The sequence below is a fragment of the Dasypus novemcinctus genome, chromosome 24 (genome assembly GCF_030445035.2).
Source record: "Dasypus novemcinctus isolate mDasNov1 chromosome 24, mDasNov1.1.hap2, whole genome shotgun sequence".
In the NCBI taxonomy this organism is placed as follows: domain Eukaryota; kingdom Metazoa; phylum Chordata; class Mammalia; order Cingulata; family Dasypodidae; genus Dasypus; species Dasypus novemcinctus.
The window spans coordinates 57,902,093-57,974,181 of NC_080696.1; positions in this window are offsets into that span (position 1 = coordinate 57,902,093).

Below are 72,089 nucleotides of genomic sequence, written 5' to 3' on the forward strand. Positions count from 1 at the left end.
CATCCTCCAGTGGTTCTGTCCACCTTGCCATAGATGGTTTGCAATTCTTCTGCTTAAATATGCAATTAAGACTTTAAAAAAATAAAAAAATAAAATAAATTTTGTAATTAGAATGAGGCTGCAACACTGGTAACATCTGAATGTCAAAACCTCCAATCAGATTCAGAAATGGGATTTTACTCTCTAAGTTTGAGTCTGGAAAATCCTCCCCTACCCATTGTCAACCTGAATGAGATGAGGCCAGAACTCAGTGCACTGATAGCAATTCCTTTTGGGTTTGTAATAAATTTGCCCAGGGTAATTTTTGGAATGATCAGTAGGCTGCCAGTGTGCCAATGACGCAGTGCAAATGGTATCATTTTGGCTTGTTTATCAACGTGTCATAGCATCTCTCCCTGCTTGGTGCATTGCATTGTAAATCTGACGTTCTCAGGCGAAGTCTCTGTGATCCACTATCTTGCTTTGAGTTGTGGCAACGTTATTATGAAAAATACATTCATTTGTCTATATGGAAAGGATTTAAAGGTTGCTGCATTCATTTTTAACCACAGTCTGAGTACTTAATCATATGGACATTGTTCAGCAAGAAAATGATCTCTTCCTCTCTGCCCCATTAGCAACACTCTCTCAGTCTTAAGAAATATAAATATTGGAGTATATTAATGAAAGTGACATCCAATGCTGATATATTAGAGCTCAAAAAGTGTGATAAAGTATGCTGTTAATTAACTCTTTTTGCCAGAATAATTGTAAAAGCATTCTTATATTTTAGAGCTATTTGAACTGCCGGGAAAAGGTTAGTAGACTGGTCTTAGTCAGAAGTCAGACATCATTAGTTTAATTAAATTCCATTAACATAACACAAACAAAGTTAGTGCCTTAAATTTTAAAAAGGCTCCTAATAGGGAGAATCATCATAGTTACAGTAGCAGCTAGGAGATATTATCAAAGTTGCTTTTTTTTTTAACCCACAATTTCTATCACCTCCCCAGTGTATTATTGTCATCACTATAATTGCTCATGCAACAAATATTTACTAACACCTACTAAGTGTTAGGCACTGTGCTAGGTGATGGGGATAGAACAATGATTAAAACATGCATGGGCCCTGCTTCCAGGGCACCTACTCCATGTGGTGGTAGGGTAGACTCTATACAACAGCGCAGCAAGGCAGTGATGGGTGGTGGTGGACGTCATGAAGGAAAATAACAAGATGATATGATAAAGGGCATGGCAGGGATGTGGATGAACCTTAGATTGGGTGATTAAATAACTGCTCTGTGATGTCTGAGATGGAGGAAAAGCTTGGCAGGGGGAAGGAACAGGATTGGTGTATGAGGAAGAGAAAGGTCAAGTGAAAGACTGGAGCCTGTTGAACAGGGGCAGGTGATGAAAGATGACAGCAGCCAAATAGCGGGAACTGGGTCACGGAGACCGTGGATTGGAGAGGGGATTGGATTTTGTTTTCAGGGCAATGGGAAGCCATTACTCAGGGGAGGGCTATGGTCTGATTTGTATTATTTGGGTAGACTTTGGTGCTACTGTTTGGGGAATGGACTGTAGAGAATCAAGAGGCAGAGTGGGAGGGCCGTTTAGGAAGCTAATGCAGCATCAATTTAATAAAATGATGCAGCCATCAAAAATGGACATGGCTGCCCCTGAGAATGATTTCTTACTGGATACGGCCTTAGGCCCCTGCACAATCTCCATTCCCGCCCCCCCCCCCCCTTTATTTTTCTCTACTTACCACCACAGCTGATGCTGTTCTCTCCAGACTCCCTGGTCTACTCTACACCGTTCCTTCCCTTCACTTTTGCTTAGGCTATTGGCCTGCCTGAAACATTGCACCTGCCATTCTCTAGATACTTGTACCCTTCAAGATGGAGATCGGCACCGCCACCTCCAGGAAGCCAGGCGGAACCAGGCCAGTCTCTAACCGCAGAACTGAATCTGAATCAGTCAAATTGTAAACCCCCTTCAGCAGAAGCCCTGAGGTGCTTGTTAATCTTGCCAGTTCCCACAGCGCACTTAATATCTGCCAAATAAGGTATTTTAGAGGGAACTAGGAATCCTCAAGCAAGCATCCCAGGTGACTCAGGTCTGGAAGAACTGACTAAGGGTCTAAAACAACTGACGTCAGGATTCCTGCCTGTTCTGCAGTGTGTTCCCCTGATTAATGTGTGTGTTTGGGAGAAGTGTATTCTTGGGGGTTAGAATGTTCTGGATTTGGATCTCTGCCCCCCACTTACCATCAGGAAAGTCAGTGTCTCTGAGTAGGGATAATAATATGTGTCCTCTCCCTTCCCCCAGTGTTGTTAAGATTAAATGATGCTGGGGTTTAATGTATACCCAGGGGACCTGAATCTCTGGACTGACCATGTGGTAGCCAGGCCCTGAGCCTCAACAGACTTGCAACTCCTACACTCTGGTTTACTGGACTTACCCCACTCGCTAACATGGAGGTGAAGAAGGTCAACCACCACACCAGGGAGCCAAGAGTGCCTACAACTGAAAGCAGGAGAATTGCATCCAGTATCCATGTGGAATCTAAGCTCCCTCTTGATATAGATGTGGAGTGGATGCAACCATTCTAAGGTCCACAGGCTGGAGGAATGGAGTATGGATTAGAGTGGACTTACTGATATTCTATCCATGAACTATTTTTTTTAAAGATTTATTTCTTTATTTATTTGTTTCTCTCCCCTCCCCACCCCCCACCTTGGTTGTCTGTTCTCTGTGTCTATTTGCTGCGTCTTCTTTGTCCCCTTCTGTTGTTGTCAGTGGCACGGGAATCTGTGTTTCTTTTTGTTGCGTCATCTTGTTGTGTCAGCTCTCCGTGTGGGCGGCGCCATTCCTGGGCAGGCTGCACTTTCTTTTGCGCTGGGCAGCTTTCCTTAAGGGGCGCACTCCCTGCATGTGGGGCTCCCCTGTGCAGGGGACACCCCTGCGTGGCAGGGCACTCCTTGCGCTTATCAGCACTGCGTGTGGGCCAGCTGCACACGGGTCAAGGAGGCCTGGGGTTTGAACTGCGGACCTCCCATGTGGTAGACAGACACCCTAACCCTGGGCCAAGTCCGCCACCTATTCATGAACTATTGTGATTAGTAATCGAAGAAAATGTGGCATTGGTGTGGAGAAAGTGGCCATGGTGGCTGCTGGGGATAAGGAGTGGGAAGAAGAGATGTGATGTGGGGGCATTTTTGGGGGTTGGAATTGTCCTGGGTGGTGCTACAGGAACAGTTACTGGACATTATATGTCCTCCCATGGCCCACTGGGTGGACTGTGGGAGAGTGTGGGCTATGGTGTGGACCATTGACCATGTGGTGCAGTGGCGCTCAGAGATGTATTCACCAAATGCAATGAATGTCTCATGATGATTGAGGAGGTTGTTGTTATGGGGGGAGGAGTACATTTTTTTAACGTAACTTTAAGAAAATAAAGACAAAAAAAAAAAGATTAAATGAGATGCTATACGGGAAGTAACCAGCATTATACCTGGCATTGAGTCTTTGTTGTAGTAATAACAATGTATTATCAGCATGTATTTACATAAGAGCTGACAACATTCTAGTTAACATTTTAATAGCTTTAAAAGGGGGAACTCATTTAATTCTCATGACACTCTGAGATCAGCTCTATTACTATCTCCGTTTCACAAATGAAGACACCGAGGCACAGAGACATCAAGTAACCAGTCCAAGGGCACAAAGCCAGTAAATAACTGAGCAAGGGTTTGAAGCCAGGCAGCTCTGGCTTCACAGCATGTGTTTTCGGCTTGCCATGTTGCCCTGCCTTCCCCTAGAGCAGCTGAGCAAACAGGGTAGGGATTTATGTATGGCAGCTTTTGTTCACTTGCTACAGCTTTGCTCCAAGATGGGAGAGACAACACAATACGTGCTCAGTATTTGGTGGCTATGGTTATACCTATGAAGAATTCTCCTCCTTTATCTTATCCTTAAGATTCTACCCCTCAAAGGATTTGTCTTCCAAAGCAACTTACACATCACCTTATACATGAAAGGGGGTCAACAAATGTGTTTTAAAAAAAAAGGATATGAAGTTCCCTAAGATGTAGTATAGTGCCTGAAGTGAGGAAGACTTTCAATAAATATTTCCTGAGTGAATGAATGAAATAAATCTTCTCTAGCTCTGTTTACTCGACCTTCCTTGGGTTTGCTTCATCTAGGACTCTGGTGCCTTCATTTGCATAATCAGTGGGCTGGACTTTCCACTGAATTTACCATCTCTCCCCTCCACCCCACAACATACCACACACATATCCAACGGAGAAGTAATATTATCTGGCCCGCAGATAATGTTTTCCATTTGCTAAACTCAAATACCAGCATGTATTTTGGAGAATTATAGGCTTGTGTGGCAGTTGGTTTTTTTTGAAGTCATCAGGATATGAAGGCATTAAGGCATTTAATTCTCTCTCAAAGTGAATATTATCTACCAAGAAGAATTAATTCACATTGTTATGAAGTTATGAAGTCCTGCCTGAAATACATTGCCTCTAGCAGATAGTCACTGCTGTTTCTCTATAAAGAGAAATTGAATGCCCCTGATTTACAGATGTATTTAATGGGAAATAATAGGACTGAGATTTCCAACAGTTGGGTGTTTCCTTTGGTTGTAAGTGACAGAAAGCAATTACAAAGAAGCTTGAGCAAAATGGGGGATTTAGTATAAGGATTCTGAGGTATCCCACACAATCTCAAGACAGGGATGTGGCTATGCTTCATGGACAGCTAGAATCAGAGACTCATATATCAGGAAGATTTTTGTCTCATTCTCTTGTCTTGCTTCTCTCCGTAAATCTGGTTGATTTCTTGGTTTCCACTTTTCTCATTTCCCTGGACTTAGCCACATGGTCTGCAAGAGCTTTCTAAAGCTTTACAGCTTCTAGTCTGGAGAGTTGTCTGGCTTTTCTTTCTCACTTTTAGTCCAGTTTGGGTCAGGAGTCGACACCTGGACCAATGAACCAGAGGTAGAGTTATTGTAACATTGTTATTAGGAATAATTACAATTATACAGATGGTTTGAAGAAGAAATCTTCTCAGAAAGAGGCAAGGGGCAGCTTGCAAAAGGAAGCCAGGCCTGAGGGACAACACTGGGCAGATGAAACAGTAAGTGTTTACTTAGGTCTCCCAAGAAGATCTAATTTGTATTGCCCTAAGGGTCTGAAGTTTACCTAAAGTGATTGCCTCTGGCAGTTGAGGGCTGTTGCTTCTCTACAAGGAGAAATGAAATGCTACTGTGCTACAAATGAATTTAGTGGGAAATTCTAGGACTAAGAGATTTCACACAGAGGAATTCTAAAAATCATTCTTAGCCTTCAGAGAGTCCTTGCTTCATGAATTAAAGAGCCACCTTGAAAATAAATTTCCAGGACATAGTAAAAGTAATCACGGTGCTGATCATTTGTTAATTAGATCTTAGATCTATACCAGAACTTTCCAGCTGATGTCCTAGGGAATAGGGCAACTCTTGCAGTAGCTAGGAATGGGTTTGCTGTCCCGTGGGGGGGTCGACTTCACACATATCAGATATCCAGAACTCCAACTCCCATCCATTTTTCCCAGTGGGCCACACAAAGATCATTATCTTTGATGTGAGCCATGATGTGAAGACGTTTGGGTTGCCCTGCTCTCTGGTAAGCATATTATATATATTTATATATACACACACACATTTTCAAAGAACTTTCATTTTAAAAAAATGAGAATTTTCACATCTAGTATTCAAATACTTAAGTGTAGCTCTGGCTTTTGCCAGCCCAGTTGAAGGTATACAGAGCCACATTTACACACCTGTGTAATCACAATTATAGCCACCTTTTCTAAGGCTTTACTATATACCAACCACGGGGCTAAATGCTGCAACCACATTCACTTTTTCACATGCCCTAACCCACTGCAGGCTAAACTTTGTCCCTTTTCCACTCCTGAAAATACCTTTATAGGAGCAAGTGTCATGTAGCGGAAAGCACCTAGACTTTGGCGTCAGACCCACATAGGGTTAAACACTGGCTCCTCTGAAATTTCTAAGGAAAGGAAATAGATCCTGGGCAACCACAGAACAATAACATTTCTATAGAAAAGACAGTGATGTGAACAGCAAATAGGGAGATTAAAGGCATTAAAAAGAAATTAGGCTTTGGGGGATAATGGTTAGGTCAGAAAGATAAGCTTTCAAGTAACAATTGCACTGAACATGAGGAAACACACCCCCAAAATGAGGATCAGAAGTTCCATAAAATGGTAGAACTCACAACTGATGAAAGAGAAATAATGGCATGATTAAAAACAGGCTTATTCCCCTCTTGATATAGATGTGGACCATTCCAAGGTCCACAGGATGGAGGAATAGAATATGGATTAGAGTGGACTTACTGATATTCTATTCATGAACTATTGTGATTAGTAATTGAAGAAAATGTGGCATTGGTGTGGAGAAAGTGGCCATGGTGGCTGCTGGGGGTAGTGAGTGGGAGGAAGAGATGAGATGTGGGGGCATTTCAGGGCTTGGAGTTGTCCTGGATGGTGTTGCAGGGACAGTTTCCAGACATTGTATGTCCTCCCATGGCCTGCTGGGTGGAATGTGGGAGTGTGGCCTATGATGTGGACCATTCACCGTAAGGTGCAATGGTTGCTCAGAGATGTATTCACCAAATGCAATGAATGTCTCATGATGATGGAGGAGATTGTTGTTATGGGGGGAGGAGTAGGATAAGGGAGGTGGGGGGTATATGGGGACCTCATATTTTTTGAATGTAATATTAAAAAAATAAAGAAAAAAACAGAACAAAACAGGCTTATTAAAATAAATTGTTCAGAGAATTGTGGGAAGATGATGACAGATTAACAGGCAGAGCTAAATGTCTCACAGAAACAATGGAGAAAGAGCCAAAAGCTGTCCAAGGGACCTGCTTTGGGAGAAATCAGACCAGGACAGTGCTACACAACTCCAAGAAAGGTGAAGGACAGAGAGACGAAGAAGCCAAAACCATGAATGTGAGTTACCAAGCCCCCCATGGCAGCTAGGAAGGGCTCCCCTCCCCCACCCCAAGATATTAAGCTGGGGTAAAACACTTGGCTCACTTCAGTCAACTGAAACGGGAGCAGACATCTTCCTCCCTGTCAGTTGTTTCAAGGGAAAAGGGAGGGGAGGTCAGTGTACTTTTCTTCAGTGAATTTAGCCAGCAGAGCCCACTTTGAACCTCCAATCTGGAGATTCAACACAGGAACACAGAAAAGTCTAGAATGAAACACCTCCACCAAAAGGTGTGCTAACACCATCTGCTGGCTGGTCTGGAAATTGCATAGACAAAAACTGTTGGTGCTCTCTGTATCCAACCCATGGGAGAATATCTGCATCCCACCAGTGAGTCCTTGCCCTGATTTTGAAAACTTAAGCTGGGCAGTTTTAAAGTCTAAAATAAGTTGAACCAAATATCAAAGAAAAGCTGTGGGGAAAAAAATAGGCAAGAGAGAGAAATTAGCCATCCGAGTAAATTCACCAACATATTGAGATGCCTAGACATCAGCAAAAACTTACAAACCATATTAGGAAACAGGAAGAGATGGTTCAGCCAAAAGACCAAACAAAATATCCTGAAGAGATACAGGATTCAATACAATTAATCAGTGATAATCACATAACTCTTCTAAATCACTTCAAAGAATTGAAAGGAAATATGACTAAAGAAATAAAGGATATTAAAAAGACACTGGGAGAGCATAAAGAATGATTTGAAAGCCTGCAAAGAAAAGTAACAGAACTTATGGGAATGAAAGACATGATGGATGAGATTAAAAATACATTAGAGGCACATAAGAGCAGATTTGAATTGCTTCAAGACAGAATTAGTGATTTCAAAGGACAGAACATCTGAACTGGGAAAAAACAGGAGAATAGAAAGGGAAGTGTAGCATTTTGATATGGTTATGAATTCCAAAAATAGATATTGGCTTATGTTTGTAATCTGATCCATACCTGGGCCTGATTGAGTTATGATTAGGGCTTTAATTGGGCCACATCATTAGGGCATTGAGTCCCTGCCCCTTGGTGGGTGAGGACTCACAGATAAAAGTCATGGCAAAAGACAGAGTTGAGGGTTTTTGATGTTGGAGTTTTGATGTTGGAGTTTGATGCTGAAGCCTTAAGCTGGAGCCCCAGGAAGTAAGCTCACAGAGGAAAGAGAAGCAAGACCCTGGAAGGGAGGAACCCAGGAAGCCTGAAACCTCACAGATGTCGGCAGCCATCTTGTTCCAACATGAAAATAGACTTTGGTGAGGGAAGTAACTTATGCTTTATGGCCTGGTATCTGTAAGCTCCTATCGCAAATAAATACCCTTTATAAAAACCAAGCAATTTCTGGTATTTTGCATCAGCACCCCTTTGGCTGACTAATACAGGAAGAAAATGGAAAAAATGGAATAGAGTTTCAGGGAATTGAATGACAATGTGAAATGCACAAAAATTTGCATTATTGGTATCCCAGAAGAAGAGAATAGAAAAGAGGCAGAAAGAATATTTGAGGAAATAGTGACTGAAAACTTCCCAACCCTTATGAAAACATAAATATCAATGTCCAAGGACAACACACTCCAAACAGAATAAATCTGAATAGACCTACCCCAAGATACCTACTATTCAGAATGACAAATATCAGAGATAAAGAGAGGATTCTGAAAGCAGCAAGAGAAAAGCAAAGCATCACATATAAGGGAAACTCAATAAGATTAAGTTCCAACAACCTCTCACTAGAAACTATGGAAGAAAGAAGAAAGTGGTATGGTGTATTTAAGGTACTAAAAGAGAAAAACTGCCCTAAGAATTCTGTATCTGGCAAGGATGTCCTTCAAAAATGAGGATGAGTTCAAAGTCTTCACAGACAGACAAAAACTGATAGAATGTGTTATCAAAAGACCAGATTTGCAAGAGATACTAAAGGGGGTGCTGAAGCCTGAAAGGAAGAAACAAGGGTGAGAGATTTGGAGAAGAATTTAGAAATGAAGATTATTAGGAAGGGTAAACTAAAGGAAAAGAAGACAAACAATAGAATGATATGACAATAGAGAGCCAAAGGACAAAATGCCTTTACAGTAATAACACTGAATGTTTATGAATTGAACTTCCCACTTAAAATACACAGACTGATAAAATGGATAAAAAGATATGAGCCGTCTATGTGTTGTCTACAAGAGACCCACCTCAGACATAAGGACATAACCAGGTTAAAAGTGAAATGTTGGAAAAATATATTCCATGCAAACAGTAACCAAAGAGCTGGAGTAGACCAGATAAATGTAAAACAAAATATTATAGTATATGAACAATAATTACTCAGTGCATCTGGCAAATTGTTCCTGCGATCAGTATTCTGTAATTTTTTCATACAAAATAAACACTTGCTTTTAATTGAGGAGGGCATGAAGAGAGATATATTTTTGGATGATTCATTTTTCTTTAACCCTTTCTTATATTCAGACTATTTATATTAAAATAATCATCTGGATTAATAATCATTTAGCATGGCTACTGTTGAACAAGATTTTAAGTTTTTCTGCCTCATAAAATTATGAGATGGCAAATTGTTACCTGCTGTAATTCATTCCAATAAGATGTAGAGAATTCCAACATGATAATTTGATTATCTAGAAAGAATTATGACCTAAATGGAAATTAAATAACTAAACCAATTAATTTCATTCTTAGAGATTATTATGTTCAATTGTTAGAGCTGTAATGTAAAAATTAAAATTATGTTATAACTCATTTTATTATATTTGAATTATTATTTACATTTATAAATGTTTGTTGCTATGCTACTTTTTATAATTGATTATATTAAGTCTAACCTGGCTGTATTAGCCAGCCTAAGGGGTGCTGATGCAAAGTGCCAGAACTCTGTTGACTTTTATAAAGGGTATTTATTTGGGGTAGAAGCTTACAGTTACCAGGCCATAAAGAGTCCAACTCAAGGTACGATAAGAGGTACTTTCTCACCCAAAGTCTGTTGTCATGTGTTGACGCAAGATGGAGAGTGATGTCTGCAAGGGTTCAGCCTTCCTCCTTCCTCTTAAGGCTCTGTGGTCCAAGCTTCTTCCTATCTCAGCTGTGGCTGTCTCCGCAGGTGGTGCTTCACTCCCGGTGCAGCTGCTCTGGTCTCTCCACGAGGTAGACTCTCAGGCTCTTCTCTCTTCCCAGGGCCATGTCCATGGAGCACTCTCTCTTCCTGTGTATCTGCTTCTGTGTGTCTACTTCCATGAAAGAGTCTGTTTTATCAGCCCAAGGGGCCTGGGACTTAACGTTGAGTAATACTCTAATGATGTGTTTGGATCAAAGTCCTAATCTTAGCATAATTTAATCAGATGTCTCAGGCGAATCTAATACAGGCCAAAGGTTTATCACATCAGAAGAACCAACCAGTTTACAAACATAAGCTTTATTTCTTTTTGGAATTCAAAAATAATATCAAACTGATACATTGCCTTGCACTCTCATTTAAAATTGTAATTTCTTTTAATCTATTTTTCTATTTATTTTACAATTTTACAATAAAGGAGTTTTTAACAGCTAGAAAAAAAGCCATTGATTACAAACTCTGGATAGATCATGTGGTATGTGACTGTATCTCAAGAAAACTGCTTAATAAACAAATAAATAATTGTGCAATAATAGCCAGAAATAGCAGCTGTGTACAGCAGGGGAACTGAGAGTTTGAGAGGTGAGGAATTTTCGTGTGCTTTTTTGTCTGGTTTTTGTTTATTATTATTATTGAAATAATGAAAATGCTTTAATAATGATTGAAGTGATGACCACACAACTTTGTGATTATACCAAATACCATTGGCTGTACACTTTGAATAAATTGTATGCTTTATTAATATGTATCAATAAAATTGCTTTGGTTTTTTAAAATTGCCAAAAAATTATTTAGAATCGTCAAAAAATAGATAAGGTAATCACATTCTTGAAATGAGACCAGCGGAACAACAGATATTGTTGATTGTCCAACCACCCCCTTTTTTTTTTCCATTGCTAATGCACCTACAGGTTTTTCTGTGTCTAGCATTGGGGGAGTGAATCAAGTCCTGAAATCCTGTTTCCTTTTGTCTGTGGTTGGTTGAGGTGTCACATATCGCAAGGCTGGGCAGGAAAAGTAAGGAGAATCTAGAAAATATTTTTCTTCCTGAAACAAGGAAAAGGTAATGTGTGGAGCATTCATTCAGTGTCCACTCCTAGACTCTACTTTGAACCTGGTAAAAAAATTCATTAAAATTAAACACTTAATTAAAAATTTAAAATTTTAAAATTAAAAAAATTTTCATTAAAATTTTTTATTGAAGTATATCATTTATACATGAACACATATAAATATATATATATGTATAGTAAAAGTGGTAAACTTACAAAACAAACATACAGGGGTCCCATACATCACTCCATTATCAATACCTTGCACTGGGGAAACGGACTTGGCCCAGTGGTTAGGGCGTCCGTCTACCCCATGGGAGGTCCGCGGTTCAAACCCCGGGCCTCCTTGACCCGTGTGGAGCTGGCCCATGCGCAGCGCTGATGCGCGCAAGGAGTGCCCTGCCACGCAGGGGTGTCCCGCGCTTAGGGGAGCCCCACGCGCAAGGAGTGCGCCCGTGAGGAGAGCCGCCCAGCGCGAAAGAAAGTGCAGCCTGCCCAGGAATGGCACCGCCCACACTTCCCATGCCTCTGATGACAACAGAAGCGGACAAAAGAAACAAGACGCAGCAAATAGACAAAGAGAACAAACAACCGGGGGAAGGGGGGAATTAAATAAATAAATAAATCTTTATTAAAAAAAAATACCTTGCACTGTTGTGAAACATTTTTTACAATGAGAGCATCATCAAAATATGACTACTAACTATAACTCGTATCTTATATTTGGTATGTATTCCCCCCGAACCACCTGATTATTAACGCCCTATTAGTAGTATATATTTGCTTTAGTTCACGAGAGAATGTTCTCATATTCGTTCTGCTAACCACAGTCCGTTCATATTAGTTTTTGAAGCCTGGAGTTGTGGCAGCCAGTTTGTACAAATAAGTAACAAACCCAGCAGTAAAAATCCAAAATGCTGAGGATAGCAGAGCAAGGCAAGACAGAAGGGTAAGATCCTGGATGAATGAAGATATTTTTGTCTACTCTAACCCCAGACAGACCCTAGAGCCTCCCATCTACAAATTTCTTGTTAAAAATGGAGAGGAGGAGTGGAAATTCGGTTGCATGTCTTTTCTTGTTTAATTAGGAAACTGTTGGTTTGGTATTTCTATTTGGTGAAAGCATTATAACTGAAACTACTGCATCATCTAACAGAAAAGGCAGATATTTGAGAATGGAAACTATTGATTAATAAAATATTCACTGAAACAAAAGTAGCATTGTGATACAAAATTCAAATATTGCAAATATTAATAATGCAGCATGTCTCACTTCCTTATAGATAACTTCCAAAGAAAATCCTCATCATTGATTTGGTACATGTGACTTTTTAAAAAAATTGTTCTTTTCTTTCTCTATATTTACATCTGTATTATTATAAACATTTTAATTTCCTACATACTATTCATAATGTTTTACAGTTTTCTTTTTTATTTAGTAGTGTGTCTGTACTAATAGTAGGTCTTGCTCTTCTTTTTAATGGCTATGTGATATTATATAGTATGGAATGTAAGTTAATTCATCATTTGAGGACAGCAATTGGCATTAGCAATTAAAACTAAAAAATAGTTCACAATTTCCATCTCTGGGAATTATCTTACAAAATATCCCCAAAGAATGAAAAATCTAGAATATTTATTGTAACAACTATGGCAATGAAAATGACAACAAATGAAGGAACCCAAATCTGACTCTATTTTAGTTCTTGATTGCATCTTTTAATTGTGTGTTAATATTTTCCAGAATGCAATAGAGTACAAATCCTTAATTACTAATTCCTAATTGTTTTACCAAAAGGTAGACTAAAGGTCTACTTTTTTACTCTCTTTTTGACAAGCATTCCACTGTGGCAATTGCTGAATATTTTGTCACTTGGATAAAATAACACTTTCACCAGTGAAGTGGTATGGAATACTTAGTTATCTATATGCTACTATTTTTGCATTCTGTGATTATTAATGGGCTGATGGACTATAGGGTTTTAATGCATAGAATATAAATGCAGATACAGAAAAAGAAATTAGCTTTTCTTCCCGGAGTGATGTGTCTTAATTATACTTTACTCTTCAGCTTATTAGCTCCATAACTACCTGTAGAGGAATTTATAATCCCTCTCTCAGCAAACTAATAATTAGCTTTTACAGGCTGAATATCATTTTATCATTCACTTCAAAGACAAAAACAAGTGACCATTTGCTGTAAAAATGATGATAATGTCATAAAATTTATTCAAATATTTGATCACCTTTCACATTTATTCAATCAATACTTATTATCTATTATGTGCCAGCCACGTTCTAGGTGCTGGGGTTACAGCAGTGAACAGAAGAGACAAAATCCCTGTCTTTAAGGAAGCTACATTTTAGTGATACAGGAATTAAGTGAAAATTCTGTGTGTATTGTTCTATGTGAAAATTATGGGAATCAAATTTTTTTTAACAGTGCTTTTCTTTTTTTCCTTCCTTCCTTTTTTTTTTTTTAATGTTACATTAAAAAAATATGAGTTCCCCATATACCCCCCACCCCCCTCACCTGAATCCTTCCACATCAGCAACCTCTTTCATCATCGTGGCACATTCATTGCATTTGCTGAATATGTTTAGGAGCACTGCTGCACCACATGGATAGTGGTTTACATTGTAGTTTACACTTTCTCCCAGTCCACCCAGTGAGCCATGGCAGGACATACAATGTCCACCATCTGTCCCTGCAGTACCACCCAGAACAACTGCATGTCCTGAAAATGCCCCCACATCATATCTCTTCTTCCTTCTCCTTACCTTCAGCAGCTACCATGGCACTTTCTTCACATCAATGCTACAATTTCTTCTATTACTAATCACAATAGTTCCATAGTAGAATATCAGTAAGTCCACTCTAATCCATACTCTATTCCTCCAGCCTGTGGACCCTGGGATGGTGATGTCCACTCCCCCTCTATATCAAGAGGGGCTTTGATTTCACATGGATGATGGATGCAATTCTCCTGCTTGCAGTTGTAGACACTCTTGGCTCCCTGGTGTGGTGGTTGACCTTCTTCACCTCCCTGTTAGCTGGTCAGGGTAAGTCCAATAAATGAGAGGGCAGGAGTTGCAAGTCTGCTGAGGCTCAGGGCCTGGCTGTCACATGGACAGTCTAGAGATTCAGGTCTCCTGAGTATACACCAACCCATGCGCCAACCACAGGTCCGGTAAAAGTAACAGAAGAGGCATGTGTAGAAAGGTCATACCTGAGTTCAACTCCATCACACTCAGGACCACAAACTCCAAAGTAGGGCCATCTGACATGGCACTGAACTCCAGAGCCATCTGCCATGACTGTAGAAGCTGTCGGTCTCTGTAGTCCTCAGGAGAACCAGTACCTGGGCTTCTATCTACTTCGGGTGTCTCTGGGACCCTGATGAGGCGTGCATAAGCATTAACCCTCTGATGCCCTCCCAATTCTTTTTTGGAGACTCATAACCATATAAACTCATTTGTCCTTTCATTTCCCCCTTTTATCCAAATTCATAAAGCAGTTTTTAACACCTGATATTACATGTAGGCTGAGATATTCTGCTGGTCTGAGTTGACCCTTTTATATTATTTTTTTTCTTTTTTTTTTTATTGACTTTGTAATAATATTACATTAAAAATATATATGTGAGGTCCCATTCAACCCCACCCCCCCCCTCTCCCCCCCCCCAACAACACTCGTTCCCATCATCATGACACATCCATTGGATTTGGTAAGTACATCTTTGGGCACCTCTGCACCTCATAGACAATGGTTCACATCATGGCCCATACTCTCCTCCATTCCATCCAGTGGGCCCTGTGAGGATTTACAATGTCCGGTGATTACCTCTGAAGCACCATCCAGGGCAGCTCCATGTCCCAAAGACGCCTCCACCTCTCATCTCTTCCTGCCTTTCCCCATACCCATCGTCCACCATGTCCACTTTTCCCAATCCAATGCCACCTCTTCTATGTGGACATTGGATTGGTTGTGTCCATTGCACCTCTATGTCAAGAGGAGGCTCAGATTCCACATGGATGCTGGATGCAATCCTCCCATTTTCAGTTGTAATCACTCTAGGCTCCATGGTGTGGTGGTTGTCCTTCTTCAACTCCATCTTAGCTGAGTGTGGTAAGTCCAATAGATCAGATTGTAGGTGCTGGAGTCTGTTGAGGCTCAGGACCTGGCTATCACATTGTCAGTCCAGAGATTCAAATCCCCTAAATATATCTTAAACCCCAACATTAACTGCACCTCCAGCACATTAGCATGAAAGTCTTATGAAGGGAGATCCCATCTGAGTCCAGATTCATCACACATAAACACCATTTCCAAAGAGGGGCCATCTGCCCTGGTAGTTAACCCCATCGGCCATGACCATAACTCCCATGGGTCTCTTTAGCCCTCAAAGGAACCAATATCTGGGGGTTGTATCTGCTTTATCTGTCTCTCTGACTCTGCTCAGTTGTGCATGAGGGCAATCCTTCTGCCAGCCTCCAGACTCTTTTTTAGAAACTCGTAGCCATATAAACTCATTTCTCCTTTTCATTTCCCCCTTACTTTAGGTCAAACAGCATTTTAAAGTCATGGTATTTTATGTAGACATGGATATTCTGCTGATCCGCATTGAACCTTCCGTATAAGGTCCTTTTCCAGTTGCATCATCAGTTGGTAGTTGATAGTGGTCCCTCGTTGCCAGGGAGGCTCATCCCCGGGTGTCATGTCCCACGCTGGGGGGAAGGCATTGCATTTACATGCTGAGTTTGGCTTCGAGACTGGCCACATTTGAGTAACATGAAGGCTGACAGGAGGAAATTCCCAGGCACAATGTTGCTCTAGGCCTTGTTCTTATTTTAGGTTTATCAGCTCACAAGCATAGTCATTAGCATCAGGGGCTCACTGTTGAACCCTCACTCCCTCCCGGTCCCCGCCACTGTACCTGGGAGACTGTCGCTGCTCCCCTAGGGACCACGACAGAGCACCACTGGCCAGGAACCCAGTACCCCCCCTGCTGTGGTTTTTAATTGTTGCCACTATGAGTATATCCAAACATTACCATGCACCCTGGACATATGTTTTGTACAGCTCCCTGTCAGCCATATATCACCTGTCATTGGTATCCCATACCAGTATCCCTCCATTGCCATTGTTGAAACACTCTGTGATCCAGAACTCCCCGAAATTTGAAGCCCAATATAATGTCATGGTCCCTTACTAGGGAATGGCATATAGCGATGGGTTTAAAGGATAGATAAAGAACTTGGATAAAGTTAGATAAAGAGCTTAGATAAAGAATGTTGACTTGAAAAAATTCCACATCCTATCTTTTTCTTTTTTTTTTTTTTTCCCCCCTAATTATTCAGCTTTTCTTCACAGGAGTCCTAGACCACAGCAAATGTATATATATAATATACAGCACTCCCACACATCCACCAGAAAACCTTTTCCCTTCCACAGTGATACTCTTACGCCCTATTCATATCATATTTACTTAAAGTGATGTACAGAGTCTGAGACATTAGCTTTCTAACAAGGTGACATCTGTGCTTACATTATGGTGCATATTTTAGGATACACAGTTCTTTACATTTTTAGTTATCCTATGTTTTACATTATGGTTTACATTATCAGTCTGTCATCTCCTATATGTTATGGTGTAATATTGCATGTTTTATATCCATCCTTGTGTACTCTCAAGAAACTCCTCTCTTACCCCCCATTTACTTTGGTTCCACACATTTAACGTCCATTTTCCCTTCCACCTTGGTGCCCACAGTGACAGCCAACCTCCATTTCCTGAGGAGCCACTTCCAGAGATAGATGGAATAGTGTTCAGGGCCTAACTTGCTCAACTGCCCCAATGCCCTGGGAGCCACCCTTTCTCTCGAGGGATACAGTTCCCTCTATTTGATGGCATTAGTCCTCCCCAGGATGTGGGTCCACCCCCACTCTCACTACTTGGGTTTCTACCCCATGGTGTCACCCACTCTGGCAGAATGAGCATTTAGACATTCCCCAGGAGCCCGTCCTGCATCAGACCCTCCCCTCCGAGCATTCTAAACAGGTAACCCTCTTTATTATATTTTGATATGATTTTCTCGGCATTTTACTCTCCACCAACACCTGACCCTCTCCTGTGTTCGTATGCTACCCCTCCCTCCCCCCACTTTTGGGCAACGTTACCCATCCGTCCCTCCCCAGCCACCCTCAAACCCGCAAAGCCCCAACCAAAGGCACCCCCTTGCCCCCCTTTTATCTCTTCTTTGTGTTCATACTTACCACCATCTCATCTTAAATTCCACCCCTGCAGACATCGGCTCATATCCTTCCTCCACCCTCCGATTTCCTGTAAGCCTATCGTTCAGTCTCTTGCTATCTAGGGCAGCTTGTTTATTTCATATCATTGAGGTCATGTAGTATTTGTCCTTCAATGTCTGGGTTGCTTCACTCAACATAAGGTTCTCAAGATTCATCCATGTTATCACATGTGTTTGTAGTGTGTTTGTTCTTACAGCCGAGTAGTATTCCATTGTGTGTATATACCACATTTTATTGATCCACTCATCTGTTGATGGGCATTTGGGTTGATTCCAACTTTTGGCAATAGTGAACAATGCTGCTATGAACATTGGTGTATATATATCGGTTTGTGTCCTTGTTTTCAGTTCTGCTGGGTATATACCCAGCAGTGGTATTGCTGGGTCATATGGCAAATCTATGGCTAGTTTTTTGAGAAACCGCCATACTGTCCTCCAGAATGGTTGGATCCTTCTGCATTCCCACCAGCAGTGGATGAGTGTTCCCCTTCCTTCACATCCTCTCCAGCACTTGTATTCTTCTGTTTTTTCATAGCTGCCAATCTTATGGGTGTAAGATGGTATCTCATTGTAGTTTTGATTTGCATTTCCCTGATAGCTAGAGATTTGGAACATTTTTTCATGTGCTTTCTTGCCATTTGTATTTCTTCTTCGGAGAAGTGTCTGTTTAAGTCTTTTTCCCATTTTTTAAATGGGTTGTTTATCTTTTTATTTTCAAGATATAGGAGTTCTTTATATATGCAAGTTATAAGTTTCTTATCAGATATATGATTGCCAAATATTTTCTCCCACTGTGTGGGCTCCCTTTTTACTTTCTTGACAAACTCCTTTGAGGTGCAGAAGGCTTTAATTTTGAGGAAGTCCCATTTATCTATTAGTTCTTTTGCTGCTCGTGCTTTTGGTGAGATATTCATAAATCCATTTCCTATTACAAGGTCCTGTAGATGTTTCCCTACACTGCTTTCTAAGGTTTTTATGGTCTTGGCTCTTATATTTAGGTCTTTGATCCATCTTGAGTTGATCTTTGTATAAGGTGTGAGATGGTAATCCTCTTTCATTCTTCTACATATGGCTATCCAGTTCTCCAGACACCATTTGTTGAATAGACCACTCTCTCCCAGTTGAGAGGGTTTGGTGGCTTTATCGAATATTATGTGGTTGTATATGTGAGGTTCTATATCAGAGCTTTCAATTCGATTCCATTGGTCTATGTGTCTCTCCTTATGCCAATACCATGCTGTTTTCACCACCGTAGCTTTATAGTATGTTTTGAAGTCAGGTAGTGTGATTCCTCCAATTTCGTTTTTCTTTTTCAGTATGTCTTTGGCTATTCGGGGTCTCTTTCCTTTCCAAATAAATTTCATAGTTAGTTTTTCTAGTTCCTTAAAGAAGGCTGCGTTGATTTTTATTGGGATTGCATTGAATGTGTAGATCAGTTTTGGTAGGATAGACATCTTAATAATGTTCTGTCTTCCTATCCATGAACAAGGAATAGTCTTCCATTTATTTAGGTCTTCTTTGATTTCCTTGAACAATCTTGTATAGTTCTCGGTGTATAAGTTCTTTACCTCTTTAGTTAAATTTATTCCTAAGTATTTGATTTTTTTATTTACTATTGTGAATGGTATTTGTTTCTTGATTTCCTCCTGATCTTGCTCATTATTGGTGTACAGAAATGCTACTGATTTTTGCGCATTGATCTTATAACCTGCGACTTTACTAAACTCATTTATGAGTTCTAGAATCTTCGTTGTAGATCTCTCAGGGTTTTCTATGTATAGGATCATGTCATCTGCAAATAATGAAATTTTGACTTCTTCCTTTCCAATTTGAATGCCTTTTATTTCTGGTTCTTGCCTCAGTGCTCGAGCAAGTACTTCTAAGACAATGTTAAATAGGAGCGGAGACAGTGGGCATCCTTGTCTTGTTCCTGAGTTTAGAGGGAAGGAGTCTAGGATTTCTCCATTGTAAACAATATTGGCTTTAGGTTTTTCATATATACTCTTTATCATGTTCAAAAAATTCCCTTGTATTCCAATCTTTTGGAGTGTTTTTATCAAGAAAGGGTGCTGTATTTTGTCAAATGCTTTTTCTGCATCAATAGATATAATCATGTGATTTTTTTCCTTCAATCTGTTTATATGGTGTATTACGTTGATTGATTTTCTTATGTTGAACCATCCTTGCATACCTGGGATGAATCCCACTTGGTCGTGGTGTATAATACGTTTAATGTGTTGTTGAATACGATTAGCAAGTATTTTGTTAAGTATTTTTGCGTCTAGGTTCATTAGAGAAATTGGTCTGTAATTTTCCTTTCTTGTGATGTCTTTGTTTGGCTTTGGTACTAGGGTAATGTTGGCATCATAGAAGGAGTTGGGTAATGTTCTTTCTGTTTCGATGTTTTGGAATAGTTTCAGCAGGATTGGTGTCAGTTCTTTCCGGAATGTTTTGTAGAATTCACCTGTGAAGCCATCTGGCCCTGGGCTCTTCTTAGTTGGGAGATTTTTAATAACTGATTCTATCTCTCTGCTTGTGATTGGTTTGTTAAGATCATCAATTTCTTCTTTTGTCAATATGGGCTGCTTATGTGTTTCTAGGAATTTGTCCATTTCCTCTAGATTGTCATTTTTGTTGGAATATAGTTTTTCAAAATATCCTCTTATGATAGTCTTTATTTCTGTGGGGTCAGTGGTGATATCGCCTTTCTCATTTCTTATTTTGTGTATTTGCATCTTCTCTCTTTTTTTCTTTGTTAGTGTTGCTAAAGGTTTGTCAATTTTGTTAATCTTCTCAAAAAACCAGCTCTTGGTCTTGTTTATCTGTTCAAGTGCTTTCTTATTTTCTATTTCATTTAGTTCTGCTCTTATCTTTGTTATTTCCTTCCTTCTTCTTCCTGTTGGGTTACTTTGTTGTTGTTTTTCTAATTCCTTCAAATGTGCAGTTAGTTCTTCAATTTTTGCTCTTTCTTCTTTTTTGATATATGAATTTATGGCTATAAACTTCCCTCTCAGTACTGCTTTTGCTGCATCCCATAAATTTTGGTATGTTGTGTTATCATTATCATTTGTTTCAAGATAGTCATTGATTTCTTTTGAGATTTCCTCTTTGACCCACTGTTTTTCTAAGAGTGTGCTGTTTAATTTCCAAATCGTGGTGTGAAATCTGGGCTTCTGTCCCTTGCAAATTTCCAGCTTGACTCCACTGTGGTCAGAGATAATGTTTTGTATGATTTCAATCTTTCTGAATTCGTTCAGCCTTTCTTTGTGGCCTAGCATATGATCTATGTTGGAGAATGATCCATGTGCGCTTGAGAAAAATGTATATCCTGCTGTGTTTGGGTGTAGCGATCTATATATGTCTATTAGATCGAGCTCCTCTAATATACTATTCAGATGTTTTGTTTCTTTGGTGATTCTCTTTTGCGATGTTCTGTCCAGAGTTGATAGTGGTGTATTAAAATCCTCCACTATAATTGTAGATGTATCTATTCTTTCACTTAGTTTTTCCAGCGTTTGCCTGACGTATTTAGAGGCACCCTTGTTAGGGGCATAGATATTTATGATTGTTCGATCTTCTTGACAGATTTTCCCTTTGACTAAAATGTAGTATCCTTCTTTGTCTCTCACAATTGTTTCACATTTAAAGTCTATTTTGTCTGATATTAATATAGCTACTCCTGCCTTTTTTTGGTTATTGTTAGCTTGTATGATTGTTTTCCAGCCATTCACTTTCAATCTCCATGCGTCTCTGGGTCTAAGATGTGTCTCTTGTAGACAGCATATGGATGGGTCATATTTCCTTATCCAATGTCCCAGTCTGAATCTTTTGATAGGTGAGTTTAATCCGTTGACATTCAGTGTTATTACTATCAAGGAATTATTTGTGTTAGCCATATTTTGATTGGATTTGTGTTTGTCATATTTTGTTTGTATATATATTTTTTGTCTTTTTTGTTGTTGTTGTTGGTCTTATACTCTCCTCCAACTTTGCCTTTCCTGTTTTTTCTTTTCTTCCTGCAGAACTCCCTTTAGAATTTCTTGAAGGGGAGGTTTCTTGTTGGTATACTCTTTCAGTTTCTGTTTGTCTGTGAATATTTTGAACTCTCCATCATGTTTGAATGCTAGTTTAGCTGGATAGAGTATTCTTGGTTGGAAATTTTTTTCCTTTAGTACCTTGACTATATCATAGCACTGTCTTCTTGCCTCCATGGTTTCAGAAGAGAAATCAGCACTTAATCTAATTGAGCTTCCCTTGTATGTGATGGTTTTCTTTTCTCTTGCTGCTTTTAGGATTTTCTCTTTGTCTTGAGCCTTGGATAATTTGACAAGTATATGTCTTGGGGTGGGCCTGTTGGGGTTTATGACTTGTGGAGTGCGCTGTGCTTCTTGGATATGTACATCTGTCTCTTTCAGTAGATTTGGGAAGTTTTCAGCCATTATTTCCTGCAACACTCCTTCTGACCCCTTTCCCTTCTCTTCACCTTCTGGAATGCCTATAATACGTATTTTTGAGCGTTTTGCATTGTCATTCAGGTCCCTAAATCCTAATTGGATTTTTTCTATCTTCTTATTAACCCCTTCTACTATCTGTTTGATTTCTGATGTACTGTCTTCCACATCACTAATTCTCTGCTCTGTCTCTTCTAGTCTGCTGATATTTGCTGCAAGTGTATTTTTGATTTCTTGAACTGTGGTGTTCATTCCCATCATATCTGTTATGTTTTTGCGCATGTCTGCAATTTCCCCTCCAAGTGATGTCTTCATGTTGTTAACCTCTTTCATTACTGCATCAAATTTGTTGGTGATAAATGTTCTGAGATCTTTCATTGCTTGTGCCAAGTTTTGCTCCCCTTCGTGATTATTGGTTTGTTGATTGGATTCAGCCATGTTTTCCTGATTATTGGTTTGGTTTGTAGATTTTTGTTGCTTTCTGGTCATCTCTTTATTTTGACGAATTTAATCAGTTCCTTAGCTTCTTTGTCTGCTCTTGGAGGTTAATTAGTTGTTATTTTTGCATAGGTGTTATATCTTCTCTTTGTCACTTTTTTCTTCTTATTCTAGTTACTTGTTGTTGGTTAAGCTCACTTTAGAGGAAAGTATTAGTGTTGGGGAAAGGCAATTGTGTAAGCAAGGGAAAAATGTAAAGTAGTATTGGTGATGTATGTTAACAAAGCAAGAATATGAGATCTGGGAGGATGGAGGTTAGATTCGTGTAGATTGTATAGAGTTATAGCTGTAGGTAGAGTACCTTTTATGAAGTAGATGACTGAATATGGGAGGAATATGGTATGAACTACAAAGCTATTGTTTTCATGAGAGAGGGAAAAAGAAAAGAAAGGTAATAGTTTCAAGAGTGGATAACAGACAGAAAACAGAACAAAGGTATTAGAAATTAAGAGTTAGACACTTTGTGGATCAAAGAACGGGAGGTGGGGGGTGGAATATAGGAGAGACAGTAGATGATAGTGGATATCAAGATGCAGGGGAAGGGGGATAGTGTAGGTAGCCTAAATCAGTTCACACAGAAATGAGACAGTGGAGGATGGGAAAACCCCAGCAAATGTGAGGTGTTCCCTGTAGCACCTATTGTATACTTGAATTAAAATAAAATAAGTGGACGATGAGGGACAAGAGGGAAAGAGAAAACCGAAAAACAAAAAACTAATTATAATAAAGAAAAAAAGAAAGACAAGAAGAAAGGAAGAAAGAAAAAGAGGATGGGCAAATGGTGGGGAACGGATAGGGGGAAGAGAGATACAGGTATACACGTGTCACAATTGCAACACTATCTAAAACAACAACTTCCCCCCGCTTTGCCCTAAAACCCCCCGTCTGTCTGCCCAAATGGGTCTGCAAGCACCTCCCTTCCCACAAATCCCCAATAGGCCGCCCAGGGCCCACGAACTCCCCAGTACTGCAGATGCTCCAAAAAAAAAACCAAAAAAAAACAAAGAACAGAAACCCCTCCACAGGCCCGGCTCCACCCACCGCTGCCCGCCGCGGAGGCCTGGACCGGCTCTGCCCGGCTCCTTACGCCGCCGCGGCCTGGCCTGGCTCCGCCCGGCTCCGCTCGCTACAGCGGCCCAGCCGGCTCCCGCGTCCACCTCCCGCCGCCGCGGCCTGCACCGGCCCCGCCCGGCTCCGTACGCCGCCGCGGCCTGGCCCGGCTCCGCCCGGCTCCGCTCGCTACAGCGGCCCGGCCCGGCTCCGGCGTCCGCCTCTCGCCGCCGCGGCCTGCACCGGCCCCGCCCGGCTCCGTACGCCGCCGCGGCCAGGCCCGGCTACGCCCGGCTCCGCTCGCTACAGCGGCCCAGGCCCGGCTCCGGCGTCCGCCTCTCGCCGCCGCGGCCTGCACCGGCCCCGCCCGGCTCCGTACGCCGCCGCGGCCCAGCCCGGCTACGCCCGGCTCCGCTCACTGCAGTGGCCCAGGCCCGGCTCCGGCGTCCGCCGCCCGCCGCCGTGGCCTGAACCGGCCCCGCCCGGCTCCGCACGCCGCTGCGGCCCGGCTCGGCCCGGCTCGGCCCCGCCTGGCCCCGCTCGCCGCCGGCGCAGCCCGGCCCGGCTCCAGCGTCCGCCGCTGCGGCCCGGCCTGGCTCAGCCCCACCGAGCGGGGCTAGATGCCTCGTCTCCGCCTACCCAAGGAGGGAATCCTCTACAGGTAGCTGGGATCTCCGTGTATATTTCACAGACGGATCCTCTCTGTTACCTTCCCTCCAAATCGATGTCCAGACACCTCTGGACCAGCAAAAATCCCAAAACAATCCGGTCCCAAAGAGTCTCCAACGCCGCCCAGCCGATTCCCTGCAGAAGACCCTAACAGAGATGTTCACTCAGCTGCCATCTTGCCCCCTTTCCCCGACCCTTTTATATTATAAGGTCTTTTTCTAGATACATCATCAGCTGGTAATGGTAGTAATCCCTTGGCGCCAGGGAGACATCCCCAGGAGTCGTGTCCCATGCTGGGGGAAAGGTAATGCATTTACATGCTGAGTTTGACTTAGAGAGTGGCCATGTTTGAGTAACATGGAGGCTCTTAGGAGGTAACTCTTAGGCACCCTGCAGCTCTAGGCCTAGTCATATTTCAGGTGCACAGGCTCATAATCGTAGCCATCAGTATCAAGGGCTCATTGTTGGACCATCCACCTTCATTGGTCTTTGCCATTGCACTTGGGGGATTGTTGCTGTTCCCCTGGGGAATGTGATAGCGCTCCCCTGGCTAGGAACTCAGCACTCCCTCAGTTGTCATTTTTAACTGAAACCACTATGAAAATAACCAGAAAATTTTGTGTACCCTGCATACATGCCATGGAGAACTCCCTCTCATCCATGTGCCCCCTATCAATAACACCCCACACCTGTGTTCCTCCCCTGCCATAGTTGAACCACTCTGTGGTCCGAAACTTCTTTAAAAATGAAGCCTAATATATTGCCAGGTTCCATCAATAGTAAAATGGAATATAGTGATGGGTTTTAAGGTTAGATATAGAATACATACTAATTTAAATAAAGTAAAAATAAATTGGGGTTACAAAAAATGAAAAAATGAAAAAGATTTATTTTGATGTTTTGCCTTTCATCACTGCTATAGGCATTGCCCTGTATGTACAGTGGCTAGGCAATTTCTTCCATTTATTCCTCAGTGTCTACATCCTTTCTTATTTTCTACTTATTAAGTTTGTCTTCACAAAAGTTTTAAATCACAGTAAATCACATATACAATATATGGTACTCCCACATATCCAACATCAAACCCTTTGTCCCTTCCCCAGCAATGATCTTTTTACATGTTCATATTATATTTGCTGCAGCTGATATGCAGATAACAATAGCTTTCAAACTGGTTCCATTTGGGTTTACACTATGGTTTATATTTTAGACTATACAATATACTAAATTTTTAGCTATCTTATGTTTTACATTATGGTTTACATTTTAGCCTATAGACTTTGATACATTTTGGTGTAATTTAACATGTCTTGTATCCATCATTGCATGATCTTGTGGAACACTTTCATTGCCCCACAGTTACAATGATTCCATCTATTCAATACCTCTTTCCCCCTTCCCTCAGGGCCCACAATGACAATAAATCTTCATTACTTGAAGGACCATATTCAGAGATACTTGCAACAATGTTGAGGGCTTGACATATTCAACTGTCCTACCATACTGGAAGCCACAATTCTCTCGAGAGATACAATTCCCTCTGTTTGAGAACATCAATCCTCCCCAGGATGTGGGTTTACCTTCATTCTCATTGTATGGGTCTCCACCCAATGATATAACCCACTATGACAAAATGAACACTCACACGCTCCCTACAAGCTTGCCCATGTCAGATGCCCTCCCCCCTTAAGCATCTTGAACAGGTGACCTTCTTTATATATTTTCTAAAGAGTTTTCTCTACATTATAATTTCAACCACATACCTGATAGTCTCCTATGTTCAAATGTTCCCCCCATCCTACCCCCAATTTCTTGGGCCATCTGACCTTTCCTCCCATCCCTAGCCCCCCTCAAGCCCACAAAGTCCAACCCAAAGGTATCCCTTGCCCCCATTTTATCCCTTCCCTGTACAAATACTTTCTTCCAGCTTATAACAGATTTCACCCATGTAGGTGTCAGCTCACAACTTTCCTCTACCCTCCAACTTCCTTTAAGCCTATCATCCAGTCTCTAGCTCTCTGAGACAGCTTAGTTTACTTATTTCATATCTGAGAGGTCAGGTAGTATTTGTCTTTCAATGCCTGGGTTGCTTCACTCAACATAAGGTTCTCAAGATTCATCCATGTTATCAAATGTGTTTGTACAGTATTGGTTCTTATAGCTGAGTAGTATTCCACTGTATGTATATACCACATTTTACTTATCCATTCATCTGTTGATGGGCATTTGGGTTGATTCCAACTTTTGGCAATAGTGAGTAGTGCTGCTATGAACATTTGTGTGCATATATAAGTTTGTGTCCTTGTTTTCAGTTCTACTAGGTATACACCCAGCAGTAGAATTGCTGGGTCATATGGCAAATCTATAGCTAGTTTTTGAGAAACTGCCAAACTATCCTCCAGAATGGCTGGATCTTTCTACATTCCCACCAGCAGTGGATGAGTGTTCCCATTCCTCCACAACCTCTCCAGCACTTGTAGTCTTCTGATTTTTTAATAGCTGCCAGTAAGATGGCATCTCATTGTTCTTTTGATTTGCATATTTCTAATAGTTAATCATTTTGAGCATTTTTTCATGTGCTTTTTAGCCATTTGTATATCTTTTTTGGAGAAGTGTCTCTTCAAATCTTTTTCCCATTTTTTAAACGGGCTGTTTGTCTTTTTATTTTTGAGATATACGAGTTCTTTATATATGCAGGATATAAGTCTTCTATCAGATATATGTTTACCAAATCTTTTCTTCCATTCTGTAGGCTCTCTTTTCACTTTCTTGACAAACTCCTTTGAGGTGCAGAAGGCTTTAATTTTGAGGAAGTCCCATTTATCTATTTGTTCTTTTACTGCTCGTGCTTTTGGTGTGAAGTTCATGAAGCCATTTTCAATTACAAGGTCTTGTAGATGCTTCCCTACATTGCTTTCCAAGGTCTTTATGGTCTTGGCTCTTGTATTTATTTGATTGATCTTGAGTTGATTTTTGTATAAGGTGTGAGTTGGTAATCCTCTTTCATTCTTTTACATATGGATAGCCAGTTCTCCAGGCGCCATTTGTTGAATAGTCCATTCTCTCCCAATTGAGAGGTTTTGGTGGCCTTGTCAAATGCCATACGGCTGTATATATGAGGATCTATATTAGAATTCTCAATTCAGTTCCATTGGTCAGTGTGTCTATCCTTGTGCCAATACCATGCCACTTTTACTACTGTAGCTTTGTACTATGTTTTGAAGTCAGGTAGTGTGATTCCTCCAATTTCATTTTTCTTTTTCAATATGTCTTTGGCTATTCAGGGCCTCTTTCCTTTCCAAATAAATTTCATAGTTAGTTTCTCTATTCATTAAAGAATGCTGTGTTGATTTTTATTGAGATTGCATTGAATCTGTAGATCGGTTTTGGTAGAATAGACATCTTAATAACATTTAGTATTCCTATCCATGAACAGGGAATATTCTTCCATTTATTTAGGTCTTCTTTGATTTCCTTGAACAGTGTTGTGTAGTTTTCTGTGTATAAGTCTTTTATATCTTTAATTAAATTTATTCCTAGGTATTTGATTTTATAATTTACTATTGTGAATGGTATTTGATTCCTGATTTCCTCCTCATATTGCTCAATATTGGTGTACAGAAATGCTACTGATTTTTGCACATTGATCTTGTAACTTGCAACTTTACTGAACTCATTTATAAGTTCTAGAAGCTTTGTGGTAGACTTTTCAGGGTTTACTACGTATAGGATCATATCATCTGCAAATAGTGAAATTTTGACTTCTTCCTTTCCAATTTGGATGTCTTTTATGTGTGGTTCTTGCCTCAATGCTTGAGCAAGTACTTCTAAGACCATGTTAAATAGAAGGGGTGATAGTGGGCATCCTTGTCTTATTCCTGATCTTAGAGGGAAAGATTTAAGGATTTCACTATTGTAAATGATGTTAGCTGTGGGTTTTTCATATATACTCTTTATTATGTTCAGAAAGTTTCCTTCTATTCTGATCTTTTGCAGTGTTTCTATAAAGTGTGCTGTATTTTGTCAAATGCTTTTTCTGCACTTATAGATATGATCATGTGATTTTTTTCCTTCAATCTGTTTATACGGTGTGTTACATTAATTGATTATCTTATGTTGAACCATGCTTGCATACCAGGAATGAATCCCACTTGGTCATGGTGTATAAGTCATTTAATATGTTGTTGAATACAATTAGCAAGTATTTCGTTGAGGATTTTTGTATCTAGTTTCATTAGAGAGGTTCATCTGTAATTTTCCTTTCTTGTGGTGTCTTTGTTTGGCTTTGGTACTAGAGTAATGTTGGCATCATAGAATGAGTTAGGCAATGTTCCTTCTGTTTCGATATTTTGGAAGAGTTTAGGCAAGTTTGGTATTAGTTCTTCCCAGAATGTTTGGTAGAATTCACCTGTGAAGCTGTCTGGCCCAGGGCTCTTCTTAGTTGGGAGGTTTTTAATGACCGATTCTATCTCTTTACTTGTGATTGGTTTGTTGAGATTGTCAATTTCTTCTTTTGTCAATGTAGGCTGCTTATGTGTTTCTAAGAATTTGTCCATTTCCTCTAAATTGTCCTTCTTGTTGGAATATAGTTTTTCAAAGTACCTTCTTATGAGTCTTTATTTCTGTGGACTCAGTGGTAATATCCCCTTTCTCATTTTGTGTATTTGAATCTTCTCTCTTTTTTTCTTTGTTAGTCTAGCTAAGAGTTTGTCAATTTTATTGATCTTCTTAAAGAACCAGCTCTTGGTTTTGTTTATTTTTTCAAGTGCTTTCTTATTTTCTATTTCATTTAGTTCTGCTCTGATCTTTGTTATTTCTTTCTTTCTTCTTCTTTTGGGGTTAGTTAGTTGTTTTTTTTTTGTTTTGTTTTGTTTTTTGGTTTTTTTTTTACTAATTCCTCCAAGTGTGCAGTTAGGTCTTCAATTTTAGCTCTTTCTTCTTTTTTGATGTATGAATTTATGGCTATAAATTTCCCTCTCAGTACTGCTTTTGCTGCATCCCATAAGTTTTGATATGTTGTGTTATCATTTTCATTAGTTTCAAGGTAGTTATTAATTTCTTTTGAGATTTCCTCATTGGCCCACTGTTTTTCTAACAGTGTGTTGTTTAACTTCCATATCTTGCTGCCATACCTTGGTCTCTGACCCTTGCAGATTTCCAGCTTCATTCCACTGTGGTCAGAGAAATTATTTTGTATGATTTCAATCTTTCTGAATTCATTGAGACTTTTTCTGTGGCCTAGAATGTGGTCTATCTTGGAGAATGATCCATGTGCACTTAAGAATGTATATCCTGCTGTATTTGGGTGTAATGTTCTGTACATGTCTATTAGGTCCAGTTCCTCTAATATATTGTTCAAAGTCTTTGTTTCTTAATCCAATGGATGTGTCATGATGATGGGAATGAGTGTTGCTGGGGGGGGAGAGGTGGGGTGGGGGGGTGGGGTTGAATGGGACCTCACATATATATTTTTAATGTAATATTATTACAAAGTCAATAAAAAAAAATAAATTAAAAAAAAAAGAAGACAAAGTCTTTGTTTCTTTATTTTCTTTTGAGATGTTCTGTCCACAGTTGATAATGATGTATTAAAGTCCCCCACTATAATTATAGAGGCATCTATTCCTTCACTTAGTTTTTCTAGTGTTTGCCTCATGTATTTGGAGGCAACTTTGTTAGGAGCATAAATGTTTATGATTGTTCTTTCTTCTTGAAATATTATCCCTTTCACTAATATGTAGTGTCCATCTTTTCTCTCACAATTGTTTTGCATTTAAAGTCTATTTTGTCTGATATTAATATAGCTACTCCTGCCCTGTTTTGGTTATTGTTTGCTTGTTAGATTGTTTTCCAGCCATTCACTTTCAACCTCCTTGAATCCCTGGGTCTAAGATGTGTTTCTTGTAGACAGCATATAGATGGGTCATATTTCCTTATCCAGTCTTCCAATCTGAGTCTCTTGACAGGTGAGTTTAATCCATTGACATTCAGTGTTATTACTTTCAAGGAATTACTAATATTAGCCATATTTTCTTTCAATTTGTGTTTGTCATATTTTGTTTGATTTTTTCCCCCTCTTTTTGTCTTTTTTAGTTGCTCCTACACTCTCCTCCAACTCCGTCTCTCTTGTTTTTTTCTTTCTTCCTGCAGAACTCTCTTTAGTATTTCTTGAAGGGCAGGATTCTTGTTGGCATACTCTCCTAGTTTCTGTTTATCTGAATATTTTGAACTCTCCATCATTTTTGAATGCTAACTTTGCTGGATAGAGTCTTCCAGTTGGAAATTTTTTTCTTTTAGTACCTTGACTATGTCATACCACTGGCTTCTTGCCTCCATGGTTTCAGATAAGAAATCAGCATTTAATCTTATGGAGCCTCCTTTGTATGTGATGGTTCTCTTTTCTCTTGCTGCTTTTAGTATTTTCTTTGTCTTGAGCATTGGATAATTTGACAAGTATATGTCTTGGGGTAGGCCTGTTGGGATTTATGCTGTTTGGGGTGTGTTGTGCTTCCTGGACATGTATATCCATCTCTCTCAGTAGATTTGTGAAGTTTTCAGCCATTATTTCCTCCAATCCCTCTTCTGTCCCCTTTCTCTTCTCTTCTCCTTCTGGGATGCCTATAATGTATATGTTTGTGTGTTTTGCATTGTCATTCAGGTCCCTAAGTCCCTGCTGGATTTTTTCTCTTTTTATTGATTGGTTCTACTATCTGATTTCAGATGTACTGTCTTCCACATCATTAATTCTTACCTCTGCCTCTTCAAGTCTGCTATTATTTGCTGAAAGGGTATTTGCTGAAAGGGAATTTTGCTGTTCATCACCATCATATCCATTATCTTTTTGTGTATGATTGCAATTTCTTCTGTATTCTCTCCAAGTGTTTTCTTCATATTCTTAATCTCTTCCTTTACTTCATCAAATTGGTCCCTAATATATGTTTTGAGAGCTTTAATTACTTGTTTGATGTTCTGCTCCTCTTCCTGGTTTTTAGTTTGTTCATTGGATTGGGCATGTTTTCCTGATTATTAGTTTGGTTTGTAGTTCTTTTGTTGCTTTCTGGTCATCATTTTGTCTTAATGGGTTTAATCAGTTGCTTAGCTTCTTTGTCTAGTTTGGGGTTTAATTAGTTGTTGTTTTCATATGTGTGTTAAGTCTTCTCTTTGTCACTTTGTTCTTCTTATTCTATTTCCTTGTTGTTGGCTAAGTTCACTTGAAGGAAAATATTAGGGCCAGTGAAAGCAAAAGGAATAAAAAAAGAAAATGAATAATAATAGTATTGATAGTAAATATCAACAGAGGAACCATGTGAGATCTAGGAGAATGGATATTAAACTCATGTAAGCTCTGTAGAGTTATAACAGTAAGGAAAGTAGAGTACCTATAATGAGACAGTAAACTGAATATGGGGAGGAATATAGTGTGAATTGAAAGGCCAGTGTGTTCAGAAGAGACAGAAAGAGAAAAGGACAATAATATAAAGAGTGAATATAAGACAGAAAACAGAACAAAGGTATTAGAAATAAAAGTCAGAAAAATTGGGGCCCAACCAAAGAGAGGTATAATGTAAGAGAAACAATAAATGATGGAGGATAGAAAGATATAGAGGAAAGGGGATAGTGTTGGTGGCCAAAATCAATACACACAGAAAAGAGGAAATGGAGGATGAGAAAATACAGCAAATGTGAAATGTTCCCTGCAGCACCTAATATAAAAAAATAAAATAAAAAAGAAGAGAAAGAAAGAAAAAAAGGGGAAAAGGGGGAGGAGAAGCAAGCAAGAAAAAGAAAAAGAGAAAAAAAGAAAGAAAGAAAAAAGGACCTTGGGGGAATAAAGAGGAAGGGAAAACAAGAAGACAAACCAACAAAATACCAGGCAAGTTTCAAGCAAGGAATTCTCTTTCTATTTAAATACAATACATAGGAATCTGACGTTTTCCTTTTCTCCCTTTCTCACTTCCCTCTCTCCCAGGGCAGCAGGAAAGTTGCCTGAGAGGTCCAATAGGAGATTCAAGTGGGTCCTTGTTGAACCAGCTCAGCACAGAAAACAATGACTCTTAATTTCCAGAGAGAGAGCACCCACACCTCACCAGGAACCCCAAGTATGCTATTGGAGGCTTGGAAAGCACACCTACAGTCCCTCTCCCTTAGGTGTGTTACAGGAGGGCTAGTTGATTTTCTCACTCCACCTTCTCCAAGACCAAGTTTCCTATCCCAGTGTGTTTAGGTAAATTGGGCTTTCTCAGCAGATTCACCACTCCTTTCTTCCCAGACTCTCCCCAAGCCAGCGCAAAAAAAAAAAAGGGTGGGGTGAGGGGACTAGAAAATCGAACCCGCACTCGTTTGGCCCCTCTGCACCTCCCACCAAATCCCTCCCACTCATGGAGTCAGTCCAAAACCTGAGGGCTAGGGTAATCCTGGACCTCTGGGAGCGCTGGATTTGGGAAAGGGAAGTCTGGGAGATTGCAGACTCAGGGTATGTAGGTCTGTGGAACATGGGCTATGGGGATTTAGAGGACACGGACCTGGGGGCCATGCATCTGGGGATCACAGGGCTTGGGGATGCCGCCACACAACCGACAGTTTTCAGGAAACACTGCTGCCGCCAGCCCTAGGGGGAAGGGTCCCGCCTACCTAAAACTTCTGACCTCTGTGCTAGTAAACCGCAATTCTACCTTTAGCAAGCACTACCTCTATCAGTCTCTCCAAATCGACATCCATACACCTGCCTTGCAAGCCCTGAAAGAGTCCACTCCGGCAAGATTCCAACCCTACACAGCTGCTTCTTTGCAGGACAGATTGTGAGGTGCACTCACTCAGATGCCATCTTGCTTGCCCCACCTCCCTTCCCACCCCCCCCCCCCCCACCCCCCGGCTCATAATTCTCTAGGCCAGCAGCTGAGGGCTGGGGTCAGCTGGAAGATTCAGCTTTGCTCAATATGGAGTTGGTATTGGCTCATCAGCCATATGTACTCAGTCTGCAGGTCAGCTGGGAGCTGCCTGCTCCCAGATGGCCTCATTTATATTTTGACTGTTGGCTGTGGCTCCTTGGTTCCCTTCTGTATTACCTCTCCAATAGGCTATCTTGGACTCATTCACATGGCAACTATATTCCAAGAAATGGAGAGCAGAAGCTGCAAGACCTCTTGGGGCCTAGACTTAGAAACTAGATAACAGCACACCTGCTATATGCTATTAGCCAAAACAAGTCACAAGCCAAACAAGGTTCAGGTGGTGGGGAAATAGACTCCATGTCTTTTTAAGAGGAGCTGCAAAGAGTTTCTGGCTATTTTTCAACTATTACGTTTACCACATTGTGTTGTTTAACACAAATTGGTTAGAATTACATATAAAATAGCACCTAGATTTTATGATGTTTGGATCATATTTGGAATGTTTAAATTTGTCTGAGAGCCAAGTTGGAATTCCTCTTCTTAGACATCATCCTCATGGATTAGAAAAAAGAGTCTTCATGCTCTTAGTAGTTGGCTAAGCACAACTTATCATTGCGAATAAACAACACTCTTTCTTCCTGCGTGAGTTCTGTTAGTCTGTTCGTGTCAGAAAGACACATGAACAGCAACTTGCCAGGTGGCTAGGTTAGTTTTTGATTGTCATGTTTAATCCAGTGAAAAATAGATTTGCCTGATGAGCCGAATGAAATGAAGGAGATGTGAAATCAGTGGGTCGAATTCTCATAAAGCACAATTTACTCCTTTGGAAGAGACAATTGCTATGTTGGTGAGAGTTTGGGAAACAAGTAGTCTCAAACCCTGTTATAAATTGAGAACCCTCTTTTGGAGGGCATTTTGGAGAATTCTATGCCAGCTATTCATATATCACATTTTAATAATCCTTACCTGTTCTGTTTATTGGGTGTACTTAAGGTTTATTTCCCCAAGTTCATTCCAAAGCACACTTATTCCACTAGAAGAATATCACTGGGTGGCTGCAATATAAGGTTTGCGTGGCCAACCCAGTTTAGGAAATACTTTATGTCTTGTTCCTTCTTTGAGAGTCACAGAATCTGCTTAGCATTTTAAAGGCTCTGGGAAACTGAGCAGTTGCACAGCCTACATAACTATCCATCACAAAGCTTACTAAGTTTTCCCCTAACTTAACCACAGGGTATTCTTCCTTCACACTTCCCAATACAGACACACATACATATAGCATAACTCTTCATTTCCTACATCCAAATCCCTAAGTGTCAATCTAGGAAACTGTTGTAGAAGGAATTTATATAGCATTGGAATTCTTTAGAGCTAGAATTTTGAAATATTTTCTCCTTTATTTTCTACGTTTTAATATTCTCATTTTTGTCATATGTTTTAGGGGACTAAATTGTTACAATTTATAAGTTCTAGGACAGTATAAAATGACATTTGTGTTGATGGAATTTTCTCACTTTCAACTTAACTCTTGGATTACATTCATTATAGTTGAAACATGCAAGTAACATCCAACATGCTATTTAACTGCCCCGTCAAGAACTGCTACATCTGTCTGTGGTTATGTAGTTAATGTCAGATGTAAATGAAGAGTGCTTGAGCTGGGTAATTTGTCACCTAGTTAGCCATTTTAAAAAATTACTAAATCTAATGGCTGTGTCCAATGATGGGATGTTTCATGGGAAATACTACTAAGCAATGTCTGGAAAGGTTGAGACACTGGTATTTTTTTGTTCCAGTCTTCAGAGACCAGTGGCCTAAAAGCAATGGGTTACTATATAAGCCATGTGTGTGTGTGTGTGTGTAAAATAATGCCTCCGTGGAAATAAAGCTATGCTCTGTGGGGTCTTTGGGGAAGATGGTACTGCTTTTAATAGCTCATATTGCTGTATCTTTGGGAGTGGAAAAAGAAAGTCAAGGCATTGCAAGTGATATCGCTGCACTGTGGCCCCTTTCCTCTGCAAACCTTTTGCCAAAACCAGAGTGCAGGTGAGTGTCTCCTGGGCCACACCAGAAGCTGATCTGCACCAAGTTGTTTGCATTCCAACACGATGCAAGAGGCAAGCAGAACTGCAAGGCATGAGTCACCTTGGCAGTTTTGCCCCGAGCAAAGTGTGCCACCAAGAATCACTAATTAGAAATTCACCACTGATTAATACTTGAGCCAAGGATATTTGTGGAATTGCCAATTACACACAGTTTCTCCATCTCCAGAGTCACTGTTTACTCATAGGCCAGCCCAGGGCAGTTGGTTAGTTGGTCTCTGAGTTGTCAAAGAAGCGTATATTGAGATCTCAGGTTGTGCTCTCCTGCTTCCCTGGGTTCTGGAAAGACAGTATGAAAGGAAGAGTAGCCTGTCAGAACTCTGACCTCCTCCTCTAAATATTTGTCACTTTGTGTTTCATTTTCTTATTTAGAGAGAGAATTTAGGAACAATGTCACTAGTAAAGGAAAAATTGAGAAAACCCATGAAATTTAATAGGTGTTCTGGCTCGCTCATCCATCCAGGTTATGTCTGCCACTGTTTGTTGTTGTCTAGCATATTTTACAACTCCGTAAGAAAACGGATAGTAATGCCAATATTCCTGTTCATAGAAAAGCAGATGGTTTGGTGGAATGCAATCAATCATCGCTCTGTTGGTATTGATGGACAAGTTTGTCAGTTTTGCATCCATTTGTAAATTCATTTCTACATTCCTCATCTGATTATAAATGTGTGGCACTTAGATTCTTTCTTGAACTATTCTAAAACTTTCTTGAACTGTTTCCTCATTAACTAAGGAGTTAAATAAAGTCTTTGATTCATTTTATATTTGTGTGCCATGAACTACATCCTCTTTTAAAAGTTATACTTGAACCCTAGTATACACTCTGGAGTCTAGGTTCCTGGATCCAAATCCTAGCTTTACTATTTGCTTAGAGTAACTTGACAGTTATCTACCTCCAGGCTACCCAACTATGAGTTCCATTTCTTCCTCTGAAGAATGGAGATAACTGTACCTAACTAGTAGAGTTGTTCGATACTAAATTACATGTTATATATAAAGTGCTAGTACATGATAAGTTCTCAAAAGTAGTGCTATTATTCTTATTATTTGCCAATAGTCATGGAGTAACAACCCTGTGTTGACAGTAGGCAGGGAACAAAATGGACATGGCCTCTGGACTCATGGAACTTATAACTGGCAACTACTCTGAGAGTTTTTCCCCTCGCAAATCAATTTGTAATACCATTATAAGAAAAGGAGAAATGCAATTCATTGTCCTCCGTTTTATGTGTTTCATTCTTGTGAGGCTGTGCTTAGCAGGAGCATTACATTTATAATTTTACTCTTTCCCCTATTAACTTCTTTCCTAATTAATACCTAGTAATGAACTCTTTAAGTTCTTATAATTGTTAATTTCATCCTCTTCGAAGTGTTTGATAATAAGGTGGCTATTCTTGAAAACCAAGATTAACTATGTTCCCTTGGGTAAATATAATCACCTCTTAAAGATCCAGGCCAGGGGATCCTCCAGAACCTCGTGGCTTACTTCAAAGTTTGGTCCGGCAGTATCAGCATCAGCATTATTGGGGAGCTTTGCAGAATCTTGGGTGCTGGCCCAGACTTACTGAATCAGAATCTGTATTTTAAAGTGAACTAGGTTAATCTGCCTGCACATGAAAGTTTGAGAAGCACAGCCCTAGAAATCTTTCATGATTGCCTCTCTCCATCTCACTGCCAGCTATGTCTAGCTGAATGAATTGCTTGCTTTGTGCATCAAACACACTGAGCACTGCTGACTTATTTATTTTCCCTATTGAAGTCTCCCTGAGAGGTTTACCCTTCGCAATTAGCACTGCAGCAAATAGCAAATTGCAAACTCTCAATAAATATTGATTGACTGACTGAACGAATCTGAATTTCCCAATATCGATAACTCTGTAGAACCCAATACTGAGCTGGAATTTTACAAAAGGGCAAACATGTTCTCACAAAGCTCCTCAAAGACAGAGGGAGAGGGAGAGAAAATTGTCTTATATAGGAGATTGATGAATTCCTGACTTTTTGGTGATCCATTAGAGGGAAGAGGTTGAACATCGGGTTCCTGCTTTCCAGGAGGCAGTACCGTGCAGTGGTGAACACACAGGTTTTGATGTCTCCCAGATCTATGCTTGGCCCCTGGCTCTGTTTCCTTACCAGCTTTTGAACCTTGGACTGAAAGTCTCTGAGCCTCAGTTTCCTCAACTGTAAGGTGAAGGATGTAATGAGATGTTGTCTTTGCTTGGATTCCCCTAAAAGTAGAGCCTGACCAAGACTTGGGTGGAGGTCGTTTATTTGGGGGATGGATCCCAGGTGCAGGGAATGAGGCAGTGGGAAAAGTGAGCAGAAGAGTAGGAAAAGTCATCATAAGAGTCTCCAATCTAGATCTCCTGTTTGGAGCTTCTGAGAAGTTTAGAGAATGCCTTCAGAATTGGTTACCTGAAGGATGGAGATGGAGTTCCCACTGGTTGAGAGGTGTCTTCAGTATCATTAAATCCTTCACAATGGCTTGAATTCAGTTGAGCATGCCCCCATAGGGCAGAAAGAGAGAAACAGTGGTTTGCTTGCGATTGGACTCTGACAGCAGAAGATGAACCTGAGCTTGCACAGAACTGACCCATGCTGCTGAAAATGAAATTAGAGGCCCAAGGGATATGATACAGAGTAAGAGCAGCATCAATTACACGTTGTCATGGGGATCCAATTAGATCAAGCTGTACATAGTAAGTGTTCAAAAAATGCCAGCAGCATACCAGTTTCTTACGGGAAACCTTAATTCCATGCCCTCATTTTTGAAGAGCAAAAAAAATTTCTGTTGCAGCTTTCCAATCTTTGCATTCTCTCTCATTCCTCTCCTCCTCACTTCATATCAGTCTCCAAAAGAAGACTATTTTTGGTTGGGATAGCAATAAAAAGCAGGCCAAATCAAATTAGGGAGATATGGTCAAAGTTCAGAGAATAGATGGTTATATATCCTTTCTTACCTTCCCACCAATATGCCATTTTTACCTGGGAAACAGTACTAATAGAAAGTGGAATGGATACACACAGGTTCCATAGGTACCTAGTAAGAGTGAAACTATAAAGGTTTGTTGTTAGGAGCAACGTGTACATGCCCAGATTTTGTTCTGTGACTTGAAACCCTCCTTGCTATTATAAATGCATCACTAAGATTGCCCTGATTTAGCCTAGAAATTATGACACTCAGGGCCAAAGATATCCAAGCCAAAGCCCAATGAGTTAGCCAAATTGTTTTACCTCTTTTATTATCAGAAATCATTGGCCCTCCATACATTGTTGTGCTTTCTATAAAATTTTAGGTATATTAACCATAAATCCTAGTATTGTTTATCTACAAAAATTGAAGTCAAGGATTCGTGGAAGAGCCATTTATCATAGGTTTTGGCTCAGTGACTTGAAACTGAAGTATAAGCAAAACAAAAGCATGATTGTGTAGAGCTGACCAAAATGCCTAGAGGTTAAATGAAACTGAATTAAAGAAGAAGTCGTATCTAATCTCTGCAGAACTTCAGTAGAGATTATATGTTTTCTGAAAGAAGCTTCTCATCTACTGAGACTTCAAATTTGGCAAGTATAATTTGGATGATGTTTTGTCTGCATTCTCAGCTAAATATTAATTTAAAAATCAGAAGAAAATGTTTGATTAAAATGAAACCATTCTTTTTCCTGATAGAGTTACATCGATTTTGAGAACTCAATAAATGTGTTTTTCTAATACTAATATTTGGATTAGGAGTGGGTTTGTTAAAACAGTGGGTGAGATACATATAAGCCTGGAATTGCTGGCAAATTTATCTTGATATAAAAAGAGAATTTTCTCAAGTATAAAGCCAATACAAGCAAAGCAGAGTCTAGAGATAGATGATTCCTAATGATGTTATTTCTTACTGCATGAGCCAATATATTCCAGTTTTTGTTTAAGCAGTTTTGAACTTGCAATCAAAAGTCCTTATTAATACACTGCCCAACACTTCATCTGCATTTGTCATCTTGACACCTGAGTCGTCTAACTCTGCCTGAGAAGTTAAATCTCTAGAAAAATGATATTGAATGTGTCCTTCCATCATTTTAAAAGGTCTACCCAAAGTTTTAATTTAAGTTCTTTGCTCATAGCTTTCATTAATAAATTTAAAAGGTCATTGTATATTTTCAAGATTAAAAGTAATATCAACAGTTTCAGGGTTATTACTTAATAGGACTGAGTTTATCAGTTTATTTAATATTTTAATCATCTCCCTACTTGTCATTTTCCTTAGACATTTCTGTATTACGGAAAAGATTTAAGATACAAGGATAAAGAAAAATGCAAGATGGCAAAACCTAGGTATCTATGAAAAAGAACAAAGACAGACAAGGATATACCTGGAGCCAGAAAAAAAGGGTAAAACTTTAAGATATAATAATCTATACTATAATTATAGCCAAGGTACAAATTTGGCTCTGAGTTTTCTAGCAGGTAGTGAGAAAGTGGAAGCAATTTACTTACCTTGAAGTAAAAATCAACCTTCTGCATGACCCATTTCCAAATATACTGTCTTTTGGCAGTTTCCACACATTCGTCCGGGTTACACTTGTCTCCCAGCCAGTTAAAGTCCAGAAGGCAGAAAGGCTGGGCAGTATGCTATGGCTTTATCTAGGTTTATCTATGTGTGCTAGGCTATAGGACATGTGTGGGTGTGGTGACTGGTTTAAAGAATTGGGTGGTAGGTTGACTGAGTTGGTCAAATTGAAATTTCGTTTAGGTAGCACAGGTTTCTGCTGTGGAGAATGTTTATCCTACTAAAGGTAAAATCTTGCCTCTCATATAAATATAAAATGAGGAGGTGTCAAAGATTTTATTTCACTTATTTAAAAATGAAGGAACCGATAAGATGATACAAGTGGTTTGAAGGAGAATCAAAAGGGCAGACAGATACATAAGCCCATGAGAGACTGACATGAATTGGCTTAATAAATGCAAAACTGGGAAGCGGACGTGGCCCAGTGGTTAGGGCGTCCGTCTACCACATGGGAGGTCCGTGGTTCAAACCCTGGGCCTCCTTGACTGATGTGGAGCTGGCCCATGTGCAGTGCTGATGTATGCAAGGAGTGCCGTGCCATGCAGGGGTGTCCCCCGTGTAGGGGAGCCCCATGCGCAAGGAGTGCGCCCGGTAAAGAGAGCCGCCCAGAATGAAAGAAAGTGCAGCCTGCCCAGGAATGGTGCCGCACACACGGAGAGCTGACACAACAAGATGACGCAGCAAAAAGAGACACAGATTCTCGAGTTGCTGACAACAGAAGCGGACAAAACACGGAGAAAATGGACACAGAGAGCAGACAATGGGGAAGGTGGGGTGGGGGGGAAGAGGAGAGAAATAAATAAAAAATAAAAAAAATTAAAAACTGATCAATATTCATAGTCCAATAATCAATTACATGCCACTGGACATATTTTATACTTCTAAGGACAAGAATAATTTGCATTCCTTTAGGTTTTATTAATTCACAGAGATATAAAATAGCTCAAAGACAATGGAAGGAGGAGATGGGTGAGCTAGAGAGGGCTAGCTTCTTCTTTTAAAATCTGGTAAAATTTTACCTTATGCCTCAGCATAAGGTAGATCTTCTACCTTATTCTCATCATCAGAATAAGATCCCAACTCCTTAGCACGGCCATAAAATCCTTATGATGTGAGGCCGTCCTGTCTCTATGGTCTTAGATCTAATACCTTCCTACTTTTTCCATTGCCACCCCTACACTTTTTCCTTTTTCTTGAAAATGTCAAAAGCCCTCCTGAAGTAGGGCATTTATGTTTGCTGTTCTCTTCATCTGAGAAACTGCTTCTATATTTACAGGTTTTACCTCAAATGTCACCTCCTCAGAGGCTTTATCTTACTATCCAGTCTAAGGGGTTCTTATATGACCCCGCTTAATCTCCACATAGACTTATTGAAAGTTATTTGTATATACAATTTTCCAAATGACAAGTTTACAGATTGTCCATCTCCCCTCAACTATAAGCTCAATGAAGGCATGATTTTTTTCTTATTCAAGGCTGTATCCCTGATACCCAGGACAGAGTCTGGTACACAGAAGCTGCTTTATAATTATTTGTTCATTTCATAAATTCATTCTATGGAAAGTCATTTGTGCAATGCTATATTAGTTAAAATAACTGTAGACAACTCTAGTTATGGTAGCAATAGCTCTCAGGTCTCAATGGCTTAACACAATTACTTCTTGTGCAGGTCATTTCCCAGGGAACGTGGCCCTGCCATAAGATAGTACTTGACCTCCAAGGTGGCTTCATTTGAGTTACAGAAGGAAAGTAACACAGAGCGTTTAAGGACAGACCCGGAAGCAGAGCACGTCAGTCCTCCACATTCCATTGTCCAGAACCTGGTCAGGTGGCCATGTTCCTGCAAACAAGGAGGGGAGCTGGGGCTCAGCCATATATGCTGAAAGAAAGAAAAATGTACCAGGTATTGTGCTAGGGACAGGGGCACAGCTGTGAACACATGAACTGTTTCAGGAGAATTACTGCTTTCATTTCATTTTTAGGTTGTTTTAGATAGTAAAAGTTATCAAAAGATTTTTAAGAGGGGTTGCGCCTTGTCAAAATAACTCCAAGAGAATATGGAACATGAGATTCCACTTTAATATTTGAAAATAATGTTTTCAGGTCAAGCCTAAACAATGGATTTGAAAAAAAGAAAGTAGGGCAGAGGGATTTTAAAGGTAGAAAATATTTTGGATAAAAGCAGATCATGGCTCTAAAGCTGAAAGAAAATATAATCTTTTAAAAAAGAGATATTTCATGTGAAGGTGAACTTTCACTTAAAATGATCTGAATCATATTCTCTGTCTGTTTGTAGACACGTAACTCCATAAGAATACCTGACTCTCATGAAATACAAATACTTATTTTAACTTATGTAAAGTTGATGTTAAGAGATTCGAGTGTTATTAGATTTTTCTATGAAAATGACAACATAATCGAATTGCTTCTTTTTCTTAGCATCTGTTTAGATGGAACATGAAGTATTAGGTCAATATGAACATATTAACCAGATTAATTTCCAGTTCTGTAGGATAGTGTTTTGCTTTGAGATAAAATGCACGCATGCACTCAATATGGATCTACTATGACAAATTAGCATTTATTCTTTGTTCACAGCTCACAGTAGGAAAAAATATTCAGGTATTAACCACACTTGTTCTTTCAACAGAGTGTAATTTTAATGTCTTGCAAGTTGAAAACTCAAAAAGAAATCATACCACGGCAAATCATTCCTTTGAAAATCCATAATGGAACTTGCCATGAAGGTCAAAATTGTCTAGGAAAAAGAGAGCTAATTCATGTGTGTAAACCAAAAGTGGGCCGTAAGTTAATACTTAGGCTTGGTGAAATATTGACTTTTGGCTCCTGGGTTTTTATCGATTATGAAAGAAATCAGCCTAGAGAATGGTTCATTTTACTCAAATTGTGCTTGGGAAGCAACACAGCAAACAAGTCAAACATAACTTTTCAATATCAATTGGGTCGATAATTTTGAATTTGATGGTCTTGAAATTCTTGAGAAACTATATTCTTAAAGATTGTGGGTGGGCTTTGATGCAATTGCAACTTTGTAATTAACAACAAGAAATTAGCCCATGTCTAATAGAGAGTAGATAGCATGTTGTTATGGCTACTCTTAATGTGTCAACTTGCATGGGTTATTTATTTAATCAAACACGGATTTAAGTGTTGTTGTGAAGATGTTTTGTAGATGTGATTAACATCTATAGTTAAATGACTTAGTAAATTATCCGTGAAAATGTAGGTGGGCTTTATCCTACCTGTTGAAGGCAGTGAGAGCAAAATCTAAGGCTTCGTAGAGAAGAAATTCTGCCCCAAGACTATTATATCAATTCCTGAGTTTCCACCCTGCCAGCCTGCCCTACAGATATCAGTTTCAAGACTGCAACATCACATTTTGTCTTAATTTCCAGCCTGATGACCTGCCCTACGGATTTGGAACTTATCAGCCCCACCATTGCGTGAGCCGATTCCTTAAAATAACAACAATAATAATATATATTGATGTTTATATGATATACATGTCTTCTCCTCTAAGATGCTTGTAAGTGTAGTAATTTTCTATTTGCTACATAACAAATTATTCCAAAACGGTGGCTGAAAACCACAGCAAACACTTACCTCACATGGTTTCTTAGATCAGGAATTCAGGGGAAATTTATGTGGTTGGTTCTGACTTGGGTCTCTCTTGAGATTTTGGTTTGGATGTCAGCTGTGGCTTCGGTCATCTGAAGGCTTGACAGGGTCTTGAATAATTCACTTCCTAAAAGGCTCACTCTCACGGTGCTTGGTTATTGGCAGGAGATCTCAGTTCCTTGCAGGCTGTCAGCAAGAGACCTCAGTTTCTCAACATGTGGACCTTTCTACAGGCTTCCTAAGTTTTCTTTTTAATATTACATCTGGCATCCCCAAGAGTGAGCAATCCAAGACAGTAAGATGGAAGCCAAAATGTTTTTATGCCAGAACCGAGATGGCCCTATTTCACATGAGAAGGTATAACATACCAAAATGTGGGGATCATTGGACCATCCTGGAGGTTGGCTACCATAATAAGTTTCTGTGAAACAAATTAGAAGGCTTATTACAGGGTTGTTTTTGTTTGTTTTCCCTTTTTTTTTTCTTTTCATTTTCACCAGGAGGCCCCAGAGATTGAACCTAAGTCCTCCCATACGGTAGGCGGAAGCTCTATCAGTTGAGTCACATCTACTTCCACTTTTTTTTTTTAAGGTTTATTTATTTCTCCCCACTCCCTCCATTGTCTGCTCTCTGCGTCCATTCACTGTGTGTTCTTCTGTGTCTTCTTGTATTCTCATTAGGTGACTCCAGGAACCAATCCTGGGACCTTCCAGAGTGGGAGAGAGGGGATCATTCTCTTGTGCCACCTCAGCTCCCTCATATTACAGTTTTGAGGATCTTTAAATTGGTTAAGAAAAAAAAAAGCAATGTAGAGGAAATTAGGTACTTAGGAGTTTAAGCGCAAACTGGTTATCAGGAGATAAGTTTTTAATTGACTTGAAATGTACCAACCCAAAAACCTAATAGAAACAATTACTAATTTTAAATAATTAACTTGCTGGCTCAGAAAAACAAGTATCTAATTCTGGCAGGAAGAATAAAACAAAACAATCACACTATAGTTTTCTTTGGGATCTATTGGAAAATGTGTGCCTTCCTGCATTCTCAATTGGTGAGTATCCAAGAAACTATTTGATTTTCTAGAGAGACAGTAGATTACTCTTAAAGTCTTATTTTCAAGTATTATTGGACTTGAAAATTAGGCTTTGTTACAGGACTGTTTCAGAAGTTTTCTAAGTTTAGGGTTTGAAAATAGACCTTCCAAAGAATTTGCTATGAAGTCTGTTGAATTATGTGCAGGTATTTTGTGCATTCTATACATGGAACTGGTAGGTGTGGATATGATCCAAAGATGCAGTTACTCACGGACCATTAAATTTGCTGCTGTAATAAATCCTCTAGTTCACCTTATATTAGATTAATTATTTCTGATTAGAGTCAGAAAACTTTGTTTCAAACTAACTGTGATCCTAGAAAACTCACTTAACGTTTCCAAGTCTAAGTTTCCTCATATGTGAAGTTCATCAATTTATTTGCATTCTACAAATATTCATTGGTGCCTGCTAAGTGCTTCCTATTGTTCTGAACAAGAAAGGCAAGCTCCTTTCTTTCATGGTGCTTACATTTTAGTGGGGGAAGCTTAAAAAACACATAGACAGCTACGTGGCAGATGTTAAGTGCTAAGAAGAAAGATTACTAGGTAATGCAGAGTGCAGTTTGAGATCACAAGTTAGGAAGACTGGGCTGTTGATAGCAGAGACCTGAAGGAAGGAAAGCATCAAGCCACACAGCAACATGGGGGGAGTGTATTTACGGCAAAGAGATAGTGGATGCAAGCCTCCAGGGTGGGAGTGTCCTCGATGTGTTTGAGGACCAGAAGAACAGCGTGTGGCTGGAACCCAGTGAGCCATGGGAAGGGCAGTAGAAGAGACAAGAGGAAGGCCAGGCAAAGAGCATGAGGGCTCTCTGTGGTTCATCATGAGGATTCTGGATTTTATTCTGAGTGAAATGGGAAGCCCCTGGAGGATTTTGGGCAGAGAAGGGTTGAAAAGGGTCATTGTAAATGCTGGGTGAAAAATCGGTGATGAAATCAAAGGAGGACGACTTCTGTTGGTCATTGGATGGAACAGCAATGGTGAGGTTGTGTGAGTGGGGCAGCAGGTGGAGGTGGGGAGAAAGGCTACTTTTTAAAAGGTAGTGTCCACTTGTCTCCCAGATTTGTCAAGACCATGTCAAGATAGGGTATGTACTATCAAGGGGAGACTTAGCATATTTTTTTTTGTATTTTTTTGTGGGTTTTTTGTTGTTGTTGTTGCTGACCCAATAACCTCATAGACTTATTTAATCCTCACAAAAATTTACAAACTATTAATGTGTATTAAGATTACTATTGGGGCGGTGGACTTGGCCCAGTGGTTAGGGCGTCCGCCTACCACATGGGAGGGCCACGATTCAAACCCTGGGCCTCCTTGACCCGTGTGGAGCTGGCCCACGTGCAGTGCTGATGCACGCAAAGAGTGCCCTGCCATGCCGGGGTGTTCCTGCGTAGGGGAGCCCCACGCGCAAGGAGTGCACCCCACAAGGAGAGCCGCCCAGCACGAAAGAAAGTACAGCCTGTCCAGGAATGGCGCCGCACACACGGAGAGCTGACACAACAAGATGATGCAATGAAAAGAAACACAAATTCCTGTGCTGCTGACAACAACAGAAGCAGACAAAGAAGATGCAGCAAATAGACACAGAAAACAGACAACTAGGGTGGGGGGTGGGGAGAGAAAATAAATAAATTAATTAATTAAAAAAAAAAAGATTACTATTAAACCAAATATGCAAACTTCATTGACAAGCAGATACTTTAGATTCACCTGGGATATTATTTTATAACACCAAAGTTTGGGCCCCCTCCTGATCCAGTAACATAATCTCTGGTTCTGGTGGAGACCAGACCACAGTACTTTGGCAAAGCTTTCCAGGTGGTTCCAATTGGACTGGAAGTGTTGAAAAGTACTGCAAAAGAATGAGGTCATTTAAAGCAGGGGTAACCAAATAGGGGATCCATACTTTTTCAAGGAGTCTGTGTCTATGGCTAATTTTAAGGGAATCCTTCTCAAGAACCTCACCTTTCATTTGTTCTCTTTCCCACAACTGAGAGTGTACCTTGGCCAAAACATCGTGCTGGTTCTTCCCTCTTGGCTCCCTTTACAAATCGTCCTCATCCCAATTTACCAAAGAAGGACTTATTTCATCCAGAATCGTATTCTCCTTCTTTGCCCTGAAGAGTAATATTTCCAGAATGCTTTTTAAAATTGGAAAATTGGTATAAGGGAAGCACATTTATCAAGTCAGGGCAAACCTCTCCCACCTTACCCTGCCCCAGCCCATTCACCGCATTACAGAGATGCATTTCTAATAAATTTCCTAATAATATTTGCAAAAACATTTATTTTGTTTTTCAGTCATGTACTACTAATAATTGTAAAGATGAATCAAACGGATGAAATGTTTTAATGCCAAGGACCTTTTGGTCACAGGAGATTTAAACAAACATTTAGTGTTTTAGTTTGCCTGTGTATTTTTGTTGCAGAGAAGGTTGATCAATAGAATATTTTTAAGCATTAAAAATATCTCATTTTCTGATAAGATTTTGTGGAGGATGTGAAATAGAAAAAGGTGAACCATGTAACATTTCTGATTGCTTAAAGAGAGTTTCTTCTTGTATATTTGGAATGAATGACGCTGGGAATCAAATTGGAATGATATTTATATTCCCTTGAATAAATATGAAAAAGCCTCAGTTTTCCTCAAGCTTCAATCCTTTTGTAGGAGAGTTCAGACCACCCCCTCCAGTAGGGCACAGACCAAACACCACAAGAGCGCTACACTTTTGACTTGTGCAACATCGTATCTGCTAGATTTTGAAATTTTAGACATCCTGATGACAATCCCGAATTCAACAAGACTGGGAGATGGCAAAACAGTCAGACCCTGAGTCTGCTAGACTGCAAGACTGTGAGACCTCTTGACACCATGAGACCAAAGATTGGAAGCTCCTAACACTAGAGATACTGAAGTTTTGAAATTGCAAGAGACCACAGTGCAATAGCCTCATCCTTTGCCCTTGATTACTCAGCAAAATTCCCAAGAGTATTATTTGGGTGAGAGGGTCATCTTTACATTTGTGGATCCTCCAGATTCAAATCCAAAGTGTCAACCCACAAGTTCATTAAAAATTTGACTTCTATTTGTTCAAGCAAAAATTGTCCATGTTCAGCATGACTGCCTCTCTATGCGTCCTGCCCCAAACCTCAACAACTATCTCCAGATATAAAAATGTTCCTTGACCCTTGTTCATGTATGAGAAACCTGTAACTCTGGACTTTATGTCCACAGCTCTTTGACTTCTTTGAAGAAAATGTGACAATTTTTTTTACCCAGTGATTTCTTGTTGTTGATTTGTGTAAAAGTCTTGCATGTCCTTCTTTCTTTTTGGAAAATAACAGAAATCCACTCCAATTAACTTAGAAAAAAGTGAATTTGTTACAAGCATACCTGAGGATCAAGAACCTGAAATGAGAAACCGATCAGGAAACAGGTAGGCTTCTTCTTGTTATTCCTTCTTCTGGGCTGGAGTGGCTGATAGCTGTGCACTTTTATTTTCCTTTGTCTCTCTCTATTTTTCTCTGATTCTTTTTACCTGGAAAAAAAACTTGGTCTGCTTGCCATTGATTACCCTTATTTCCCAGCTCTTGCATTGTCAACTGACCAATACTCCAAAGTCCCATTCCCAAATTCCCTAGAGGTCAATTCTGGTTGGCACAGCCTTGCTCAGGTGTCCATTCCCAGCCATATCACCTACTTCCAGGAGGACAGGGTGCTTTGGTATAAATGTGGGGCTATAGTGACTCACCCTCTTAGATGATTCTTTTCAGAAAGAAGGAATGTGACATGTACCATCCAGATCTTCCAAAAGGTGATTTTAAAAATAGAGCCTCCAAACCCACTTAGCTCCAAACTCATCCCTACTATAAAAGGCCTTAGCATAAAGTCATATATTTAGACATTATAGCAGACAATAATGGTATATGCCATGAAATGTCTGACATCAATTAGCATACATATTAAACGTCTATCTTATTTTCAAAAACTAATTTAGAACTGTCTAACCATCTTCTTTTAAAAAACTAATTTGGAATTATCTAACCAGCTATCTCCTGCAATAGCATAAAGAGATTTCTTACTAATTTTATTGAACAATCAGAAAGCAATTCTCATTTATTGCCTAATGGTTAGATAATTAAATGCAAGTACTTCTAGTCTCCTCCTGTGTGCACTGTTGAAATTTATAATATTTTAAACTGATTTTTATTTTAAAAAAATAATGAAGATCTATATTAAATTATTATTATGGATATCTTATTAGAGCCCCACAGGCAGAAAATAAAGTGCACATGGGTGATGGAATGAACGGGGAGTGATAGTCCTTCAAAGACTCGATTTAGATTTTAACTTTGGGAGGATCCATATAATACTTTATTAATAAAGAAATTTACCTAGATATGGCTTCAATCATTAACTAAATCAGTGGCACAGGGATGAGATAGGAGGCCCTGTCTTCTCAGTGAAATAAGCATAGATCCCTCACCTATTTATCTTCTCTCTGGGCAACATTGAGTCTATTGGGACAGTAACTAGCTTAATGGTACACAAATAAATTTCCATGCAAGAGGGAAGAGATTTATGCTGACTCATATTAGCAGCAAAATAATATGTCCATTCAGTTGGATCCTTGTGGAATTAGAAAGTTTCTTCCTGGAATCTGGAAGGATCCATAAACCTACACAGGACCCCAAGTACTGAGATCACAGTATTATATTCAAAGACCATATTCAAAACATAGTGCTTGAATATAATGACCCTCCCCCCCATAGTTCAGCAGTTACAAGCCCAGGGTACAATCTACTTAATGACAATTTCCGAGAAGAGTTGTATAACTCAACTATGTACTAAATATATCAAATATTTAGAATTGATCTATGGTCCACTGAGACCCTCTGATCACTCACTTATGTTGGCATTGCTCATGAATTATGTGTCCATGTGTTCCTTATGAATATAAATCCCAGTCTCTCTGGTGTAGTTTATATGTAGTTAGGTCATTTATGTGATGGCATTTCTCATGTGCTGAGGGGAAGAGGGAGACATTTTGCAGTTTGAAAAACATGAACCATTTTCTGGCATCAAGGAAATTATCAAGGACCTAGGAAAACACAACTTGCCTTCCAACTCCTGCTAACATACAATATGTCAATTTAAACCCTAACAATAATTTCACTTAAGATCATATTTGCCTTCCCTGCCTCTTACTTCTGCATCATTTCTTGCTAAATTTGTTAAAGAAAAAAAAAGTGGAAGTCCTAATCAAGATATTTGGTAGGCAGTCCTAATTTAGAGTGCCCCGGCTTATCAGGGTAGATCATTTGGGCTTGAAATGAGCCATTTAATTTCTCTTTTCTAGTTTTTTTTTTTTGCTCTTTGTTTAACTATAATAGTAAAGAGCTGTATCGACCAATGTTCTCCAGAAAAAATGGAATATGTATAAAGAGATTTATTTATTTCAAGGAATTGGCTTACACAATTATGGGGCTGGCAAATCTGAAATTGGTGGGGCAGGCTGCTGGCAGCCTGGACACTTGGAAACTCTGGGGCAGAAGCTTATGCTGCAGCCTCGCGGAATTTCTTCTTCTTCAGAGAAACTTCAGTTTTGCTCAAAAGGTCTTTCAACTAATTGGATCAATCCCATTCAGATTAGCAATGATAATGTCCTTTACTGAAAGTGAACTGTTTGTGTTAACTACAGCTACGAAATATCTTTACAATAATGTTAGATTAGTGTTTAATTGTATAATGGCATCACAGCCTAGCCAAGTTGACACATAATTAACCATCACAGGATCTGTCAGTTTTAAGTGACAAGACAGCTAATAATACTAGCTTCCTAATAATGGCTAATGCTTATTGAGGGTTAGTTATTTGGCAAGCACTATTCTGACATTTTGTGTGTGTCATCTAATTTCAAGATCACATGGCTGGTACAGAGAGTACATGAAATCCACCAGTCTGATCATTCCAGAGGTTATACTTTGAACTGCTATTTGTTGACTCAAGAGAGAAGTTATTGAATCATATATTTGAATAGTCAATAGGTAGGTCCAGCTTCAGGCAAGGCTTAATCCAGGACTCAAAGGATGTGAAGAGAACTTTGTCTCTTTCTTTATCTTTCTTCTCTGGTTTGGCTTCATTTCCAGGAGGGTCATCTTTAAGTGGTAGCTCCAGGTTTATAGTCTCTGAGTTCAGTAACCCGAGAAGGACAGAGAAAAGACAACTTCCCTTTCTCAACAGTTTAAATGGAAGCCCTGGGATTGACTCTGAGATGTGCACTTATCCCTCAACCAATCACCAAGATCGGGGGAATGGTCCACGTCTGGGCCCTAGGTCTGCAGCTGCGGTGAGCAGTGGTGCACTGACCCCACCTGAACCAGTTGCGCTGAATGTGGGGAAATCTGGTTCCTCAAGGAAAATCAGGTCTCAATAACAGAAGAGGAAATAGATGCCAAGTAGGTAAGAGAAACAGATATCCCTATAATTTTTGCCCCTTAGGATTAAAAGTCTTAACTTCCGTAGGATAAAATTCAAATTCCTTAGCAGAACTCAAAAGATCCTTCTTGGTGTGAACCCAATTCTGCCTCCAGCCGCACTGCCCACCCTTCTTGTCACACACCATGGTCAACCTGACTTCCTTTCTTTGCTACCTGCCATGTCCTGCCATCTTGTACCCGTGCCTTTGCACTCACTGTGTCCTCTGCCAGGAATGCTCTTCCCAGACACACCATGTTCTTTGGGCAAATACTGACTTATATCTCACCTTTTTAGCGAAGCTATACCATGCTTGTCTGCATTCATTGGTTCATTCCTTCATTAATTCATTCATGAGTATCTGTTATGTTCCATATATTGTGAAAAGTGTTGAGGACATAAGGCCCTCCCCTCATGAAACTCATCTTCTTTCATGACACTTGCTCATGTGCCTACCGAGGGTTGGGTCTTTGATTCATCTTTGTATCTCTAGAGCACACAGTGTAGTCCCAAGCAAGAGGTAAGAGCATGTGATCGTAGGGCAGACAGACATGGATTCCAGCCTAGTTCTGCTGTGTGATCCTTGGTGAGTTGCTTAACCTCTCTGTACTTCAATGTCCTTGTCTCTATAATAGAGATAATAATAATTCCTAACTGATTAGATGGTTTTTGAATATTCAATAATATAAGTTTGTAAAGTGAACATCTTGGTATATATCATAAGCACTCAATGAAATAACAGACAGCTATTATAATGAACACTCATTATACACTTTAATGGATACCTAATTAGATTAACTATTTCATTGTCACAATGGGAGGGAAATAGCTTTCATTCATTGCCTTCCTGCAAAAGTAAAAGCCCTGAACTTTAGCACAAAGATAAAACATTTGAAGTGTTTTAATAATGCTCTAATTTAAAGATGTTAGCCCTTAGCTCTATAAAACAACTTCTTTAATGGAAGATGGTTGCAGCTTAGGTTAGTTTGATAGGAAATCTCACTGTACAGCACAGTCAAGATTCTTTCCTTAGAATAAGTTTTCTTCACTAATGGAGTCAGGATTCAAGATTCCCTTTGAGAATAGGTAACAAAGCAAGTTTTACATTTTCTCCCTCAAGCAACATAATGATTAATGGAATGTTTAACTGCATTCTCATATTATCAACCCATTTACCCAAAGTCACAGTATCTTCCTTTCAATATTATTTCTCTCTAAATGATGCATGCTGCCCAACATCTGGAGACTGGGATTCGAATCTGAGCCTCAGTTACAAATAAAAATGGATTTAATTGTCTCTATCAGTGAATTTATCACAGGGTTGACTCCATCTCTGGGGGAGATTTGGAACCATGAAGGCTGAGGCATTCCCAGTTAAGGCCTAAGAGGTAGTTTGTGAAGTGAGTTGGGGAAAGTTAAAAAGAGCAAGTTGCATATGCAGAAGGAGACAAATGCAGAGATGCTCATTGAAGTTGTTTGTGATAGCTGAAAAAGCAGAACAGTCTAATTTCCCATCAACAGAAGAACTGTGATTTGTTCATGCAGTGGACCGCTCTTCAGCAGATCTGCACAAGTTCTATATTTATAATAAGGATATAATAAGGATAAAATCTCAACAACACAATGTTGAACAAAAATGGTTATCATTTACTTATATTTTTAAAGAGTGGAAAAGCATGTTATACATTACATAAGATTATATATATATATATATATATATATATATATATATATATATCAGAGTTGAAAAATGTATACAGTAGTTACCTCTGGTGAAGGAAGGCAGGAAAAAGATGAGAAGTAGGGCTTAAGTCAGATTTATAGTTTATTTTCTTCAAAAACAAAAGATAAAGAGATCTAAAGAAAATATAAAAAAATTAACTGTTAGATCTTGGTGATGTATATGGGTGTAAAACTATTTTCTAAATGCTTAAAATTTTTGTAATCAAATCTTTTTAAAAAGAAACTTGCAAGAAAATTTTGTGAATGTTGGAAGGCTGACACATGCTATCATTTCAAACCTTCTGGAAAGTAGACAATTCACTCCCAAACTCAATAATGATTACAGTCATAACCTGAAAGAATGTTCTATAAGTTATTGAATTTTATGTCAGACAGAAATAATTTCTGGCCCAGCAGGGATTAGAGTAATCATAAAGGGATTGGAGAAGTAATCAGAAAGACAAACAGCTGGTGGTTCTAAAAATATCTAATCTCTCCTTTATGTCTTTTGTTAGAAGACCCTGTCTGGTGGTAGAAGTCTTTAAGTTTCAGAGTTCTATTGGACAATTTGCTCTTTCCCCCATATTTCAGGAATATTTTTTCTGGTAAATGTGTTTCTAAGTCTTGCTGCTTTTTAGAAAGGCTTGTTGTATCCTTAGATTTCCAGATTTTTCCCTCCATTTTATTTCTAGCATACCTCCAAAAACCCTTTTCTCTTTGCTTCCTGTTTATCTCTCTCTCTACCATTCAGTTTATTTTTCTAGACACTGTTCACCATTTATGTTCACCATTCAGTTTATTTTTCTGGACACTGCTTTTGTTACATAGTGATCCAGTTGTGTGTCTGAAGTTAGTTTTCTCTTTGAATACTATCTTCATTTTAGGTATGTGGCTTTGTAGATGTTACTATGCTTCTCTATGCCAGCTTCCTCGTTTGTAAAAATGGGGTAGTAATAGTTCCTACATACTGGCATAGTAAAGGCAGTGCTAATGATTTAAAAAATGATTTTTAGGTGGATTATCTCATTTTAATTTTGTTAAAGCTTCTATTTATAACAAGGGACCTTTATTTTCCCTTTATAGATGTGATTCAAAATTTCCCTTATAAATGAAATAGTAGTTATTTTAAATGACTCTGGCCTGCCATTCTGCATTGTTACTATGAGAATAATTTCTAAAATAATATTGTCTTTATTGCAAATGAATTCATTTATTTTAAAAGAAAATTAGGAAATACTGATAAACAAAAAAAGAGGAAATAAAAATTACTTGTAATTCCACCTTCACAAAATAACCAGGGCTTTGACATTTTAGAGTATGTCCTTCTAATTGTTTCTCCTGTCTGTTTGTTTATCTAGTCATCCATCCATACACATAGATTTACAAAATGAAAATGAAATTATATACTATAGTGCATATTGTTGTGTAGCTTACTTCTGTTACTTAAACAATTTTAAACCTTCTTCTAAGACATTTAATATTCTCCTTCAACTTAATTTCAATGTTATAGTGTCTCCTTTTATGGGTAGACATTAGTTTATTTAATTGATTGCCTATTATGGTTTTAGACTTTTAGGTTTTCCCCTTTTTTTTCATTATATATCTATTGTTTCAATGTATGTTTCCATAGCTATATATTTGAGCTAAATCGTCATAAACTTTTCCTTAAGATAAAGTCATTAAGGTTAGATTCCCTAAGAAGCAATTATTCAGGGACCTTGTCTGTCTTGCTTACTGATATATTCATCAAATGGTGTCAGGCACATAATTGGAGAATGGTCCATTTGCTTAGACCTGCTGTGTAAAGTAAAACAGAAAGGATATGTAAATTTTCATAGCTTTGGGGATATATTGCCAAACTGTATATCAAATAATTTTTTGTGTCAAACTAAGTGTGTAATTTTTTTCCTATGCAAATTCATGTACTATAACTATAGTAATTAGATTCATTTATCCTAAAGTACTCTGATATACAATAATTCCATCATGAGTCTAGAACTCATTTTCTATGCAAGCTTCCTGATTTAGTTATTTTAGACTCTCCATGATATCATCAATAATTTGGATTTCATATCTTCTCTTTGGCACTACTCATGCCTCATACCATTCAATTAGCTCAAATGTAGAGTGTAGGCACAGGAGACAGAGATTACTCAATGACTTGACGGTTGTTTTGCTTTGAGTCATACTTACGTTTTAAAAGTAATGATTATGGATTATGATTCAATGACTGTTTTCTGAATGTATCAAAAATATTAGTAAGAGTGACAAGAAAATGAATTCATCAACAACTATTGAAAACTATTTTCAGTTCTTTTCATTTATTTCCCCCAAGAGCAGATAGTTTAATTCCCTCAGTCGGTTGCTGGTAAAAGGCATCTATTTGAACAATAGGGAGCAGAAAATTAAGTTTACCCTCATATCACACAATAAGAAGGTCTTGGTAATGCTTACATTTATTTTTACTAAACTATCAGATAAAAGGAAAATAAAAGCTAATCAACAAAACCCACACCTGGCAAGTTATACTAGAGGAAGAAAGGAAGGAATGAGGAGAGGAAAGAATGAAGAAAGAAGGGAAGTAAGGAGAATGGCAGAGGAGGAAGAAAAATACGGTGGGAAGGGAGTACAAACAGTACCTCACCTTTCTAAGAAAAATATTTGAGATGGAACTCAAGTATATTGCAGCTTTCTCTTAGCAGCCAAGAACATTACACTGCACTAAGAAGATATGACTTTAGATCAAGATTTTCCCAGATGAATTAATTGGATTTTAAACAAATGCCATCTTTTGAAATATTGTTAGCATCAGTGGCATTAAAAAGGAGAATGAAACTGACCTTTATCTGGTTCCTGTTTTGTGCCAGGTGTTTCTAAGTTCACTACCTTATTTAATCTCCAAGCAACCTGAGGACTAGATGCTTATCTCCATTTTCAACATGGGCAAAATCAATTCAGGGGGTTAAAGTATTTTGTTTAAGGTCAAGTAAAAACGTGAAGCCAGCATTCAAACCAAAGTCTGGCTGATTGCAAATCTCCAGACCTTTCTGTTATGCCAGAGGAGTAGTCCTGCAAATAGAGACCTCAGTGGGTACAAAGGGAACATCACCAAGGCATGTGAGCAGTCTACTGTGAAGGGCTGTAGTTGGGAATTGTGTGGCAGAGGAGAGAGGTCAGAGGTAAAGTTAATGAATTAGTTAAGGCAAGACCATGTAAATCTTTGTAGGCAACAAGGGATTTGCATTCCATTTTGAGTGAGACAGAAAACCACTGAAAGAGTTTCAGGAGAGGAACGGTAGGGTCTGACTTTGGTTTTAAATGTCTCTTGTTCAGAGAATGAATGGTAGAAGGTTAGAAGTCGAAGCAGGATGATTTCCAGTAGGCCGAGAGGGCACTGTAACAGGCTCCAGGGTGCTACCACTGCACAGAAGCTTTGAACAACTAGCAAAAACTGGCACAGCCATCTGCCTCAAAACTCTGGAAAACAATTAAAGGGTTGCAGTAACTGGGAAAGTGCCAAATCAAGAAAAATGCAGCTTTAAAAACGGTAGGAGAACTTGTGGCGCCCAGCAGTCCCCTTCCCAAACTCCTTCCTGGCCTGTGCTCCCATGGTGGGTCCTGGCCCTGTTTCAGAGGGAGCAGAGTAACCATGATGCACATATCAAGGTGCCTCAGTGTCACCTCCAATCTGTCAGCGGCAGCCTGAAAAAACTGAACCAAGATGTTCTCTCTGGTTTGCTTTGCCTAAACTTGCCCTGCAGGCAGATGCAGTTTACAGACATCTCAAATAGTGTAAAATGCACCAGAGTTAAGTCAAAGTGGCCTGAGGCAAAGGCTTACAGGCTTTGAGACAGACAACAAAATACCAGGGGTTGGAAGAGTCTATTTTATAGGGAGTCAGGGGGACATCCGTTTCCTAAAAATGGGGGAATTCCTGAGACCATATGTACACGCAAGCCCAGGACAAGACGCAAGCTTAGAAAAGATGGAGAGGACATTTCACTTCCTGCTCACCTTGGGTGGATCTTCCTGGGAGCGCTGAACTCTGAAGGAGAACACCAGCCAACAGAGAGCCATTTTGCAAAGACAGTGAAAGGCGTTTTTGCCTTTGTTTTTGTTAGCTCTTGGCCCTCAGGGAAGCCTCTGTGTTATCGCTAGCTGGATACAAATTTAAGGAACAAAGAACTCAAGGATTAAGCCCAAAGTTAACATATTAAAATACTGAAATGTGTTGAGTGCAACAAAAGATTATAAGGCAGGCAAAGAAACAGGAAATGATGGTCCGTCCAAAGAAAAGAGGAACAATCCAGAAACCATCAATGAAGAAAACCACAATTTGGACAAATCAGACAATGACTTTAAGCAAATTGCCTTCAATATGCTCAAGGAGATAAAGGAAAACACAGAGAAAGAAATACCGGAGCTGAAGACCACAATAATTGAAATGGAAAATTGCCTAGAGGGTTTCAATAACAGATTGGAGCTGGTGGAAGAAAGAATCAGTGAAATAAATCAGGCGGGTAGCAGAAAGAAAAAATAGTTCTAAAAATGTGAACATAGTCTAAGAGACCTGTGGAGAACTATCATGCTTACCAATATATATACATATAATGGGAGTCCTGGAGGGGAAGGAAAAGAGAAAGGGGCAGAAGGAGTAATCAAAGAAATAATGGCAGAAAAGTTCCCCAATTTAATGAAAGACATGAATATGCACATTTAAGAATCCCCCAAAAACCCAAAAAGGATAACCTATTTGTCAAACTCTTGAATGCTGAGGACAAGGACAGTGTTCTGAAAGTTATAAGAAATAAGCAATGTGATATGTGAAAGGGAGTCCCAATAAGATTGTCAATTTCTCATCAGAAACCATGGAGGCAAAAAGGCAGTGGGGTAAAATATGTGAAGTGTTGAAAGAAAGCAATTGCTAACTAAGAATTTTATATCCAGGGAAGCGGACTTCGCTCAATGGATAGAGCACCTGCCTACCACATGGGAGGTCCAGGGCTCAAATCCAAGGCCTCCTGACCCATGTGATGAACTGGCCCACATGCAGTGCTGATGCGCGCAAGGAGTGCTGTGCCACGCAGAGGTGTCCCCAGGGTAGGGGAGCCCCACATGCAAGGTGTGCACCCCATAAGGAGAGCCGCCCAGTGCAAAAGAAAGTCCAGCCTGCCGAGGAGTGACACCACACACACACACAGAGCTGACACAGAAAGATAACATAACAAAAAAAAAAGGGACATAGATTCCCGGTGCTGTTGACAAGAATGCAAGCGGACACAGAAGAACACACAGTGAATGGACACAGAGAGCAGACAACTGGGGGAGGGGTGGGGAGAGAAATAAATAAAAATAAATCTTAAAAAAAAAAAGAATTTTTTATCTGGTAAGACTGTCTTTCAAGAATGAGAGACATATTAAGACATTCCAGATAAACAAAAGCTGAGGGAGTTCCTTGCCCCTAGACCTGCCCTACAAGCAATGCTAAAATGAATTCTTCAGACTGAAAGTCAAGGACACTTGACAGAGGATCAAAGTGGCCTAAAGAAATTAAAAATCTGGTAATGGTAATGATATAAGTAATTATAAATCCAGTACTATTGTATTGTATTTTTCGGTATGTAAATCCATTTTCTACCTCTTACAGGTTCTAAAAATGCAAATGCATAAAAATAATGATAAATCTATGGTTTTGGACAAACAATGTATAAAGATAGAGTTTGTAACAAGTACAACAAAAAGGTGGGGGTCAACAGGGTATCAGAACAGTGTTTATGTATGTTATTGAAGTTAAGTTGGTATCAAATCAAATATGATTGTCATTGATTAAGAATGGTAAGTTTAAGGACTGTGATAGCCACAAAGAAAATATCTGAAAAATATATTTTCAAAAGTAAATGAGGGAAACAGACGTGGCTTTAGTGATTGGGTTCCTGTCTACCATATAGGAGGTCCAGGGTTTGATGCCCCGGGTCTCTTGGTGAGGGCAAGCTAGCCCACATGGCGAGCTGGCCCACGCAGGCCACTGGCCCACATGGGAATGCAGCCCCATGCAGGAGTGCCATCCTGCATGGGAATGCTGCCCAGCACAGGAAAGCCGTCTGCGCATGAGTGCCAGCCAACACGGAGAGCAGGCAGCAAGATGGCGCAACAGGAGACACAGGAGAGAAAAGAAGAAGACATAGCAGAACAGGGAGATGAAGTAGTGCAAGAGAGTAATCATCTCTCCCACTCCAGAAGGTCCCAGGATCGGTTCCTGGAGCCGCCTAATCAGAATACAAGCAGACACAGAAGAACACCCAGCAAATGGACACAGAGCAGACAACAGGGGGTGTGGCAGGGGGGTGGGGAGATAAATTAAAAATAAAATCTTCAAAAAGAAAAAAGAGACACAGAGGACAGACAGTATGAGATGCAGTTGACCTGGGAGCCAAGGTGGTGCAAAAGATTGAGCACCTCTCTCCAACTCTGGAAGATCTCAGTATCTGTGGCTGGTGCCACCTAAAGAGAAGACAAGCAGACACAGAAGAACACACAGAGAGAAGACAGCAAGCGCAAATCAATTGGGGGGGGTAGGAATTAATAAATAAACAAATCTTTAAAAAAACGTAAATGATAAGGGTCTCGAAATTGTACATTACAAAAAATCAGATAAATATTAAGGTAGGCATTAAAGGAAGAATTGAACATAGAGAGATTGAGGGTGAGGAATTTTCTTGTTTGTTTGTCTGTTTTTTGTTTATTATTGTTACTGAAATAATGAAAATCCTTTAATAATGACTGAAATGATGAATGCTCAACTATGTGATTATACCAAATACCTTTGATTGTACACATTGGATGAATTGTATGCTTTATTAAAATGTACCAATAAAATTAATTTGTTAAAAAAAAAAAAAAGACTTGCAGGGCAAAAATATACATAAGATTTTCCAAAACCAAATATCATATGGCAGATGAAAGTCCTGCTTTACCAGCATGTAAATGGATTAAAATGGATTAAACTTTCCAGTTAAAAGGCAGAGATTGGCTGAATGGATAAAATAACCCAACTCTGTACTGTTTACAAGAAATGCACTGTATATTCGAAGACACAAGTAGCTTGAAAGTGAAAGGAAGGGGAAAAAAATAGCATGCATATAGTAACCAAACAAGACCTGGGGTAGCTAAACTATCACCAGATAAAATAGACTTTAAGTCAAAAACTGTTAAAAGGGACAAAGACGGTCACTATATACCAATAAATGGGTCAATTCAACAAGAAAACATAACAGTGATATATATACACCTAAAGGCAGAGCCCCCAAATATATGAGGCAAATATTGACAGATCTGAAGGGAGAAATAGATGGTGCTAAATTCATTGTAGGAGATTTCAATATATCACTTTCAATAATGAATAAAACATCCAGACAGAAGATCAATAATGGAATAGAACACTTGAGCAATACTATAAACCAACTAGACCTAAAAGACATATATGTAGTACTCCACTTAAAAGCAGCAGAATACACATTCTTCTCTAGTGCATGAGGGTCATTCTCTGGGATAAACCATACGTTGGTCACAAAAAAAGTCTCATTAAATTAAAAAATATTTAAATTATACAGTGTAACTTCTCCAACCACAATGGACTGAAGATAGAAAGCAGTAACAGAAAGAAAACAATCCTAATATGTGGAAATTTAACAACACACTCTTAACAGATAGGTCGAAGAAGAGATCACAAGGGAAATTAGGAAATTTCTTGTGGTAAATGAAAACAAAAACATAGTATAACAAAACTTAAGGGAAGCAGCAAAGACAGTGCTGAGAGGGAAATTTATAGATCTAAATGCTTACATTAAAAAAAGAGAAATATCTCAAATCAGAGAACTAATGTCACAACTGAAGGATCTAGAAAGAGAAGCACAAACTAAACCCAAAGTGGGCAAAGGAAAGAAATAACAAAGATTAGAGTACAGGTAAATGAAATAAAAAAGAAAAACAATGGAGAAAAACAACAAAACCAAAAGTTGTTTATTTGAAAAGATCAATAAAATTGACATACCTTTAGTTAGACTTATAAAGAATTTAGAGAGGACACAAATAACTAAAAGGAGAAATGAAAAGGGGGACATTACTACCAAAGCAGGATTTAAAACTGGATTATAAGAGGATATTATAAACAACTGTATGCCAACAAATTAGAAAATCTAGATGAAATGGACAAATTCCTAGAAACACACAAAATACCTAATCTGACTCAAGAAGAAAGAGAAGTTCCTCACAGACCAATAATAGGTAAAGAGAGAGAATCAGTCATCAAAAACCTCTCAATAAAGAAAAGTCCAGGATCAGATTGCTTCAGTGGAGAACATTATCAAACATTTCGAGAAGAATTAGCACCAATCCTGCTCAAACTCTCAAAAAGTGAAGAGGAGGGAACATTCCTTCCTCATTCTTTGAGGTCAGCATTTTCTCTAATACCAAAGCCAGATAAAGGTACCACAAGAAAAGAAAATCACAGACTTACATCCTTTGTGAATACCAATGCAAAAAACTTCAACAAAATTATAAGTAAATGGAATCCAACAGGTGATTAAGGAAATACACACCATGATCGAGTGGGATTTATCCTAGTTATGCAAAGGTGATTCAACATAAGAAAATCAATTGATATAATAATACACCACATTAATAGGACAAAGGAAAAAACACATGGACATCTCTTTTGACACAGAAAAGGCATTTGACAAAATCCAGCACCCCTTTCTTGATAAAATACTTAGAAAACTAGGAATATAAGGAAACTTCCTCAACATGAAAAAGGGCATATATGAAAAACCCACAGCTAACATCATGATCAATGGTGAAAAACTGAAAGCTTTTACTTTGATATCAGGGATAAGACAAGAATGCCCGTCATCACCATTGTTAAATTCACCATTGTACCGGAAGTTCTAGCAGAGCAATTAGGCAAGAAAAAGGAATAAAAACCATCAAAATTGGAAAGGAAGAAGTAAAATTTTTGCTATTTGCAGATGACATGATCTTATATACAGAAAATCCTGAAAAATCCACAACAAAGCTCTTAGAGCTAGTAAAGAAATAAAGCAAAGTGGTGTGGTATAAGACCAACATGGAAAAAATCACTAGTGTTTCTATACACTAGTAAATGAACTATCTGAAGAGGAACTCAAGAAGAAAATGCCATTGATAATAGCAACCTAAAGACTTAAACACCTAGGAATAAATTTAACCAAGGATATAAAGGACTTATACATGGAAACTACAAAACATTGCTAAAAGAAACTGAAGAAGACCCAAATGAATGGGAAGACATTCTGTGTTCAGGCATTGCAAGACTAAATATTGTTAAGATGTCAATTCTACCCAAAGCAATTTACAGATTCAACACAATCCCAATCAAAATTCCAACAGCCTTCCTCCCAAAAATTTATATGGAAGGGTAAGAGTCTTGAATAGCCAAAGCCATCTTGAAAAAAAGAAGAATGAAGTTGGAAGATGCACATTTTCTGATTTTAAAACCTATTACAAAGCTACAGTAACCAAAACAGCATGGCATTTGCACAATGAAAGAAACATAGACCCATGGAATCAAATTGAGAGTTCAAAAATAATCCCTCACATCTATGGCCAGTTGATTTTTGACAGGGGTGCCCATCTATTCAGTGGGGAAAATATCGTCTCTTCATCAAATGGTGCTGTGAAAACTAGATATCCACACGCAAAAGAATGATAATGGACCCCTGTGATGGATTTGCAAACGTGTCAATTCAGTCAGGTAATTGTGCCCAGTTGTTTGGTCAAGTAAGCACTGGGCTTATTGTAATACAAGGACATTTATAGACTTTGTTCATCAGTGAGTTCATTGCATAGATGGCTGATTACATCTACAATCAACCAAGGAGATTGCCATCAGCAATGAGTGATGTTTAATCCAGGCTGGTTACTGAACAAGAGAATGACTGTTATAAATGGACCTTCCTGAGTGTGCAGACACTAGAAAACTGAACCTTCAGAGAATGGTAGACTCACCAGGTCATGAAGCTAAATCCATATTTTACCTTCACTCTTATTCCTCTCAGAAGATTTGTTCTCCACCGTTCACCTTCTGGCCCACAATATCTAGGCAGGTATGATGAAAAAGAAATCTTTGTGAAAGTCTGAATAGTTAACCAAGAAACTGGTTCAATGTTACTATTGGCTTAAGTGTATGTGATTTCTTCTATAAAAAACATTCCTTTGGTTAAATGTAAAGTAATGGCTGACTTTTCATCAGAAACAAATAAAGGATAGAAGACTTTTAAAATATGGAGAGAAAAAAAGTTATAAGCCCAGTATTTATAGATAGAAATATATCTTTAAAAAAATGATGGCTAAGTGAAGACATTTTTGGCTTTTAAAAAGGTGGAAAGAATTTATTGCCAGCAGATACGCACTATAATAAATGCTAAAGGAAATTCTTCAGGCTGAAGGGAAATGAAACCTCTTAGCAATTAGGTCAATGGGAAAGGAATGAAGAACTCTAGAAATAATAAATATATGGGTAAATATAAAAGTCTAGATTTTGTTTTAAATTTCTTTTTTAAAAAACTTACCATTTGAATTAAAATATTGTATCATCGAGTTTATAAACATGAAGAAGTAAAATATAAGACAACAGTAGCATAAAGAGTGGGAGTAGTAATGAAAGTAATAATACTATTGTAAGTTTCTTACATTTTGCATTTAATAGTACAATGTTAATTGCAATAGATTATGATATGTTAAGGATGTTTTACTCAGATAAACCACTAAAAACATAGTAAAATAAGGTACAACTCAAAGGCCAATAGAAGAAATAAAATGAAATACTAAAAGAAATAAATGCATAAAGAAAAATACTCAGCCCCAGAGAAAGCAGGGAAGAAAAATATAGGTACAAACAGACGGGACAAGTAGAAAAACAAATAGCAAGACTGTGGACTTAAACCCAACCATCTCAAAAATTACATTAAATGCAAATGCTAAACACTCCAGTTAAAAGGCAGACATTATTAAACTGGATTAAAAAATAAAAGGAAAAACCAATTATACACTTTCTGTGAGAAATACGCTTTACGTAGATATTGTTAGAAGGCAGGCAGGAGTTAATTGAGGCACCCATCAAATGATCCAGGACAAGTGTGAAAGCTTTTATCATTCGAGATTCTTAGTTGCAAGCCACAAAAACCATTGCCTATATTTTAAACAGAAAGAGATTTATTAACAGAGGGTAGCTCACAGATTCTCTGGAAGAGCGAAAGAACCAGGCTTAGATATTATGTAGCCAGAAAAAAATGCTCCAAACTAGACCTTTGGTGACATAACTGTCATAGTGTTGGGCATCGATATATGAACAGTGGCCCTGGAAGGTACTGCTAGATCTACTCTTAGCTGTTCCCTGGAAAGTGGACGTAGCTACTGCTCCTTCGCCCCATTTCCTTCCTTGTGTTACTATTTTGATTCAAAGTCTGTAGTGCATGTGTCTGAATGGCAAAGGTTAGAACATGTTTCCTAATGAGTCTTAGCGGGCAAAAGAATCTGGGAAAGCAAGTATTTGTAATTTTCAGTTTCCCTAATGGAAAGGAAACTTTGGATTATAGGTGGGGAATAATCCCCTGACAGAGAAGTGGATGCTAAAAAGTATGATGGATTCCACTAAAGCCTCAAGGTTTGGGTCAGATGCTCTACTACTTACAATATATTTTGACCTTGGTAGGGCAAGTCCCTGTTTTACAAGTCTTTCTAAGCATCAATATTCTATAAAATGGGAAGTCTCACATTGAGCCTTTATTATGATTCAATGAGATGACTGTCAAGCATTCATTTTAGAATGTTGCACAGAAGAGCTGATTACATGTTATTATTAGATATAATCTAGTAATGTCATAATTGTTATTATTGAAAAGGAAGTCATATTAGCAGGAAATTAAGGCAGGTTTGTGGTGATAATTGATTTTGTTTTGAACCCACTGAACTTGAAGTATTTGGAAAATATAGAGGTCAAAATTACAGCAAGAAGATGGTGACAATACTAGTCAGGATCACCAGAAAGTTCAGGACTAGAGATAATACATTAATTCTACAGTTTTGGTAGTAGAACTACATATGGGAGAAGCTTCTGTGGAATTAAGCCAAACCATTCACAATATTTTCCTTGGCTTGAAAGTACCAAATCTACAACAAACAAAAAGCCTTTTTATATCCTGATTAAGATTTAGATCAAATCATAAAAAAGCAATGCAAATGATACATATTTTATGCCCTGACTTCTCTGGTAGTGATTAATATATTTTGAGGTCCCCTGGACAAAGCAGAACCTGCTGTTTTATAGGCATGCGCACAGAAGGAAAGCAACCAAGCCTGTGCTAGATCAGCTGTGTAGGTTTATGGTCAGACTTTATCAAGTTTTCTTAGAGATTGATTAGGTGGTTAAATGTTGGATTCATTTATGATTAGTTACTCAAATATTTTATGGTTATTTTGCCCATAGAAATAATTTTATATTGAAAAGTGACTGAGTTTTTGGTATAAATAAATCACCTTAACATATGTCTTCTCCATTTGCAATGCTATTGCTTATTTGGAAAGAGTCAGTATTTGGGAAGTGTTTTTAAGAGACTTATAGATAGCTATTTTTAAAATACTTCAACCTGATTAAACATGGCTAAGAAACTTTCTACAAGATTGTACCTGCAAGTTACGCCATAGAAATTCTAAAAGATGGCATATGCCATCCTAAAATTCTACAGGTATTGTTGATTTGTAACTTGGACGACAGAAATAGTGAAGGTGAACAGGGAGGAGCTCTCTCCTTGAACTTGAGCTATTAGAATCCATGGGCATTATGAGCCTTTTAAAGAATGGATTCAAGAAGTACAATAGAAAGACTTTTTATGACTATTTCAATTTCTAACCTTTCTCCCATACATGCCCCATTTAGACTCTTTCTCCCTGGGACAAATGCAACAACTTCTAAATGGATCGCTTTCCAGTCTTGCTTCTCCCCACTCTATTCCATCCTCTATCCTGCAGCCAAAGGGAAAACCCTAAAACCCAAATCTGACCATATCACTCACTATTTACATCCAATCAGGGCCTCCATCATATTTGGTAGTATTCCAAAAATGTGGGAGACATGCAAAAATTCTATGTGTGGACACGGCATTAACTATCATTATTTCACAGATACAAAAATTATTCCTTTGATTTATTCTCCCCATGATGTTATCAGATAGATTTAAAACTTTCTGTACCTTATTTATCTATTTAACTAAATGGGAGCAGAACTCATGTTCAGAGTCATTAGCAAATAGTGTTTAGTTAGAATTTAATAGCATTCTTTTGTCTATATGTGTATATATTTTTAATCTTTTTATGTATGGCAAGTTACATTGGCTTTTCATTTGGAGAATGAGATAAAATTTTCTTTTCAAAGCTATGTATAAAACTTGATAGTTTATACAGACACATTAAGCAAATGTTATAGTTTAGGGATACAGCAAAAGTTATAAAAGAGATAAGCTGTGAAATGTAGTAATGCATGAATATAGTAAAAGTTGCAAAGATAGCCCTCATACAACTGGAACTTAAGAAAAATTGAGTTATGTGGTAATGTCCAACCTCCTTCATATTTAGCCATGAACTATCTCCTTAACCTTCTACCTTCTTCCTTGGTAGCAGAACCACAATTTTTTTCTTCATCAGTTGGCCTTGCTCTTTAAGGGAAACTGAGCAAGTCTTGATGGATCTAGACCAAGTGTGATGTAATGGTTTCACCCATAACTGGTTTAGGCAGTAGTATGCGACTCAGTTCTATCCAAAGGGACACACAGATTAATCAGCTTGGGTGGTTTTTGGTAATTTAGTGAGGTTCCCCTGTTTTCCTCTGTATAGAGCTATATAATGAAGAAATGCCTGAAATGGTGGCAACCATCTTGAAACCTGAAAGTGTGAGGCCTAAGGACCAATATCCTGAGAATGAGAGTATGGAAAGATGGTAAGAAGCATCTTAAAGACAGTTTTGGAAATCTGTACTCATAGGTCATGCAACTGCCCTTTCTCCAGAAAACCTAGCTAAATAAGGGGCAATAGTTTGAAAGGACAATATGTTCAATGAAATAGTATATTCCTTATTCTTGTAAGCCCCTTATTTGCTAGGTTTTCCATTACTTGCAATTGAATGCATTTTTTTTTTTAAAGATTTATTTATTTTATTTAATTTCCCCCCCTCCCCTGGTTGTCTGTTCTTGGTGTCTGTTTGCTGCTTCTTGTTTCTTTGTCCGCTTCTGTTGTCAGCGGCTTTGTCCGCTTCTGTTGTCGTCAGCGGCACGGGAAGTGTGGGCGGTGCCATTCCTGGGCAGGCTGCTCTTTCTTTTCACGCTGGGCGGCTCTCCTCACGGGCGCACTCCTTGCATGTGGGGCTCCCCCACGCGGGGGACACCCTTGCGTGGCACGGCACTCCTTGCGCGCATCAGCACTGCGCATGGCCAGCTCCACACGGGTCAAGGAGGCCCGGGGTTTGAACCGCGGACCTCCCATGTGGTAGACGGACGCCCTAACCACTGGGCCAAAGTCCGTTTCCCGAATGCATTTTAAATGTACACTAATCTCCTGCCTCTTGTCTTGTGGTTTACAGTCCAGAAGATCATCCAGCTCTTTAGCGTGTTTCCACCTTCTGAGATTTTTCTCACATCCCTCTTTCTGCCTGGAATACTCTCCTTCTTCCTCCCACTGCATGACTTGGTCTTTAAAAACTTAACTCAGGGGAAGCAGATGTGGCTCAAGTGATTGGGTTTCCGCCTACCACATAGGAGGTCTGTGGTTCAGTTCCCAGTGCCTCCTAAAAAAGACAACAAGTTGGCATGATGGGCAGGCATGGCAAGCTGACACAACAAGATGACTCAACAAGAGGCACAAGAAGAAAAACTTGATGAGAGACACAATAAAAGCAGGGAATGGAGGTGACTTAAGTGATTTGGGCACCTCCTTCCCACATCGGAGGTCCCAGGTTCAGTTCCCAGTGCCTCCTAAAGAAACAAAGACAATGCACAGACACAGCAAGTGCAAACAAGGAGGGGGTGGAAATAAATAAATAAATAAAATTCTTAAACAACAACAACAACAAACCCACTTAACTCAGAAGTCACCTTAGAAGCCTTGCATGATACAGGTTGAGGGACCCCTGCTCTGAGCTCACCATTGCCCTACCATATTGACTGTGATTTTCTGTTTATGGGTCTGTTTGTACCACTAGACTTTGCTCCTTGAGCTTATGGATGACACTGTAAGGAATTGGTATCCCAAGGTTCCCATTACATCCTTGGGCAGATTATTAGAAATATTTAGCCAAAATATTTCTCCCATGGATCAGTAATGTGTAGAAATTAAAAGTTTGATACTTGGAGGGAGCCTGAATTCCAATACTGATTCTACTGTTTACATGATTTGTACAAGGTTCCCTAAGCTTCAATTTCCCCATATGGAATATGAATACAGTGATCTTATTTACCTCTTAAGTAATTAAATGATATAATGATGCGGGTAAATTGCCTAGTTCATGTTATATTCTGTCATCATTAATAATTAAGTAGATTTTCCCCATATGTTTAGGAATTTGCCCAGAGACATAATAAAAAAATTCCATACTTTTTAATATTTTGTTTGTTTCTGCATTGAGCTTTTGGTGGAAGAATTAGATTCCCATAGTCCATTGTATTTTGGAACTGCAATCCCAGTTCTGTTCCTAACATAGGTCTATTATGTTTTTTTTTTTACAAACTAACAAATTTGAGAAATATACCTCATCTTGTATCCAGCTGCAAAAGTACATTTGTGTTTTTAAAATAAAGAACAAATGCTTGTGATGGTGAATGCATAGTTTAACCTTTTCATCATTTGATATGAAATCTAAATTAATCTAAGAGCACAATAGCAACATGAAGCAAAAATTTTGACCTTTAATGATACTTCGACATCTTGAGATTCTTTAATTTATCCTGGAACCTTTTGCTAATTTTGTGACCCCCTTTAATATATGTTCAAGAGTGTTTACTGATGCATAGTTTGAAAGGGCAAAAGGAAGAAAGGGCAAAAAGAAGAAAAAAAGGCAAAAAATAAAAGGAAGAGCCTAAATCTTTAACGATTAAATAAAAAGATATTTTAATAAAATTATAATAGATCCATATAAGGAAAATTATGCAAGTATTAAAAGAATGATAGGATCTCTGCATATTTATTTGAAGGTATTTCCATAATATATTAAATGCCAAATGCAAGTATAGGATGTAACTATATATTTATGCATATATGTTTGTCCTGTCAGTATGAGCTCAAAGAATATGGAAGGAGACACACCAAACTGTGTGATAATACTGGTTGCTTCATGGAAAAAGGAGGCAGAAATGTTTAATATTTTTTATATACATCTGTATTATTTGAGATGTTGCAATGAACATGTATTTTTAATACTTTATTGAAGTATAATTCACATACTATAACATTCATCCATTTTAAGTGTTTTAAATGTAAAATGCAATAATTTGTAGGAAATGTGTCAAATTGTCCATCCATCACCATAATCCAGTTTTAGGACATTTTCATCACCCTAATAAAATGACTTATGCCTGTTTACAATGAATCCTTAGTCCAACCCCCAGTCCCAAGCAACCACTAATCGACTTTCTGTCACCATAAATTTACCTTTCCTGGACATTTCATATAAATGGAATCATACAAAATGATTTTTTGTATCTTTTTACTTGGCTTTATCACTTAGCATAATATTTTTGAGGTTCACCCATATTGTGATATATACATGTAAGTACTTGTTCCTTTTTATTGTTGATGAACATTCCATTGTATATACATAGCGCATTTTGTTTATCTGTTCACCAGTTGATGAATAGATGATTCATCTACTGATCACCAGATTAAATACAGAATTCTCACTTTAAGTTGTTTAATTCTGGACATACGTTCATTAAAAATTTTATTCATAGTTTATATTAAATGTGGCAACTTTACATTTGGGGTTTCTACTCTTTGGCTATTATGAATAATGCTGCTGTGAGCATTCACATGCAAGTCTTTATTTGGATGAGCACACATTTTTGTAATTAAAGGAGAAAAAAAACAAAATTTAAATAAAACCTCCCTTTCTGAATGGATGCCAATAGCATCAGAGATTTAAAAGTCAGAAAAATGGCTTAAGATATTGTTAACGAATCTGTTGCAAAGCAAAGCACATAAATATTGGCCTCCACTTTAATTATATGCCAACATCTCCTACTATGGCAACTATGTGCTGCCTTGGGTTGTTTTATTTCTTGCTGGATTGCCTACAGTTATTTAAGAGGATCGTAAAACTTGGATACCAGACTTGCTTGACATCTAAATAATCTAAGTCCAGCTCATTAAAAGCTGAGATCAATACCTTGGAGGATACGTTAACACACATTTCTTGCTTTTTAGTTTAGGAACATTCTGGATTTCAGGAAAGAATGAGATTTGCTATCTTGCTGTCAGTATTATTGAATGAGGCTAAATAGAGCAGCACATTCCCACCTCTTGCTCCTGCCCTTGCTGTCCCCTGGGCCTGGGGCACTTTTGCCCTGAGAGGGAGAGATGACTCACCCCTCATCTCACTCAGGGACCCCCCTAATTAAAAGGACTTGTCCCAAAAGGCCCAGAACCTAATACCAATCAACTAGGGTTGTCAGACTTAGCAAATAAAAACATAGGATGTCCAATTAAGTTTGAATTTTGGGAAAACACAATAACTTTTAGTATAAGTATGTCCCATGAAATATTTGCAACATACTTATATGAAAAAAAATATTCATTTATCTGAAATTCAGATTTAACTGTGAGGCCTGAATTTTTATCTGGCAACCCTCTTCATAGCACTTAGTATAAACAGGCATTATATTATATATTTATCTGCTTATTGATTTTATTGTAGGTCTCATCCTTACAGAACATGGCACTTAGAAGGCTGATAAATCTATGCTGGGTGAATGAGTAGGTAAGTCAGTGGAGGGAGGCATTTTGGGGTTCAATTTTATTCCACAAACATCTCTTGAGAACCTGTTGTGCCTCAAATTATGAGAGGACCTGGGGGTACATTTCTGTTTTGAGGTTCTCAGTGGACACACAGCTGGAGATGTCTAAAAGATCCCTGAGAAATTGAGATTAGTCATATCGTGGGCATCCACAACATACGCCTGAGGTTGAGGCATCTCAACCTCTTTACCCAGGGAGACTGTGCAGAAGGAGCTGGGAAGGGGGCTGAGAATGAAGCCATAAGGAATAGTAACTGCTCAGGAGTAAACCTGGAAAGAGAAACAGTGGGCAGAGATAAACCCATGCAGTCACATTCCTTGTTTTAATGCCAGGAGCCCAAACCCTCTGTATCATCAAACAGTGCTTGTCACAACAGCCAAGAGTTTTAGCCCAGGAACCGAAAGAGCAGACTTGTCAGGAAGTTTTAGCCCCTGCTTTTGAAAAATTATTTTGACACTTATCCAGGACTGGGGAGTTCATAATCAAATTTTCTTGTTTCCTCTTACAAACTGGAAAGCAAATGGCATTTGTAGTAACCTAATTAGCCTGCAATAGATGTACCTGAAATTGCTGCTGAATCTTTCCAGAAGGGCCATATTGCTAAAAGGAAACATAGTACAAGGTATTATTAGAGAGATATTTGCTTAATTTTTAACAAACATTCCCAAACTAATATTAGTTCTGCCCCTTCCAAATTGGTCCACCATGAAAGGATGTACTTGTATTTCCAGGGCCAGCTTCATGGGCCTGTGGCCTGGGCAGTTACTCAGAAGGGCCCCACGCTCAGAAGGGTCTGCACTTGGTTTAATGCTCTACTGTTGCCATCTTGAAATTCTTAATAATTTTTTAATGAGGAACCCCACATTGTCATTTTGCACTGGGACCTACAAATTATGTAACTCATCCTATTTATTCCAACACTGTTGGGCCTGTTCAGACTTATTTTGGTATTTCTCTTTGAGAATTTTCTTTATGAGAGGGAGTGAGCTTTGTAGGAGAAATAGAATTATTAGTATAAAGAATATAGATGTTAGAGTCAGACTTTATTTCAAATTCCAGCACTGCTGCTTCCTAGCTACCTCTTTTCTTTCAGCCCGAGTTTCCTTATCTATGAAATGTGACTACGAATATCACTACCTTGTGGGGCTTTTGTGAAGACTGAAAATTGCATGTAACATATATAAGCCCAGCTTCTGTGCCTAACAGCATCTAGGTTAAATACATGGGTGTTTCTTTCAGATTCACAATCTATTAAGACAGGCAGGCCAAAAAAGCATTTAGTGATGCAAATATCCAGCCTTTAGTCAGTAAGTGTTGACTGCAAG